The 72089-nt window shown below is 34.3% G+C and overlaps 2 protein-coding genes and 1 long non-coding RNA gene across 4 annotated transcripts; 1 reads left to right on the plus strand and 2 right to left on the minus strand.

The window, feature by feature from the left end:
- Nucleotides 1–5735: 5735 nt before the first annotated feature.
- LOC145007340 (uncharacterized) lies at nucleotides 5736–6183 on the plus strand. Its single transcript, XM_078966295.1, has 3 exons — nucleotides 5736–5858; nucleotides 5911–6045; nucleotides 6130–6183. Exons 1-3 carry the CDS (start codon nucleotides 5736–5738, stop codon nucleotides 6181–6183), a joined length of 312 nt encoding a protein of 103 aa, XP_078822421.1.
- Nucleotides 6184–19259: 13076 nt separating this feature from the next.
- LOC145006165 (uncharacterized) lies at nucleotides 19260–24002 on the minus strand. The gene is made up of 4 exons (XR_013662822.1): nucleotides 23168–24002; nucleotides 22767–22854; nucleotides 22048–22166; nucleotides 19260–19458 (listed from the first exon to the last, which is right to left on the minus strand). It is a non-coding gene; the product is annotated as an uncharacterized LOC145006165 (long non-coding RNA).
- Nucleotides 24003–35080: 11078 nt separating this feature from the next.
- LOC145004000 (kinesin-like protein KIN-7D, mitochondrial) lies at nucleotides 35081–42255 on the minus strand. 2 transcript variants are annotated; one of them, XM_078962905.1, is made up of 25 exons: nucleotides 41509–42255; nucleotides 41292–41389; nucleotides 41085–41174; nucleotides 40898–40950; nucleotides 40756–40821; nucleotides 40420–40473; nucleotides 40264–40323; nucleotides 40042–40120; nucleotides 39879–39946; nucleotides 39724–39780; nucleotides 39524–39628; nucleotides 39329–39433; nucleotides 39112–39219; nucleotides 38869–39000; nucleotides 38611–38778; nucleotides 38360–38518; nucleotides 38123–38260; nucleotides 37918–38037; nucleotides 37736–37786; nucleotides 37254–37301; nucleotides 36988–37134; nucleotides 35937–36626; nucleotides 35669–35801; nucleotides 35453–35572; nucleotides 35081–35370 (listed from the first exon to the last, which is right to left on the minus strand). In XM_078962905.1, exons 1-24 carry the CDS (start codon nucleotides 41862–41864, stop codon nucleotides 35487–35489), a joined length of 3171 nt encoding a protein of 1056 aa, XP_078819031.1. In that variant the 5' UTR covers nucleotides 41865–42255; the 3' UTR covers nucleotides 35081–35370; nucleotides 35453–35486. The 2 variants fall into 2 exon arrangements, with proteins under 2 accessions (XP_078819031.1, XP_078819032.1); XM_078962906.1 differs by lacking the exons at nucleotides 40898–40950; nucleotides 41085–41174; nucleotides 41292–41389; nucleotides 41509–42255 and having other exon boundaries at nucleotides 40420–40514; nucleotides 40756–40801.
- Nucleotides 42256–72089: the final 29834 nt, after the last annotated feature.

The following is a 72089-nucleotide window of genomic DNA, read 5'->3' on the forward strand; positions in this document are numbered from 1 at the left end:
ACCACTGCTCACTCATTTCATTTTATGGGGAAATAAGAAAAGGCGCATAGAAACAAAGGAAATGGAAAATCAGACAATCGCCTGTTGGATAATTATGGGACCACTTCATAAATATGTACGATATATTATTAAATCCAGTTATTATGGTAAGAGTATAAATTGTTAATGGACCGATTTATAGAATATTTACTTACCTTGTGGGTTGAGTTCCCGGTTTGACTCAAGATCCTCAAGATCCCTTCCATCTCTCACATTAGGGTTTATCTCCATCTATAAATATATGTGATGAGGAGCAAATCAATACACATGAAAATACACATGTAAATTCGTTTAGGGTTTGCTGAGGGATTTTAGAGAGAGCTCTTGAGATCAACTGGAAAACTCCAACCCTAGTTCTTCAAATCCGAAGATTATAATGAAATCAGGTATGTAATCATTCTTTCATGTTTAAGTTTTCTTTTAATCAGATTCGAGTTTAAAGATCCAAAGTTCATGCTTCCGCGTTTAAGTTTTTGGTTATCAAAAGAATCAACAATTGGTATCAGAGCCTCCTTGAATCTGTTAATAGAAATCTTGGGTTATTATTTTGATTATAACATACATGTTTGTTGAACGACTAGTTATTATTTGAAAACCTTTTCTTGTTAACCTCGTTGAAAACTAAGCGGAGGGTTTTCTGGTTTCTTTTTACTTTACTTGGTGCATTACGCTACATATAAATGTAATAAAGAAAACTTTTGAATTGTGACGGCTCACTATATTTGCTTTTCAATCCAAATGGCTATAGTTCTTCTTACTGCCTTTGGTTTTATTTTGTACTATTAAATTATACCACATTTAAAAGTTTCCAAGCAGATTGACATATTGTCTTTATTAATTTACTGCCTTTGGTTTTATTTTGTATTATTTGTTTCAATTTGGTCCTATGTTAAATTATGATAATAATGAAATCATTTAATGCGGTATCAGAATAAATTTGTTCAATATGGTCATCTTATGGATTAATTTAGCAAAAGGAAAAGTATGTAATTTAACTTTCCTTTACGATGAAATATTACTTTGTGGGTTGTCAATAAATTCAGTTATGATATTGTTATTTTATTTTATTTATCATTTTTTATAGAAAATTTATTGACATAATGGATCGCCAAAGTGATCCATTTTGTGAAAATTAATTTTCTAAGAACTTAAATTTTATGGTTTGTGTTTATTAATGCGAATATTAATCGGTCCAAAGGTGGATTAATATTTGGCCGGATGAACACATGTTTGATGATAAATATGCGACAATTTTTTAGGTTACATGTCATTAATAAGTCAATCCAAAAAGGGACTTATTAGTTGACATGATATATTGTCAATTCTTATTATCAAAATTTTATAGTTTATGTGTTTATTAATGCGGGTATTAGTCGACCCAAAGGTAGACTAATATTTGGTCGAATAAACACATATGTGGTGATAAACATGTGACGATTTTTTGGTTCCATGTGATCAATAAGTCAATCCAAAGAGGTGCTTGTTAATTGACATGATTTATTGTCAATGTTTATCTCTAAAATAAGGATATCTCTTGCAAGTTAGTATTATTGTCCAAAGACTTGATATTAATGTTGTGTTGATACCTTGTAAAAATGTCATAAACTGAAATTATTGATTACGGTTTATGGATTAATGAGCATAAAAGTAGATTTACCTATATTCTCAAAACAGAAATTTGAATTATGGTATTATACCTGTTAACATTGATCACATTTATGATTCTTACTCAATGAGATTAACTTTAAGGAATGCAATGAGGACATTATGTTAGTTCTCAATTGCGTGGATATTGACCATTCATTTTGGATAGAGCAACATTCTTTGAGGATGTTGAGTTTGGGGGAGAAACAAGGTTAAAACATTGTTCTTAAGGAGGAATCAATCTTGATTCCTATTATTGCTTTTGATAGTATGCAAATTATGAATCAGTGATCGACAATGTTTTTCAATCTCCTATTTTGAATACACAAACTCAACAACCTCAACTTTGGATATCCTATGCGTGGTACCACATTTTTCATCAATTTATTATCTCTTTTGGTTTTGGGGTAAATACAGTAAATGATATTGTGTATCACATATTAAGTGGGAGTAAATTTATCTTTCTGGTTTTCGGTCGATATCTATGCAACCCAAGTTTGGATCATAAGAAAGTAGCCAAATGAATTTTTAGATATAACAAAAGGATGTATGCTCAACTATAGGAAATCAGATGTTTTGGAGATCATTTTTATTAGAAATCTGATTTTATTAGATGCCAAAATGGTTACCGATCCATATCGTGATACTTTTACATTTTAGCATGATGAGCCACTTCATGGAATAGACTTCGGTAGCATCTTCCATAATGGCATCATAATTTATAGCATGTAATATGGTTGCGAAAATTTGTCATGAGGCTACACATTATTGGTATTGAAAGACCACTAAAGTTATGATAATAAGTTAGCCAGGTTATATTCCAATAACAGAAGTTATATTAAGTCAAAGCATATTGACATCAAGTTTCCTTCTGTTAACACAATAGTGCAAATGGAAATATATATAGCACATATGAACAAACTACATGAAAGCGGATCCGCTCATAAAGGGATTACCTCCCTATGTCTTTAATGAGCATACTACACACGTTGGTGTGATATTTGGTTTTAGTGGGAGTTTTATGGTGCTTTACGTTTTGTTTAAGATTAATTATGTTTTTCTGTACAGAATTAAGAATTCGGTTAACTCCATTATTAGTTGCACTTATTTGAAGTTTGATCTCACTTCAACCTCAAGAGGAACTCGTTGTAAATCTATTTAGATTTTAAAACCACACATCATGTTTAATCTATGTCGTTAGTTATATATGTATATGTGACCATTGATAGGTTTAGTTACGTAAATTGTAACGAAGGCTGCTTTGATCCTATACTATTATTATTAATGGACGAGATTGTTTAAGGGTACCAATGTTATAATAACATTCATTCAAGCGCTTATACAGTTATACGTACATTTATATATTCGTGGTCCAGTGGGAGATTGTTGGATAATTATGGGACCACTTCATAAATATGTACGATATATTATTAAATCCAGTTATTATGGTAAGAGTATAAATTGTTGATGGACCGATTTATAGAATATGTACTTACATTGTGGGTTGAGTTCCCGGTTTGACTCAAGATCCTCAAGATCCCTTCCATCTCTCACATTATGGTTTATCTCCATCTATAAATATATGTGATGAGGAGCAAATCAATACACATGAAAATACACATGTAAATTCGTTTAGGGTTTGCTGAGGGATTTTAGAGAGAGCTCTTGAGATCAACTGGAAAACTCCAACCCTAGTTCTTCAAATCCGAAGATTATAATGAAATCAGGTATGTAATCATTCTTTCATGTTTAAGTTTTCTTTTAATCAGATTCGAGTTTAAAGATCCAAAGTTCATGCTTCCGCGTTTAAGTTTTTGGTTATCAAAAGAATCAACATCGCCATGAGCATCGAGAAGTAAAATAAACTTATCACAACAACAATAAGGGCCAACCATAAGCAATCCAGAAAGGCGTCATGACAAAGCAAGAATAGTATCATATGCTTCGCGTGCACGACCATGTGTGATAGGAAAGAAGTAGCCATTCTCTTGATCAACGAAATGATGGTTTCATGGTAGAATCAAAAGAAGCAATAAATTCTATAAGTTTAGCTCAGCCAGCCGACTACACCAATACTTTGGTCAACATGATATCTTGACCAAGGTTGTCCATTTATCCAGATAAGCAATCATTATATAAGTGTAGCTCAGCCAACCGACTACACCAATATTTTTTCAACGTAATATCTTGAACAAGGTAACACGCTTCGTCAAAAAATCAATATTTCTACAAGTTTAAAATACACCAACAGTTCAAAGAAAGGGCATGAGTTATCATTTGAAAATAGCAAGTCAACAACCAAGTAGCACAAGAGTAAAACAAAAGTTAAGAGTTATAACAAAGCAAGCATAATCAAGGCTAAGAAAAATAAAGGAAAAGAACCAGATAAATGAAAGAAATGTCTCAAAAAATAAAACAATCATCAACACAACATAAACAACCAACCTCCATCGATCGTTCAAGCATCTTTAACATTCCCAACAGTCGTAGAAGCACCACCACCGGCACAATCAAACACCAAATCCCATAATTGATTAAAAGAGTTCAGGGGAAACCCATATTCAGATAAATAATCGTTACAGAATAAGGCAATGAATGCATCGTCCATTCGTTGTAATCGGGCAGGATTATACAAAGGTAGATCTTACTCAGAAAGTACTAAAGAATGTTCAGCATTCATCACCTTGCACCCCTATCTCCTACCAAATTCAATAAAAGAAGTTTGAAGGGCTCGGTTGTCATCATAAAAGGACAAATTAGGAAACAGATTATCCACCACCTTTGTTATTCCCTCAGAGAGTGTTAGGTCTTGCAATTAGTATTAGACTATGTCAAGTCTTTTTTCGAATGGTTTCGTAACTTTTTTCATGTATAAATCTTTACTATTTTGTATAACATATGAATGTTTTCATTTCGTATGTTTTTTTATTCGTTAGGTTCATAGGTTAGCTGTTGACTTAGGTAGTTCCTAGATGACTCTTCTTTAACACAGTATATATATATATATATATATATATATATATATATATATATATATATATATATATATATAGAGAGAGAGAGAGAGAGAGAGGGCAAAGATCATTTGACAATTCATATTTTTCCGAGAACTTGAGAACTAAAAGTAGATCGTTAGATTAAAAAAGTTAAGGGCTAATATCTTTGATGACAATTTTGTAAATAAATAGGAAAAAAAAAAGGAAGGGTATCCTAATAAAATAAGATAAGGGAATTTAAGGGAACAGGTAATTAGTTCCCCAAATAAACATATCACATCGTGATTAGTCTTTATCTCGCTCATTCCCTTCTCCGATTCTTCACCGACTCCATCGACCTCCTCCCTCTTCGTCGACCCTTCCCTCATCCCTCTAACAACCACCCTACCTCTGTCAACAACCACCACCTTCATTGAAGATTCTCCTATGATTGATAGATTTAACATCGTGGTGGTTGCGTAATTCTTCCCTCTCGAAGTTTTGTGCCCTAATAAATCAGCCAGAGGTCTGATCGCTCTAAACGTCCCGATTCTCCTTCACCTCTAAGCTTCCGGTCTCTGAGCCAGAGGACGACTCGATGTTCGGAAGCAGCAACACCATTCGTTCAATCCAGATTCGTCACTTTCTCGCCTTCAGATCTGGATCCACAATCGATCCATATTTTGTAGTCGTTATCATCAATCGACATGGAATCCAAAATCCTCCAATGATCTAGGCTTAATTGTCATTGATCATCAACAATTCATGCTTAGTTGTTGTATTCCATCAACCATTGAACAAGAATTAGAAACTAATCCATTCATGCGATCTAATCTATCTCAACTTCAGGTACTCTTGCTGTTTTTTTTTTTAGGGAAATATGGAGGCAAACCTCATCCTGGTGGTCCAAGATCTACCTTATGCATATCCTCACAGGTAAACCATTACCCTATCCATTCCTTCCAAACCGATATTCTTTCCTGATTTGAGTTCTTCAGTTGATAGATTCAATCGACATTTTGGTCTATATCACAACACATGTTTGTGAATCATTCTCTTCAACAGGTTGGATGCAAAATGGGATGCACATTCGGTGCAACTGGAAGTATGGGATTCAAGAGCAACCTCTCAATAGGAGAGATTATAGAACAATTAGTATATGCTTCTCGATTATCACCTATTTGCAATGTTGTTTCCATGGTAAATACCTAAAAAAAACTTGTTTTCCTTTAAATTTATGTCACTACAACAGATATCATCATCTTGTATTCAGGGAATGGGAGAGCCATTAAACTACTACAACGCTTTAGTTGAAGCTATTCGAGTAATGACAACATTCCCTTTTCAGCTTTCACCCAAGAATATTACTGTCTCAACGGGTTGCTTTGTTTGCTCTATTTTACATCCTCAATATTAGTCTTTTTAAGAACATTTATGGATTCATATCTATCATTCTCATAATTTCTTGTAGGTTGGAATAATTCATGCAATAAACAAACTTCATGGTGACTTACGAATACTTTAGCAGAATATCAAAAGAAAAGGTAGCTCTTTTTTTGCTTCTTTTTTTAATTTCCTCAATGTGTAAAATTACTAAAATACCCTTCTGGTATTGACTTTATAGTCAGCAAAAGATTTTCATTGAGTACATAATGTTGGATGGTGTGAATGATGAGGAGCAGCATGCCCACTAGCTTGGTAGATTGCTTGACAAATTTGAAGTGGTGAGAATGAGATTCAAATTTGTTTTTAGAGTAAATTACAATTTTAGTCCCCGAGTGTTGTTGTTTTTGTAATTATGTTCCCAAAAACTTTTCTCTTGCAATTTTTGTTCTTATTTACATGTGATTCACATATGATTCACATGTTATTCACATGTTATTCACATATGAATCACATATAAATCATATATGAATTAGATGTGATTTACATGTAAATTACATGTTATTCACATGTGATTCACATGCACATCACGTATGAATTACATGTGATTCACATGTAAATCATATATGAATTAGATGTGATTCATATATATATTACATGTGAATAACATGTGATTTACATGTGAATCACATCTAATTCATATATGATTTATATGTGAATCACATGTAATTCGTATGTGATTCACATGTAAGTCACATGTAATTCATATATGATTCACATATAAATTACATGTAATTAACATATTAATCACATGTAATTCACCTGTAAATCACAAGTGAATCACATATCAATTACATGTGATTCACATGTAAATCACAAATGAATTACATGTGATTCACATGTAAATCACTAGTGAATCACATATGAATTACATCAATATGCACACATGCATTTTGTGTGAGTGGTCTTTGTTAATTATTTTTTTTTATCAAACCCCAAGCCAAAACCAAACAATTTATGTTGAAAGACATATTTACATGGTCCTTCGAAAGAAGGCAACTTTTTAGGAGAAGATGAGTCGATCAATAACATAGAAGCGGTAACATGATCAAGTCTTGTAATCTTTACATTTTCTTCCAATACGATCAAAGTCATATCCACTTGTCGGGTCAAGTCAGGAGTAACGATAATGGCATTCATCATCAAAGGATCAGAAACATTAGGTCACTCATATATTTTGCTCAAATTTTGATGAATAGCTTTTGGATTGGGTGTATTAATAGGTATGGTAGTCTCACAAGGAACATTTACAGATTCTTTATATTTAGTATCCACAAAATGAAACAATATATGACGCTTCTAGGAAGACGTGTCATCCGTACAATCGGCATGTTCCATAACTTTCTCTAGTGAGGCGGTCCTATCCATCTCAGGGTCAAGAGTACCCACATCTTTGGGCAAAAGTTATATTCCATTTTTGGAATCTCTCTCTCTCTCTCTCTCTCTCTTTGGTTTCTGAAATTGCAGCGATTTACAAAAGGCTAATATAACAAGAAAGAAAAACTCTTGTTTCAACTTCTTAATATGTAACAATTGCGATAATTGTCACCAATCGTTATTTACGGAAGTGACAAACGCCGATTATAGTAGACTTAATACGTAATATATATATATATATATATATATATATATATATATATATATATATATATATATATATATATATATATATATTAATCTATGATAAAAATATAAAGTTTCGTATTAAGAAAAATAATAAAAATAAACCAAATTGTCCATAATTCGTACAAAATAAGTGCGCAAAAAGGAATGTGTGACGTCAAAAAGCAACAAAGAGAATGGTTGAGAAAAAGAATGCCGAAATCGGAGCCCGTACGAGAGAAATGTGATTTTCGTAAAATCATTAAATCCTATAAAAATAAAGCACAAAATTAAATTTAGAACTAGCCAATTCAACCTAAACTAAAGTTATAGTACTTGTCAATAACTACGTGTGGATATTAAAAAAAAAAAAAAAAAAAAAAAAAAAAAAAAAAAAAAACACGGAGCTCATATGAGGAAGTTACAGATTCTACAAGAATCAGCAATTTCCGTGCGCGCCCGGCATGCACCAGCTTCTAGAAGGGGGTACGTAGCTCCAAAAAAATTTGGACACGTGTCAGCAGATGTATGGAGCCATGTCGCTTGAGCGCGGCGTGCCCCTCCCTTGCGACGTGCTCATTCGTAGTATAAAAAGAGTTGTTGTAACTCCATTCGATCCACACCAATCTGCCTCTTTTTTCTCGACTTTACTTTAAAAATTGCCATAGAATTCTTAAGAAATTCCTTTTTAAATTTTTATTTTAGCTATTTTATTATTTCCTCGAGCCCCGACGCCACCCGTCGTAGTCCTAGAGTCTAGTAAAGTACACTTCAAGGGTGAGTTTCACGACCCCACTTTTACTGTTTTCAAATGTTTTATGGGGGGATACATGCTATAAAACTATTTCAATGATCTTACAAAAATATTATTACTTGTAATATATCAATAGTTTTGAAATTGCATGCAAACGTTACAATAATATTGTGCTCAATAGTAGTTACTCTACCTAAGCTTTAAGAATGATATTATGCCTAGTCATCATAATGCCTAAGATTATACGAAAGGATTATACCTAGTCTTTATGTTGGTCTATTCCCTTGAATAACCTAGTTTCTATTTCTTATGCTGACCTATTCCCTAGAATAAGTTAGTAGTCGATATGTTGTCCAAATATTAGAATAAGCTTTGTGTTTAGTTGTTACTCTGCCCTAATGTCCAATAAATATCAAGAACCTAATAATTATTTTATGGTTACGGTATAATAGTACATATCAAACCAATTGTGGAATAAACTATAGAAAACTTAAGGGTAGGCAATGTGCTTATCTGTATGATGTCCTAATATCCTATCAAAGATATCAAAATTAACAAAGATAATTATATATATATATATATATATATATATATATATATATATATATAAGGTTAAGTATATATATGAATAATTATGTAAGAAAATTACATTAAAGGAATTGCATTATATCTAGTCATTGTGCCAGACCATTGTTCTAGGGTAACATAAAACCTAGAGTCGGATAAAGGAATAACGTTACATCTAATTGTTACTCTCGTCAAATGGATGATGATAATAGATTATGTTGTTTATGCGATCGATTTAAGCCTATAATGTTGGTATGTTAGGCCATCTCTTAACTCTTATAATGGTTATATCTGCCAGTTTGGCTTTGCTAGGAATATCTACTTTAAATATAATTATAATAATTATAAAATCATTAAGATTCTAAATACGTCATAAGTATACTATTATATAGATTAAGATTTGATGGTATCCGATTAACCTATATTAAGTATGAAAGTTCACTCATAGTCACCCTAGCCTATTGATAAGAACAACATCCCTTCAATAAATACACTCCTAAGATGTGAATAGTACCTATGGATAATAGAATATTATTTTCAAAAATCAAGGAATAAAAATACTTTTACAACTTAACAAATTTTCATATAAAAAGTATGTTCAAAGTATAGTATACAAAACATGTGAACTCACCAGCATTACGTTGACGTTTTCAAAATCACACGTATTCCTAGGAAACTGAGATATGGAATATTGCACCTCCGAAAGCAATAGTTGATCGACGAACGCAGCACAGATCAGCGTTTCTGCCGCCGGCCGAGGGTGTGACAGATTTGTATAAGAGCTATTGGCTATATCGAACTAGTACTTCCTTAGGAATTACGACTATAGCGTAGGGGACTATACTCCAATCAGTACATACAATATAAATGTATTAATAATAATTACACTAATGATATACTACTTACAGGAGAGGTGTCTAGTTTGAACTATCGCTTGGATTGTATGATTTTTAGAACGGCTATATGCTAAAATGGTCCTGCCCTCCGACACTTCTCATCTGGCCAATCCTTAATTGATAGTCTTGAAGTACAAAATAAGAATTAATAAAACATACAAACAAACTTCAAATATAGAGTTATGTATCAACTCACTCCCTCGATGAGAAAACACCTAAATATATACACGAAATCTATAGAAATCCAAACTCAAGAGCTTCAATCAAATATGATATCTAAGATTGGCACAATATGTAGGTTGAACCACAACTAGGAATAGAATGTACACCTATTCTTAATTATGGTAAGGTTGATATACAATTATCCTTGGATATGACAGTTGATAGACTAAACTCTCAAGAATCCATAGAACTTAGAAACCTAATGATATAGACCATTACTATCTAGGGAAGATAGCATGGTCATCGTGCCAGAATGGCAGATCTTGGAAACAGGGTAACGAAACCATTTCTAGAGAAAGATCAAGTTGTGCCAACCCCTCTTAAGACTAAGGATACCCATACTCTTCTTTAACCCCCAACAAGGAATCCCACAAGAGGAAAATCCCTCAGAAACAACTACAAAGTCAGCTGAATCATCATAAGATCCCTCCGAGGACCCTTTAGAGTCATCTGAGGAGAACGATCCTGCTAAGAAGGAGACAAATTCCACCAAGTAAGAAGCTAATTTCTCACATTATGACATTAAGAAGGCCAGAAATCAGCATAGGATTCGCTACCTATCCTTTTCCTTGAAACGGCATCTAGTTCTACCATTCCTAGTCACATGTATCATGCCTCATGTTCACACCATCATTGATGAGTTAGGAATCATCAAAAGAAGTGTCATAAGCCAGTCTAATATGATCCAAGGTTAGATGAGGAGCTAATACTGGATAAAAGGATTGAAGCTCCAAGAACAAGTTGTAGAGAAAAAGTTAGTGCTATAAAGGCAAGAGTCTATGTAACAAAGATAAGAACCTGATCCACCAAGCAATAGCTCCCTAACCTAGTATGGTAGGCTTCCAAGTTATGCCGTAAGATCTATGGATCATAAGTATAATGAGAAGTTTTTTATGCAAGAAAGTAATATCATTGCTATCCCCCTACATGATATCCTTTTAGTACATCGAAGATTTTTGTCTCCTAACTTTATAATGTTTGTTTTCACACTATCTCGTGCGCTTAGTTGTTATTAACCGCGGTTATAGAACCAATCAAAAACGTCAATGACTAGCACCCTTCTTCTATACTAATTTTGATATAAAGATCAACAGAAGGAACCCAAGGCATAACAAAACCTTGACTAAATGACCATGGATGCAGCATCTATCGACGTGTTGATCACTCAATGAGTCGTAGAAGCCCTGGCTAATAGGAATGTCGAATCTGGACAAGGTAGACGAACCAAAGGAAATAGTACATAGGGCGGTAATGAGAGTCACCCAATAGCATGTACTTATAAAGAATTCATGAAATATAAGCCCCAACCCTTCTATGGAAATAAAGGAGTAGTAGGACTAACTTGATGGATTGAGAGATCAGCTTCTGTACAGAAGATTGCAAAGTTAGGTTTGGTGTCTGTACCTTCAAGGACACAACATTGTCATAGTGGAACAACCATGCCAAAACCATGGGAATTGGCATAGCGAATTCCATCTCCTAGGATGATCTAAAGCATCCACTGGCTGAAGATTATTGCCCCAAAGAGGAGATGAAAAAGCTAGAGCAAGAGCTCTAGAATATTACCATGAAAGATACAGACATTATAGCTTTATAGTTATACCAATCGCTTCAACTACCTCACCACTTTCTGTCCTAAACTTTTCACCCCATAGCACAATAAGATAGAAAGGTATATATGGGGTTTAGTTCAGCCTATTCAAGGATTAGTCACTGCTTCCAAGCCAACTAGGTACGACAGTGCCAGGCGACTAGCCTCTAACCAGACCAATCATGAAATTTACTAGGGCACTGTGGTTTAAAATGCCAAACTTATAAGGAAGGAAATAGCAAGAGAAAGTTTGATGCTAACTTAGAGAAACCATTATAGAATAAGAAAGAGTTAGGCAAAGTTTACGTACCAACCATCGTATCACCTACTCCGCTAAGACAATACGTAGCAGATCTTCTGTTATGTGGTGAGTGCAATTACCACCATGTAGGTGCATGTAGAGAGCTAATATATAATAATTGCGATAGAAAAGGCTACACCAATAGGTTTTTGTAGGTTCCCAACCCGCGTCCCAAACCAAGGAACTGATGCTGGTGAAAATCGCAACTGCTATAAATGTCGAGAGATTGGCCACTTCAAAACAGAACCCCCTATGTTGGCAAATCGAAGGGGTAATGCTCAAGGAATAGCATTTTTCATTGGCACGAACGACGTTGCCCAGGACCTTCCCTTAGAAATTAGTACGACTTTATTAATAACTTACTTACAAATTGAAAGATGATATAGTTTTATTGATATAAGCACTCGTTAAAAACATAAAACTAGTAAAAAGCTAAGAAACATGTGTTATAATTGTTGGAGGATACATAGATTACATGTTTCGAGAATTAATGGTTTTAGAAAGATAAATTTCGCTTTATTTCACAACTCTCGTTTGATTCTAACCATTATAGGGTAAAATCATCCAATCGAAAAATTAGTTAATTTAGCAACATGTAACAGGATTCACCAGATAGTTAGATAACATTAGTAGAACTTTCCCTACGAATAAATAATGAAAGGAGGAAGAGTCTTCGTTAGAAACCTCTTCTTAATATTTAGATCTGTCGAAATTTTAGAATAAATAGTTTTGTAAGCCTTTCAATTTATATAATGAGATATTCCAGTAAGCACTTAACCGATGTCAATTTTTCAGTCAGTGCTTGACTATGTCAATATATCAGAAAGTACTTGTCTAAGATATCATTAGCACTACTACTAGGTATCAGAAAGTATTTGACTGAGGGATCATTAGCACTACCACTAGGTATCAGAAAGTATTTGTTTGAGGAATCATTAGCACTACCATTAGGTATTAGAAAGTACTTATCTAAGGGAATCTATATCATTAGGTAATCCAAATCGTTTCTTAACTTCAATTTGAAGGAGAACCCTAAGGAGTCAAGTTACTCTCTATATAACTAAACTAAAGGTAAAACATAATAAGAACAATAATCATACTTTAAGGTTTAAAAACAAGTGTTAAATGAGTATCAATATTTAGCTTATTAGTTTTCAGCTAACCCCACATATAATCGTTAAATCTTAAGTAAAACAAGAAAAGGTATGTATAAACTTGTACGGGATTAACACCCCCACCTGCAGTTGCTAATTACAACCCTAACAGTCATGTTGCAGCAGGCATAACTTTCTAAACTAGTTTACAACGTCCGAGGAAACGTTGTGTAAGGAAATTTTCAAGTCATATAGCTCGATTATGGGAACTCATTGTAACATTGTTTGCTAACCTTAATAAATTAAACTACCTAAAGGAGAATGCCTTGGAGGTAATTAAAGTATGAAAGAACAAGAAAAATGGATAAAAAAATCTATAAAATAAAGGTTATAGGATAACCATAGAATGAGTAGTTTATCCTAAAAAAAATAAGATATAAAGTATTAAAACTCTATAGGAGAATAAATAAGAAAGCAAGCTATGGGATGGGTAATACATCCATAGGAAAAGAAATATAAATAACAAATCCAATATGAAGATAAGTACTAGACTAGTAAGTAGTAACTTAATATAGGTCAATATATCTTAAACATATTAGAAGAGAATGAAAGAAGAAATGCTTATAGTATAAGAAAATTATGATGCTAATCATATTCATAAACAAAGATCCTAAGATTCTCCCAAAAATGTGCCTTCGCATCAGACACTACCAGCTGAATTTCAGAGACAGAATTCCTTAAACGGGAGGAGAATGTAACAATTGTGACAATTATCACCGATCGTTATTTATGGAAAGTGACAAACATCAAGTATAATAGATTTAATACATTATATATATATATATATATATATATATATATATATATATATATATATATATATATATATATATAAATTATAAATTTTTACGCACAATATATTCATTTGTGAATCCATGTATTCATTTGTGGAGAAATTATAAATTTTTACGCACAATAAACATGAATATTTTTTTTCTCTTCAATTGAAATTAAAGGCGTAAAAATTTATCATTTCTCCACAAATGAATACATGGAATCACAAACAAATATACTTGTTCTCGCGTTCTCAATCTTTTTGGTGTTCTAATTTGATCCTACTCCTATATATATATATATATATATATATATATATATATATATATATATATATATATATATATATATATATATATATATATATATATAAAGTATCGTATTAAGAAAAATAGGAAAAACTAACCAGATCGTCCATAATTCGTAAAAATAAGTACGCAAAAAGTTATGTTATAGAAAACATACTCCAAAAGTACACGTCGTCCAAATTCTAAAAATATAAATTTCGTAGAAATTTGAGTTCATACGAAGGAGATAGGAATTTTATATGTTATAAAAGTCAGTCACACACAAGGAATGCGTGATGTCAAAAATCTATGAAAATAATGGTTGACTTTTAGCTAAAGTCACCAAAAGGAGAATCGTAGTACTCATGGAGATAAAGAATTTTGAGAAAAAGACGTCGAAATCGGAACCCGTACGAGAGAAATATGATTTTTACAAAATCATTAAACCGTATAAAAATAAGGGTTAAAAATAAAATTAGAATTAGCCAATGTAACATAAAGGAAAATTGCAGTACTCGTCGATAGCTACATGTGGATATAAAATACGTCGAAAATAGAACTCGTATGAGGAAGTTGCGGATTTTACAAGAATCAGTCGTTTTCTCACGTACCTGATGCACACCAGCATCTAGAAGGGGGTACGTAGCACCAGCAGATTTATATATACGTGTTAGCAACAGTATGGAGCAATGTCGCTTGAACGTGGCGTGCCCCTCCCTTGCGCGGCGCGCATTCGTAGTATAAAAAGTGATGTTCCAGCTTCATTCGATCCACACCAATCTGCCTCATTTCTCTCGACTTTACTTCGAAGGTTGCCATAGAATTCTTAAGAAATTCCTTTTAAAAAATTTATTTTACCTATTTTATTATTCCCTCGAGCCCGGTCGATCCCAAGCTCCCGACGCCACCAGTCTCAGTCTTAGAGTCTATTAAAACACGCTTCAAGGGTGAGTTTCACGACCCTGCTTTTACTGTTTTCAAATCTTTTATGGGGAGGAATACATGCTATAAAACTATTTCAATGATTTTACAAAAGTATTATTACTTGTAATATATCAATTGAACGTTAGGATAATATTGTGTCCGGTAGTTACCCTGCCTAAGCTTTAAGAATGATATTATGCCTTATCGTTGTAATGTCTAAGATTATACTATAGGATTATACCTAGTTTTTATGCTTGCATGATCCCTAGAATAACCTAGTTTCTAGTTTTTAGGTTGGCATATTCCCTAGAATAACATAGTTTCTAGTAGTTATGTTGGCCAAATATGAGGATAAGCTTTGTACTTAGTTGTTACTCTGCTCTAATATCCTATAAATATCAAGAATCTAATAATTATTTTATGGATATGGCATAATATATACGTATCAAAATAATTATGGAATAAAGTATAGAAAAATTAAGGGTAGGCAATGTAGTTAACTGTAAGATGTCCTAATATCCTATAAAAGATAGCATTATATCCAATCATTACTCTCGTCAAACGGATAATGGTAATAGATTATGTCATCTCTACAATCGAGTTAAACGTATAATAATAGTATGTTAGGCCGTTATCAACTCTTATAATGGCTATACCACCACTCCGGCAGTTTGGCTTTACTAAGAATATCTACTTTAAATATAATTATAATTATTATAAAACCATTAAGATTCTAAATACGTCATAAGTATACTCTTATATAGGTTAAGTTCTAACGGTATCCGATTAACGTATATTGAGTATGAAAGTGTATATATATATATATATATATATATATATATATATATATATATATATATATATATATATATATATATATAAACACCATCCTTTCCGTAAAATACACTCCTAAGATACGAATAGTACCTATGGATAGTAGAATATTATTTTCAAATCAAGGAATCAAAATACTTTTACAACTTAACAAAGTTTTATATAAAAAGTATTTTCAAAGTATAGTATACAAAACTTGTGAATTCACCAACATTACGTTAACGTTTTCAAAACCACATATATTCCTAGGAAACTGTTAGATGGAAGATTGCACCTCCGAAAGCAATGGTTGATCGACGAAGCGACCGAAGACTTATTACCGTTATAGTTATGTCTACCATCAAGGAACATTTTCTATTAAAATTTCTAGTATTTTAGAAGTAAGTTTTGATGTAGAATTTTTATCCATAATGGAAGTGATATTTATGTTTTATTTTGTTTTGTATTGTTCAATGTATATTCAATATTTTTGATCCAACGTCCTAACGTCGCATAGCTCGACGTTTCCGTCGTCGGCCGATGGTGTCACATAATAGAACTTGGAAAACCATCATGAATATCATTTAAACCATGACAAAGGAAAAGGATACCCAATCACCCCTCGTCATTGTAACCTAGAAGTGGCGAAATAAAGTGAGATTAGAAGCAACACCCAATGCTTTACCCAACACGACGAAGCTAACAATCTTTTGAAATCCAATTGGGAGCAAGTTGGGCAATGTGAAGGTTGTAAAAATTAAGCACCACTTTCAAGAAGTCGAATGCAAGAAGCTGAAGTACCAAGTCTAAAAAACTAATGGTAAACAATGAAGAAGCTTGGGAGATTTCACAATTGTTTGGCCATCGCTTGAAAGTTGAGGATAAAATTTAGTATAAATGTTGTAATTCGAAATGATCTCATCCAAATTTTTGGAGGATATGGAGGATAATATGAAATAGGTTCCTGATTATCCTTAGACATTTCGACAAAGAAAGTACAAAGGAAAAATGAACAAGGGAGAAAAAGCGATTGTGATTATATGTATAGAAAGGCTTATTAAATGAGCAAACAAAATGGAAATTGAAACATGAAACGCTTCTTGAATGGAATCGAATTTTAAGATTTGACCATAGTTATAGGCTTACAGGGTGATGATGAATAGTAAGGATACATAACGGTCTTGTCAAAATTAAACCAGATGATTCTTATCCATGGCCAAACTATTCAAAACGATTTGATAAATCTGAATTACTATTAACAAAATCAAAATGGTTACCCATAATAGGAGGAATTTAATAAGGTACCTATGTAATTACATGTACACCCTCATCGAAAAAAATATGTGATAAGGTGGGCATAGCCAACATAACCAAACAATGATGACCGCACTAGTATGATTGAACCATACTCACCAGCAAACAAACATTGATGAACCTATACCGGAAAATACTAGTTGAATAATTAAGCATCGATAATAATAAAATAACAACTATGATACAACAAAAGTAATAGTACATTAGTCTCTAGAGAAATGACTAATGACATTACCTTCGAACACAATCCCGTACCTTTGTCCTTACAAGCATTTAATAATGAGACAGTGACCTGCTCGGTATGAAAAGGTAACCATTCTATAGAACGAAACAAGAAGGAAGGGATAGATAGATCGATCAGCGACAGAAAAAAGTAAGTTATCTTTATACTCCTTCGCTCAATCAAACATATTAATATACTATCAAATTCGAACCTAATTTAATCACAATATCATTTTCCTGGTCTACCATCCCCGGTGAATGGCTTACGATTTGTGTAAGTTCTCAAGTTGCACACTCGACACGCCTGAGAGGGAAAAGTTCTTCTACATTCACTCCCCCTTGGAAAACTGCTCGCAACAATATATATATATATATATATATATATATATATATATATATATATAGAGAGAGAGAGAGAGAGAGAGAGAGAAAGTTAAGTTCAAATGAGAACTCTAAATAAAGCGAGAACGTGATAACATCATTTTTATGTTATTATTCTGTTTTGAATTTAATGTGTGTAGTATTGTAGTAGCTATTATATGAATATTAACATATAAGTATTCATATGTTTATTTTTATGTTATTATTCTACTATAAAATTTATATATGTGTAGTAGTTTAGTAATTTTAATGTGTGATTGTTTACATATTCATTAATGAATAATGACATATAATTATATATAAATTATTCATAGCAGGATAATAATATAAAATAGTATTCTCATATATATATATATATATATATATATATATATATATATATATATATATATATATATATATATATATATATATATATATATATATATCGGTTAAGAACTCATTGTTTCCCGAGAACCCGAAAACTAAAAGTGAAGCATTTTATCAAAATTAAATCATTAAGGACATAATCGTCATCTTACCAATCTCAGTTAATGTTTAATTTTTAGTGTTATTGAATATATTAATATAAATGTCTAAAAGTTTACATAATAAATCAAATTTCAGATTTTTTTTTAAAATAGTATTTTTCGATTTTTTTCGATTTTTAAAAAAATGCAAATTTTTTTATTTTTTTTATAGAAAACATGTATTTAAAAGAAATGAAAAATAATATTTTAAAAAAAAAAAACTGCAATTTTTTTTAAAAACTGAAATTTTTTTAAAGAAAACTACATTTTTCTAAAAATATATATAATTTTTAAAAAAAATGTATTTTTAAATAAAGAACAACAATTTTTTCAAAAAACTGCAATTTTTAGAAAAACTGTAATTTTTTCAAAAAAAAAAAAACTGCAAGATTTTTAAAGAAAACTGCATTTTTTTCAAAAAAAACTGCAATTTAAAAAATAAAAATAAAAAAAAAAAAACACTACATTTAAAAAAATGCACTTTTTCAAAAAATCTGCATATTTTTTTAAAAAGTAAATTTTTAAAAATCAATATGTTTAAAAAAACAATTAGAATAATTAAAAAAAATACTCCAATTTTTTTAACAATAAAAATCAATGTTTTAGATGCATATATCCATATTTTTTCAAATGCATATATGCATATTTCTTATATTATAATATTCGTAAATAAATTATAAAAATTCTCATTTTTATTAATTAATCTATAAACATAATATTACAAGTATCTGATTCGATACAAAATGAAATATAAAAAAAATAAAAAATGCTACAAATTACAAAGCGTTTTCATGTATTCGTGTCAATATTTCACACCCCCAAACCGAAATGGCAAAAAACGTTCGAAGGTGAAGGACGTCATGTATAGTACCACAACAATTGCATCATACAAATCAAAGCAACACAACCATTACATTAAGATATAAATATATACATATGTTTGTTGCATAGTTTGAGTACATCAAAAGTATATCAAAGTATAAAAGACGTGCTTTTATACGCTCTGTCTTCTCAAAAGCCTGCGAGAGTACCTGTCTACTGATTTCCTGAGAATATAAGCGATTTTGAAAGAGTATCAGCATAAAGCTGGTGAGTTCATAAAAATGTTTTTGCAATGAAAACCTGTAGTGGAATCGGTAAAAATGTTTATATGGTTCCCAAGAAAATCCAATATTTTCTAACATATATGTTCGTTATTCTGTTCTGTTTGAAAACCCTGATTACCATCAGTATGTAAAATAGTTTTACTACAAAAACCATGTGTTGTATCCCTGAAATCCTCCAGTGTAATGTGTAGTAGTTCTATTAATTAATATAAAACTAATGAAGAATGAAATCCTATAAACGAATGTTAGTTTATATTATTACAAGTCGTATAACCATGCTTGACTAGTGACTTCTACGACGTTCTTCTAACGTCGGATGGTATGATATTTGTCACCTCAGGCATGTCTGCCTAACTATAGCTAGCAGTTCAGGTGTAGGATTGTCAATCCCGAATAGATCTATTCACTAATCTCATGCTCTCCCTCTAGGAGACTCTAGTTATACTAAAGATAGGATTTAGCCAGTACCCCAAAGGACATAATTGTAGTGTTGTCTCACAATCTTGTATATACTAGTTTACTTGTCGTTTGTATTGTTCTATCATATCTGAAACCGTTTGTATGTTTTGTAAAGTAATAATAATTATACTTAAATAATTATGTAGTGTAGTACTTTTGAGATCTTCTTGTAAATGAATAGGTTCTTAATCTATAAATTGTATATTGAAATCCCCAAACTATACCTATTATAGTTTGCATGAAATGTTATATACTTGGTTCGTTTATTGATCTGTAAACTTATGCAGTTATGAATGTAAGTTGAAAAACGTTCCTTATGCTCAGCGTGTTACAAAAGGGATAAAATATCAAAATATTTTATAAAATGTGGAAATCGTTTGGTTGTATCAATTGCACAAGTTTTAAACATGTTGAAATTCTTTTGTATAAGTTCACAAAACCATTTGTCTTTGACTTTTATTCTCCCCCCCCCCCCCAAAAAAAAAAGTTAAAAATAGTAAAAGCATATGGGTATGAACTCACTGATGATTGCGTGTATGTGCCGGACAACGAGAAAGGAATTGAGGACCCTCGAGTTGTATGTGAAGTTAACAAACTCCTATCAATAATTAAACGCATATTTGTATCTAAAATTAGCGATTTCATTAGATAAAGGGTTAGAAAAACACTCGCTTTCGGTTAAGGAAGGTTACCGAGGCTCGGTCGAAGTGGAAAAGTAGGTTTATAGCCAAGATTCACGGTGTAGGGCTGATTACGGCCGTGAAGGGACTATGGTCGTGAACAGTTTACTGTCTTTGAAGGGTTTACGGTCCATGAAGGTTTGAAGGGTTCACGGTCTGTTCTTGGTTAAATATGAATATTTGAAGGGTTCACGGCCGTGACTCAAGAACAACAGTGTTTGAATCGACGAAAAAGTTGGTGTTTGATGCTCCAAAACATGTTTTAAGGAGGATGGAGTGATAGATGAAGAGAAAACTTGAGAAATCTTGGGTTTTTCAGGGGAGGGTTTTTAGAGAGAGAAAGGGTGCTTGTTTCCAAAAAAGGATAAATGAAGGTAGGAGTCATGTATATATAGGATGGGGGTATGGTCGGTGGTGGGGTCCAGCCATGAACGGGTTCCCGGTCGTGATCGGGTTTACGGCCGTGATCGGGTTCACGGCCGTGAACACCGGTCAGGCCGGATTTTGCTAATTTTTCGGAGCAACTCGGATTTTGCACGATTTTAGTTCTAACTCATATATAAAATTCAATTATATAACATAAACGATTTTCCAAACCAATAGAATTTGACGGACTAAATAAAAATTCAAAATTTATTTAACGGAAATCGACCAACGTTAACGAAAAAAGATTCGGGTTGTCAGGCAATATTTCCTTATTTTCTTCAATTTATCATTTTTCACCTCTTCAATATTCACCATAATTTCTTCCAAATTTACAAGAAAATTAAAAAAAAAATGATTGATGCAAAAACACTGACAAAAATACATATATGATTTTCATGTGATTAACATATGAATCATATGCGATTCACATATGACATCATATGTAAATCACATGCAATTCACATATGAATCATATGTGAATGACATGTAATTCACATGTGATTTACATGTGAATCAAATGTAATTTACATGTGAATCAAATGTGATTAATATGTGAATTACTGTGATTTTCATGTGATTAACATATAAATGTGTACATATATACATAATTCATATGTAATTCACTTGTGATTTACATGTGAATCACATATTATTCATATATGATTTACATGTGATTAATATGTGAATCACATGTGATTTACATGTGAATCACATATGATTTAAACGTGAATCACATGTGATTTACATGTAAATCACATGTAATTTACATGTGAATCACATGTGATTGACATGTGAATCGCATGTGATTTACATGTAAATATATGAATCACATTCAAATTAATTCACATGTGCCATCATCCATTTTTAACGATTGCAAATATATCTAAACCAAAATCAATAAAATCATATTGTAATTTCCCAAAAAAAAATATACTAGTGAAATTATAAGAATATAGTCATATACCATGTCAATCTTGGCAAAAATATCTTTGATAGCTCTGTGAATAATTCTCGTATCATTCTCAGACCCATTCATTGTAAACATTTTTCCACTACTTGTTTGTCCATAAGCAAACGCAATGCCTGAAAATGCACAATTATTAGCTTCCAAATTAATTTTCATGACCTGTAACTACAAAAATTAGTCAATTCGTAGAAGGTGAATAGATTCAGAGTGAGAGATGCAATAACACAACACAATAATCAAGTATCATCCAGGTTAAAAGGAAGTGGAATGAAAAGGAGGAAGCAGTGAACATCATACAAAATCAGGATTAGCTAAGGATTACCATTTAACCCATCAACGACGGCATGGATAATGTCCTTGGTAAGGATTACCATTGAAACAATAAACCATTCTGATTTAGGGAATAAAACAACTTACCATCTTACCAGAAGCAAAGATTAGAGTTGTTGTTTTCGGTTCTCTTATCCTCATGATAACAGCAGCAAAACGTTGAATAGCAATATATAATAGAGTTAGAAACATACATATAGCATCACAAAATGGGCAAAATATGACAAGTATTATAACCAAAGAACTAAAGATACTAAGTTCAATGCAAGATTTCAATTCAAGTATGAAGGATTTGCATTCTTTAAGTGGCTAACATAAAAATGGCAATATGTAGTATGTGGTATGTGCATACATAAATTGTTTTTAGCATAGAGAACATAATATACCTTTGGATTATATTCTGCATTTTGAGCTTGAAGTGCAATTGCCTTTAGGTCTAGCTTGCAATCCAGATTGACAGTAGACACAATGTTCCTATAAATATAGAATACAGAGGCTAAAACTTTTCAGTTCAAAGATTATATATATTTTTTGTATTTCTAGTCTTTATTTTCAACATCAAATCCCATTTCTTCTTTTAGTTAACACTTTTATATTTTCAACTAATAATTGCATACATAGTTAGTTACATATCCAACCGATTCATAAACCAAAACTACATACAAACAATCATATGAAACCTGAAATCAAAGGTAAGGTTTTGTTTAGGTACCAAAAGTATAGGAAAGAGTGGGGGAAGAGGAGTGTCGGATAGAGAACTATATAGAGAAATATGGTTGTCATCTACCTTCCAGTGACTACCATTTGAATTGGAATTGGAATCCTCGTCTGATTTCACGGGTGGCCTCACTCTCGCTGCTATGCATATCTTCTCCATTTATGTTCACAAAGCTTAAAGGATTGATTGATTTAGCTAGATCTGCGACTAAAAGTGATATTTGTTGATCGATCGGAGTGTATAGGCAGGATGTATAGAGATACAAGTTTTTCTATTTGATTTCAAAATCAAGGTTACTTGTTACTTTTTCCTTCTTTTGAATAGCTTGGGCTGAAAGTTGTTTCTTCTGCTACTGAAGCGAGACATGATCTCACTAAACTCAAGACGCAGGTGAAGAAGGACTCCTACGCGATTGAACCTCTGATTCACATCCTCGAGACCAGAAGCTCAGAGGCGAAGGAGAATTTTTTTGCGATACTGTTTAGTCCATCGATAATCGAAGATAAAAAGATACGAATCAGGATGTCTGGAGCGTTCAGAGCTCTGATTGATTTATTAGGGCACAGAAATCTGAGTGGGAAGAAGGACGCAGACACCACATTGTTAAATCTATCAATCGTCGGGGAGCACCAATGAAGATCGGTTTCTGATACAATGGATCGACGAAATGAATCTTCAGGGGCGATGTTAGCTGGTGGTAATTAGTGAGGAAATCAATGATTGAGAGATAGAGAGCGGAGATATTAGATTGTCATAGTGGTGGTCAATGAAGGAAATAGTGGTAAGCCGTCGAAGGTGTTGGTTGTTAACAGATGTAGGTTGGTTGTTGTAGGGCGGAGGAGGGCGGTCAACGGAGAAGGGATGATGTGAGCTGAAGTGTTCATTGTGGGAGGTGGAATGAAGATCAAAGGGAGGCGGGAGAGATAGGGTAGAGGCTAACGTGATTCAATCCGGTTAGTGGGTATGAATTATGTTATTCTTTTTTCCATTCCTAAAATGCCCTTGTTCTTTTTCAAAAAAACATGCCCTCATGCCTTTTCTTTTCCATATAATTACAAAATTGCCACAAAGCATCCTAACCATCGTTTATTTTGATCTAACAATCATCGTTTGGTTCTCAGGTTCTCGGGAATATATGAGTTCTCTCTCTCTCTCTCTCTCTCTCTCTCTATATATATATATATATATATATATATATATATATATATATATATATATATATATATATATATATATATATATATATATATATATATATGATTAGGTTCTATAGAAAGCAAAAAACCATAAAAAAAAAAAAAAAAAAAAAAAAAAAAAACCCTAGAAATCATTAAAAAAATGCATAGAAAAATACTTAGAGATCACAAGTCTTTTTTTGACTTTATATTCTTTAAAACCGAACCTTTTTATATAAATTTGTTGAAATTTTTTTTTTTTTTTTGAAAAAAAACAAATAAATAAATAATAAAATAAATAAAAAATAAAAAATTGATTTTTTAATTTTTTTCAGTGAATTTATAAATAAATAAATAAATAAATAACTACGATTTCTAAGAATATAAAGTCAAAAAAAAAAAGATTTGTGATCTCTAAGTATTTTTTTTTTTATGCATTTGAATGATTTTTTAGATTTTTTTTAGAATTTTTTGTTTTCCATATAACTCTTCCATATATATATATATATATATATATATATATATATATATATATATATATATATATATATATATATATATATATATATATATATATACGGATTAGGTTCTATAGAAAACAAAAAACCATAAAAAAAAATCCTAGAAATCATTAAAAAAATGCATAGAAAAATACTTAGAGATTACAAGTTTTTTTTTGACGTTATATTCTTTAAAACCGAACCTTTTTATATAAATTTGTTGAAATTTTTTTTTTGTAAAAAAACCAAATAAATAAATAATAAAGTAAATAAAAAATAAAAAATTGATTTTTTAATTTTTTTTCAGTGAATTTGTAAATAAATAAATATATTAAAAATAATAAAAAAAACTACGATTTCTAAGAATATAAAATCAAAAAAAAAAAAAAAAAAAAAAAAAAAAAAAAAAAAAGATTTGTGATCTCTAAGTATTTTTTTTATGCATTTGAATGATTTTTTAGATTTTTTTTAGAGTTTTTTGTTTTCCATATAACTCTTCCATATATATATATATATATATATATATATATATATATATATATATATATATATATATATATATATATATATATATATATATATATATATATAGAGAGAGAGAGAGAGAGTCAAGATCAAAAAAAAATTTACCGATCTATATATATATATATATATATATATATATATATATATATATATATATATATATATATATATATACGGAAAAGGAATATGTGGCTGTCATGTATGTAATATTAGATATAGAACAATCAGAATTGATTTTATTTTGATTAAAAAAAACACAAATCTTTTTCATTTTTAGCTTATTTCTATTGCTTTTGACCTCATATTATTTTTGATTTCATAATTTATCCCCAACATCTATGTATTTTAAATACGTTGTTTATATTAGACCTCTAATAGGCTTCATAACTTTCTTTGATACCTACCATATATATACTTGAATGGTTATTTTTGATATGTCATGGGAAGAAGTTTATTGTGTTTTTAATGAACAATTTCAATCTTTCCCTATATTTTTCTATATTAAATTTGAATATGAAGACTTATAGGTAACTGATAATGTATTGTTGTACATGATTTGTGGTGCAAAATTAAATATTTAAAACTCCACAATAATATGTAAAAAGCTTATCGTCTAGTCTTATAGAGGATACAAGAAGGATGGTAGAGAGATTTGATTGCATTTTGTTAAAACACTATGTATATATTGATGGTTCTATACATATTAGGTACATAACAGCCACATATTCCCTAAGCATATATATATATATATATATATATATATATATATATATATATATATATATATATATATATATATATATATATATATATATATATATATATATATATATAGGTTTAGGGAATATGTGGTTGTTAGTGTTTGTGTTTTGAAGTTAGCATGGGGAAGCATGAAGACTAAAGGGCTTTAAAAGTAATTTACGTCTTTAGGATATGTTTGTCTTTTTCAACTTATTTATTTATCTGTCTTCTTTTGATAAATCTTATTTTAGAGAAAGTTTGTGTTTTGTGTTACCCATCCATAGATGTTTCCGGAAGAAAAAAGAATCTTTGTTATTGAAAGATGTTTTATATTTGACAATTGACAAATGATAGCATTGCATGGTCGAGATTGGTAAAGATATGAAGCTCCATAATCTTATTTATAGGAATACAAGTATATGATATGCAAACTATTTTATTTAAGTATATAACCATAATATCATAAAAAATCGTTAATGGTTTTTTTTTTTTTTATTAAACAGTAATCATAAAAATAAAGATAATATATACTGGTGAAAGTCATGCTTTAGTATCATCTTTGCTTTCTTGAAGCATTTATTTATTCTATAAATTGTTTGAATTGTTGGTTTTGTTCATTTACAAGATACGATACAATATACTACACATTGTCTATAGCAAGTTATTAAACGAGACGCTAAAGAAAACAGAGGACCAAAGCTACATGCCTCCATCGATGAAGAGAAATCTCGGGGTTAGGTTATTATTCTATTTAATTTGTATCTAAAAACTTTCTGATATTAATAATATAAATATTTGGATATTTAAACCACTACTCAGCATGCACATGATTTTTCTTCATACACAAAATTTTGTGTTTTGAAATGTTGTATTGTACAACTTTACAAAAACATAAATTGTTGTGCATAGTGAAAAAATTGTTGTGTACGAATCAGTTTCCCAAACTAAATGAGTGTTTGGTTTAAACGATTTGAATAGATTCTTATAGATTTGAATTTAAGATTCATTCAAAAAATCATATGGTAAAAGTTAATGGCGGGATTTCAAATTCGAGGAAATCATCAACCCTTCCCTTCTCATAAGACTAGGGGTGTTTGCGAGAACTTTTTTAGCTCTAAAGTTCTTTTTATAAAATGATTTTTTGTAAAAAAACAAATTCCAAAAATAATTGTTTAAAATGTGTTTGGATGGAAAAGTTGCTTTTGAGGGACAAAAATCTCAAAAGTCATTATTTTGTGACTTTTAGAATCAATATTTTTTTCTATTACTCAAAAGTTGTTTTAAAAAAAACTTTTCAAAAAGTTTAAAAGTTGTTTTTAAAGCAATCTCAAACACTCTCTAAGATTGGGAAGTGAATCATTGAAATATCATAGAAAAATGCTTGTACAAAAATACCTCTTCCTTCTCTCTTTTGTTCTTTCTTTCAGATTGATATAGAAACAAATTCCATACCTTTTATTATGATTAAGAATAGACATCTAATTTGATTTGTATCTTTTATTTAAAAAAAAATCAATGTTAATTAAAACAACTTCAGATTTAATTAACATTTATTTGTTAGTTAAAGAAACATTCCATAAATTTAGATGTTTATTAAGTTATAAAGAAGAAAGGAATGACCACAAAATTATAAATTTAGTAAAATGGTATTTTGATATTTTTGTAAAAAAAAAATTATGATTTATGGTTCTATTGTAATTTAAGTTGAGTTTATATGGTTATTTAGTGTAATGAATACATATTGAAAAGAGGACATAACATGTTAAACAGTGTAAAAAAGAATCAAGTAATTCCATACAAAAATGACCAAGTTATGACTTTGTAAAGTTGGAATAAAAAATTATGCAAAGCATATGGGAATTTACATATTTTCAAGATAACATCTTTGGAGCTTTGTAACTTAATATTAAATGTCTAAATGTAACTATATACAAGAAAATTGTAGCAAAAAACGTGACAAGAAGATATATGGAAAAGATTCAAGATCAATGGACTTAAGTTTGAAATAGTTATTAGTTATTGAAAATAGCATGGTTAATGCTTAAAAGTGGCATAAATAGGTATTGACATATGTTTACGACTTAATAATTCAAAATTAAAAAATATTTAGTCAAGGATCAGTGAAGAGAAGTTGTAGATCTTGTGACAAGCTTTACTACGAATATCATAGAAAACGAAATCCAAATGAAGAAGTTATGGTAATTACAAAAACCGAAGAAGCACAAATTATACATTCATAATTATATTATAAACTTCAAACTTACATTTATATCTTTATATCTATAGGCTAGTGTTTCTTTCAAAATTTATTTATATAATATTCACAATTTAATCTTTACATATTTTATTCAAAATTATAAAATTAGATATGTGTATAATGTTACTTTCATCTTATGTTTCATAAGCAAAAAAAAATCATAATAAATTCATAGTTTAATAAAATCAATGCACAATTTAATATAATCAACTCACATATTAATACAGTTAATTTATATATTAATACAGCCAGATCACAGCTTAATATAACCAATTAGCAGTTTAATACACAAAATCAACAGTTTAATATCATTAATTGAAAGTTTAATACACAAAAATTATACATTCACGGCAATATTCAAAACTTAAAACTTACATTTCAATACTTTAATTCACACGTTATTAAATTAGTTTAGGACTCTTCTTCATACTATTTACAGCTTTAAAACATACTTAATTTTGTTGAAGCATTTCATGAAACATGTTGTGTGAATCACACAAATTCATAGTTTAATAAAACAGTTTAGGACTCTTATTCATAATATTCACAGTTTAAAAACATATTAATTCATTCATTCACAGTTAAAACTAACATTAACATAACTAAACAATATCTAAAACATTAAACATCATAGTTCACAACTTAAAGAACTTAAACTACATTATTTAAGAAAACGCTAACATAATAAAATACATTTAAATTCAATCCACAATATAACAACTATAAAACATAAACTTTGAATAACAATTTTATACAAATATTACAATAAATAAATAACAAGCTTAGATTCACAACTTAGCAAATAGTTACATATAAGATTAACAAAAATAAGAGATTAAAACATTAAATTCACATATTAAAAAAAAAATTATATTATTTGATAAAACACTAGCATAATAATACACATTTTAAATTCAATTCACAACATAACAACCATGAAACATAAACGGCGGATAACAATTTGATTCAAATATTATAACAAATAATAAAACAAACATGGACTCACAACTTAAGAGCCAAAAAAACGATGATTAACAAAAGTAACAAAGTAATAAAATGAGTGTACATGTGATATAGTCAGATCTATAACAAAAAACAAATGAAGCTTGTCGATATCGCAAGGGAAAAACCAACGGAATCACTTAGATCTAACCAAATCTAAGCATGAAGAGCCAAGGAAAGTCGTCGAAGGTTGCAAATCTGACTTCACAGGTCGTCGATGCTCGTAAAATGGCCTATGGTGCGTCGAACGATAGGGGAAATAATAATTCATGGTAGTAGCGGCTCTAAGGTTTCAAATCTGAGATATACCGGCGATTTAGCGGCTCTAGGGTTTCAAAACTGAGATATTCGCCGAATCTTGTAGATTTGACGTGTGGTCATCGTTTTCGTTGGTTTTTCTCTAAATCTGAGATATTCCGGCGATTTAGATTCAGATCTGGAAAGTCGTCGAAGGTTAGTGGTGATGGTTGTGTTTCACAAAGATCTGAGAGAAAATGGAATTGGAGGCGGTTGAAGTTGGTGGTGGTGGTTTGACGTAATGGACTTATATGTTCATCGACATCTGGACTTAAATAGAGATTCATGCATATTTTACAAAATAATAGACGTATACACATTAATAAATTTATGCATATTCTTACAAAATAAAAGACACATTTTTCCTCAAGTTCACTCACTCTGGTAGACATTGTAGCACCCAGTTCCTGGTACGTATTTAAATATGAATTTTTGAATTTTACTGTAGGACTCAACGAGTTGGAGGCTCCAACCCGTCGAGTCGAGGCGAACCTTGGACGCAAGTGGAAGGACCTACTCAACGAGTCGGATGCCCCGACTCGACGAGTAGGCCTGTCTGGATGAAACCCTAATTTTAAGGGTTTGCACAATATTTAAACACCTTAACTGGCTTCCTTTACAGCCTCCAGCACCCTCAGACCATCCTCATGAAACCCTAATCAACTTTTGAGTTATTTTGAGCTCCTTGTGCCATTTTTGTGTGTGTTAGAAGTTTGAGAATAAAGAGGAGACTTGGAAGATCAAGAGAAGGCTAGTAGATCCAGATGTTTTGGCGCATTTCCAGCTTGTCTAAGGTAAAAAGCTTCAACCTTGACCATTTATCTCTTAGATCTCTATTAAGGGCTAGTTTCTACCTTTTCTAAGCTTTAGTAGAGCCATTTTTGGGATATTGTGGTTCTAAGGGGGTATAACTTCAGATCTGGAACCATTGAGGATTCCTATGGCATAAAGGTGCCAACTTTATGGCCATGGGAGTCTCATGCACCTTGTGGACCTCATTTCTGGGTCTTTTGAGCTTGAAGATGCATGCATGGACGTAAATGTTGTGACTGTACGTGTAATATGGACCCTAGGAGGTTAGATCTAAGCTCTGGATGCATTAAGGCCGACTAAAATCGACTAAATAGTTTTGGACATGGAAGGAGTCGACAAGTCGCTCATACGAATCAGCGAGTCGGGTCGCAGTCTCCCCCCAAACCTCTTCGGATAATGAACAATGTGTTGAGTTGGAAGAAGACCCAACCAGCTGGGTTCATTGTGGACTTGAAGATCATGGAACTCAGCAAGTTCAAGACTAAGCCCCAACTACATGAAGAAGAGCTCAACGAGTTCATGGAGAACTCGGCGAGTCCGGGACTAGATGTGCCATCTTGCATGATGCAAGACTCGACGAGTTCAATGATGAACTCGGCGAGTCAGTTGTAGAAGGTCCCGACTTTGTTTGAAGGAGAACTCGACGAGCTCTTGAAAGACTCAGCGAGTAGGGTTGAAGTTTTTAGCATTCTAAGGATTATGGAACTCGGTGAGTTGGTGGGTCAACTCGGCGAGCTGAGTCAACTAGATGTTAACTTTGACCCAGAGTTGACTTTGACCAAGGTGTTGACTTTGACCAAGGTGTTGACCTTGACTTTGACTTTGACCTGAGTTGACCCTCGAAAGGGGTTAAGAGTATGAAATTGTAACTAAGGAAGATTATTATGTGTAGGAATTGAGAGGAGTTGATCCCAGCAAAGAGGACAGTTCAAACACTTCACGACACTGAGGCGAGTTACCTTCCAGTAGAAGTGGATCTAAGGTACCAAGGTCAGCCCACTAGTAAGAGTTATAGTAGAGATAACTATATTCGTGATAATTATCTGATATGTGCTATTTGTTATGATTATGTACTAGTATGATAGGATGTTAGGTAGTAGGGGGAATAGTCCCCATGTTACGGTCTTAAGGGCCGCAGGGTAGGTCGGGCACCCCAGAGATGCTCAACAGTATGTTATGATATGTTATTATATGGTAGTAGTAGGGGTGAAATAGTCCCCGTAGCAGGTTGAGTTAAACTGGAGGGTAGGTCGGCACCCCAGAATGACCCGACAGGGTAGGTCGGCACCCCAGAATTGCTGGACAGGGTAGGTTGGCACCCCATAATTGCCAGACAAGGTAGGTCGGGCACCCTAGAATTGACTGGGAGTATGCTTGTTATGTGGTATGTGGTATGATGGGGGAACTCACTAAGCTTCGTGCTTACAGTTTTTAGTTTTTTTTTCAGGTACCTCTTCATCGAAGGGGGAGGAGATGGCACGGTAGCAACGCATCATACACACAGGATTTCCGCATTATGAGATTCTTGGGATTGTATTCTGACATTGTTACTATTTTTATGATATGGTTTTAAGACATGTGGTTATGGTTTTATGAAAGGATGTGACTCGATAATGTTTCCTTATAATTGTTCTTTGTAAATCGTTTTATCAAAATGAAATTTTTGATCTTGAAAATTGGGATGTTACAAATGTTTTTGAGGAATTGTTTGATGATGCTCTTGTGAAGGCATCTCCATATAACAGCGTCGTCGGAATGGGACAACATGAATCCGGTTGACAAGACTCGTATTGAATTGAAATAAACAGTGGACCAACTTAGATGGCTTTGGTGAATCTCTTAATCCTTTAAACCCAACATTTTAAGATGCATGGGCACAATTATTGATGTTGAGTAGACCTACTTGATGATCCATAACTGCTAAGATTGTGCTTTTTCCTACATCGCCTTTACCGGATAATGTCAAGATCTTGTGCTTTATTGTATCCATTATATCTACAATTACTACCAAATCTGAATCAATGCTTTTAGGAGCATTGGCATAAACTTCTTGATTAGGGAAACCAACACAAGCATCAAATTTTTCAGTATCTTCTGATTAAGTTCTTGGGCAATGCCCATTGATGTTGCGGTTGACTTCTTCAAGGTTGTCGTTTTCCACTTTCACTAATTTCCTCTGTTTTTCTTTTAGCAGAAGAAAGTGTGTTTACATTATAACATGTGGGCTTACTTTCTCTTTGCCCTTATTTGAATCAATTTACATGAGCCCAACACTCCAATCTCAGCTCAAGTCTAGTTTTTAAGCCCATTATTACAATGTCCTAAGAATACTACATCCAATACGTCATCTAACGAAGCAATCATCTCAAAGGGTTGATATGTACTCCGTTAGCGATACGACCTAAGAAGACGTCATCAGCTTCCAACAATTCTTCTTGGTTCAAAATTGAGTCTATATTTTGTCCATTCTTTGCTTCAAAATCAAAAGTGGTGGTGTTGAGGACGGAGGTGGTATCCAGTTGATTTGGCCAATTTCCTCAATAACAGTGAAACGATACATCTCTCTTGATTTGTTGTTTATCAAAATTGTTGTCTCTATGAGGCTCTGTGTTAGTACTATTATTACGTTCCACAACCCACCCTCAAATGTCATTTTATCTCCATTTTGTCCTATTCTTCTCTAACTCTACCTCATTTCTCCCCTCATATTTAGATATATGAATACTATTACCCCATATATATATATATATATATATATATATATATATATATATATATATATATATATATATATATATAAGTAATACTATTCATTTCTCTAAATATGGATTTCTCTAAATGTGGGGATGAAGTTTCAGTTGTCATTTTGCTGGGGATGTGGCCTCTTTCCCAAAAAAAAAGTTCCAATGTTGGTTTAGTTCCTTTTTTATCTATTTATACATTTATAGCTTATTTTATCTATTAGATTTAATTTAAATATAATATTTAATATTAATAATATTTGATTCTATAATAAATTTTATTAATTAATCATAAATATAAAATTTATTTTTTATTATCGAATTCATATAAAAAATTAAATACGTATTAAAATCATGAAACAGTGTATTATAAATATAATCTTATTTATTTAAAATTAATTGTAATAAAAAAAATATATAGATTATATATTTATTAAAACCAAAGTAGTAGAATGTATGTTTGACGATCTATGTAAGTTGGAAGAATAGAATATATTAGGAATATACTTTTTGAAATAAAAAATAGAATAAGATTGAAGATGAAACACTATTTACCTTAATTTTTTACTCCAATTTTTTAGGAAAAAATAAAAATGAGTTTGAGATGGTCTAAACCTTGTTCTAGATTTTGTACTCTTCAGCTGAGATTTCCACAAGCCATACTCAGATACTTTGATACTAATTTTTATGAACCAACTTAACAAAAGGAATTCAACGCAAGAACCGATGATTTTAAAAATAAAAAAAATAAAAAAATAAAAATAAAAAAAAAAAAAAAATCTTTCTATTGATTCAAAACACTCAAAGTATGTGGACAAAATGGTTACTAGATTTTCAAGAGTCCATCTCTCTCCAAAATGGTTTCCACATCCGTAAAAGATGTTTGTACTTTGTACTTTATTTCTCCGCCCCAATTAAAGACTAATGTACTAGCAGAAACAAAAGACAAAATTCCTAATTTACCCTCCACTACGAAAAGAATCACCAGCTTATTTTAGCTCAACTTAATTAAGGGAAATCTATATAAAAGTCCCAAATTTTTTGTAAAAGTTTCAAAAAAGTTCTAAAAAAAATTTGAATAGAAAAATGTCATTATTTTGACAAAATCATATGATCTTTCATTTGCTATTCAAATATAAAGAAAAACTTTTTCGTTAATTTGGACAAAATGTTAAACAATTGGAACTTTTCTTTTCAAAAAAAAACTTTTAAAATTTTATTGAAATTTTTTCTAAAAATTTAGGATTTTCTATAGATCCCTTTAATTAACTGTCTTTTCTATTTCTACCTCTTCTCAGTTATGTGAAGCCTATTGTATGTGTAGCCTGATCCTTTTCAAAAGATATATGTAATGACATCAATGTAAAACGTAGTTACAAAAGTGAAGACACAAGTGAATGAGATTTTAGATTTCCTTGACATATATGACCTTATGGCTTAGACCCATGCATTGGATTGGTATTGAACTCTTTCAGATCTTGTCAACAACCAATAATATGGATTGTTAGGTGTTTCTGAAGAATGGACAGATAGATAAATTAAATTAAATTTCTATCTTCTAGGTATAGAGTTGGATGCCCATGCATGCACCAGTTAAGTGGAATGAATCATGAACATTTTTCAGATTGATTCTTAAGATGATCAAATTTGTATATTTGTAGGTAATTTAATAAAAACGAAGGGTGGAATTCAGTTCAACGTTGAAACTAGTTTATTGACTAAAGATATCAAGATTAGTAAATGAATAATCAAAGATTTGAATTAGCATAAATGCTAGAAAATGAATACACATGATGCATTTTTACTTTTGCATAAAAATAGACTATATAACAAAGTACATTTATATGAAACAAACATTCCTCTGCAACCTAACTACACAAACCAACCAAAAAAAAACTGTAAACGCTAGAGAAGGGTGGGAAAAAAGGAACTGGCAGTACAACCAACTAATGTGGGTTACCGATGTATTATATATGACAAAAGGTCAAAGGTTTGACCTCCGTTAGTTTCTATTTAAGAAGATATTCTAATTTTACAATCCATTTGGAAAAGAGAATAGAGTAGTAGTAGTAGTAGTAGTAGTATACCTTTTTCAACACTAGTAGTAGTAGTAGTAGTAGTTTTTACATACAGCTTGACCAATTAAAGAATGACACCCACTAAGCAACACAAAATATAACCAGGCAGCAGGTGAGGGTGAGGTGAATATTATCTCACAAATCTGCATAAAAGAAACCATATGAAATGATATCATCATCAGAAACAGAAAGCAAGAGTTGGTTTTGGTATTATGTAAATAATACCTTGGAGGGAGGGGAGGGGAGTAAAGTGCAAATATCAAGATGTGAAAGCAAAAATTCTATCAGCAATCTTGGCACGGCAAATTGGACACTCGGAACACGCAACTGAACAAGATTTACACACTGCAAAAAATAAAAATATATACAAAAAGATTAGATTTAACTTTATAGATGAGAGGGTAGCTAAGGTAATGTTGGATGAACAGCAAGTGAGCTTACAGCTAAAATGGCGGCAAGGAAGAAGCATAGTTGTAGTTGGTGATTCGAAGCATACTTTACATACATGAGAATTCGCATCACCATTTCCGTTATTGTAATTTAGCTCTTTCTCCTTCATCTCTTGCATTCGAGCCTGATCCACATTCATTATATTATTAGACAGACAAATCTCCAACCCAAATACCAAACCTACTCAGTTTTATTTGGTGTTCAACTTTGGATGGTTTTAGAATAATAATAGTAATATATTTGGTGTTAAAAATAATACCTTCAAACGAGCAACAAGGGGCTCTTCCTTTGGCACATCATTCACAACATCCAAAACTTGCCTTTCTTTAAGAACCTGATTATCGAAATCACCATTTTCCATTCTCACTTCATTCACATTTTCATTTCTCTCACTGTTAACAACATTATCTTCAGTAACAACTCCTCCTGCTTCTCGTTTCAACTGAGCAACAAGAACCCACATATTTGCTAGATCATTCTCCAATGCCCCTTCTTTCTTCTTCATCTCCTCAACTTTTTTCCTGTATTCATCTTCTATGATTTCCTTTTCAGCCAATGCAGCTTCAAGGCTCGCTTCCCTATGTTTCCTTACGTTTAGTTCCCTTCTCAGATCTTCTGGGTCAAGGTCAAAGTCATTGACCCGACCAGAACCAGATAACGACCGTCCGTTTCCGTTTCCGTTTCCGTTTCGACCGGGTTTTGTGGTGGTGTCGTTGTTATATTTTCGGTTATTACTACGAGCTGTGACTAATTCTTTTTCAAGTTTTGCATTTTGTAGCGAGAGTTTGGTGACTTCGCCAGCTAGATTTTTTAGTTCAACAGCTGCAGCAGATGCTAGTTCTTTTGCGTAAGATGCTTCTTCTGATAGCTTTTGGTTTTGTACTGATAATCCACTGTTTTCTTCTAGTATATGAACGTGCTCCAGTTTTAGTTTCTCGTTCTTTACCTCCTGTTCAAAGTATACAATGAAATAAAAACTATTATGAGTAAAACTGATTTTTCAACTTGGGTCCTTAAAAAGTTTTCTTTTGTAATATTTGTCCGTATTTGAGGTTTTTGCAACGTTTTTTGTTCCCTGTTACAACTAAAACAACTACGATTTGGGACCAAAACCGCATAACTACAAACATGAATACATTTTAGACCAAAAGTAGTCATTTTACTTTGGAAGAACTTCAAATAATGATCAAAACTGCAAAAGAGAAAACTTATTTGGAACAAAATTGCAATACTCAAATATAGTGGAGGACCAAAATGTAATTTACTAAATTTATTATTTCTTCTGACTTGGAATTAGAACCTGAAATTACCTGCATCTGAATTTTCTTTCTTAGCTCGTTGATGTATTCTTCAGATACATTCTGTCCAGTTGATGACTGGGATTTCTCATTATTGGCTACAGCCAGTTGTTGTTCCAGCAGTGTGATTCTCTCTTGCAGTTCTTTATTTTCTATACACTGTAACAAAATAAAGAGTACAAAAGAATGATTTAAGATAAATAGCTTATTGAAATAAAGAGCAGAAGTGGATATTTTAAGATAAATGTACTGTTGTAACTAATGAAATCCATATATACCTTGGTCTGCAATTGTTCCTGGAGGATGCGATTGTCTGCTGACTTTATCTGTTGATATAGAGAAACAAAAATTACAAGTGTATTATTGTAATGAAATTAATTAAAACAAAAAACCCATAACACCTTTTTTGCACCAAAATGATGTAATAATTGGTGCAAATAGTGATTTATCTCCATTTTTACATGAAAAATAAAATTCCAATTATATTCCTTTTTTCTAGCTTATATTAAATAGAAAAAAATTACATGTAGAAAAATGAAACATAAAAGTATTTTTGAAAATATATGATTAGTTAATATCAATATAGTATATAACGTAATATTACAAGTTCAGATATTAGATTTGAAATATAACAGTAAAATTTAAACTAACTAAAAATGTATAAACTCAAACTTGAAGGACTGTACAAAGGAATAGTACAACACCAAATTTGGGTTGGAGTAAAATGGTGTAAAAAAGCAAACTTTAAAAGCATATGTACCTCTAACTCAAAACCCTTTTCATCACATTGTGTCATCAATCTCATCATTGTCTAAACAAGAACACAGAAAGAAACATTTGTAAGTTGCAGATGGATAATAAAATTACAAGCTTTTAAAGACCAAAGAAAATATGAATGAATTTACATTTTCTATAATAATAAAAACTGAAAAATGAGACTACCTGCTGCATATCAGCCAATGATGTATTAGAAATTGAAGCTTCATTACTTTCAATAATCTGTTTCTCCAAGACCCTCATTTGCCTTCTCTTTTCTTCAATTTCACGTTCCAAATTTTCTATCTGTAGAAATACAAACACTTATCCTCAAATCATATGCCAAAATCTCAAGCAATTTATATTCATAATTTGTGAAACAAGGGAGTACTTGAGTTTTTGAGCTTTCGGGATCATTTGCAGACTGTTCCATTAAACGCTTCATTGTACTTGAACTGAATGCTATCTCTCCTGCAAGCATTTTAACTTGCTCCACTAAAAGATCCATTTGATCTATCGAGATTACACCCTATAAATAAACAAAATATTAAAGTCAAATATTAACCTCTTTAGAGTTTAGACACAAACATTTTATACATAAATTGATAATCTTAAAACATGTTGTTACCAGTTTTCCACCACCAACAAGGTCACCCATTTGAGTTGACTCAGTGATAGTGCTACCTGCAGCTGATAAGTTACTGGAATTTCTTCTGTGTTTGAGTTCATGAGACATTTCTGATGGAGTATCATTCAGATTATCACTTTGCAATAGCAGAGAACTATTCTGAAACATTTATTTATAAACAAAACAAAGCCATTGATCTCAAGTTCTATAGATATATAAAATAGTGAAAATGAAAAAGTCATGCAACTTACATCCTCCTCATTGGCAGAGAAACTCCTTTGATGAGTTAACCCAGGAATTGTGTTTTTTGAAGAAACAAGTATTAGTTTTGTGAGCCTTTGAATTCTACTCATTAAAGCTGCTTTAGCTTCTTCCTCTTCCTCCAAACGTGACTGCATCTTTACTTGTCCTTCTTCTAACTATTAAACATATATAAATCAATAAATCTGTTTATTTTTTTAATAAACCCAAACCATAAATATAAATAATAGTAAATAATAAAACATTACCTTTTGTTTTAAGGTCATTATCTCTTCGGGATTAACACCTACAAGCATCCCACGTCTTAACTGATCAAGCTCTTGTTTCAGAACTGATATTTCTCTTTGGTACTTCTTAATCAAAGACTTCTCATCAATAATCTAAAGAATTAATCGTTTTAGTATTTTTTCTAAAGAATTAATCGTTTTAGTATTTTTTTTTATAAAAGTTTCTGAAAGAGATATTAAATGTTAATTTATTTCATAACAGACCTTGTTCCGAGAAGCATAGATTTCAACACGCTTTGCCCTACTTGCAAATTTTAATGTATTGTGTGTCTCCTCCATGTTACTAGAAGCTGGAGTTATGGTGCAGATAAGCTGGTAAAATAAAATTTTAATAAATAAAAAAGCAAGTGATTTTATTACATAACCCATATATTTAATTAAATATTTGTTATTTATAGCAATATGAATTCTTTATACATACTGAAACATGTCCATGGCCACTCAATGAAGACTGTAGTAGGCGAGTAAGCTTGGAATCTCTATATGGAACATGAGAAGCCTTCCCCTCACTAAGCTTTCCAATTACCTGCAAAATCCAGTTGAAATAAATTTCCCAAACAAAAATAAATAAATAAATAAATAGGTCAACTACAGAAGCATAAATAAAAATACTTACAGTTCCAAGTGTTAGAAGACTTTTGTTTATGTAAGATCCTTCCTTTCTCCTCAATCCAGTTGTTTCAGTTTTTGAGCTTTCTGATCCCGCAAGATCAATTAGATTCTAGAACAAATTAGAGAAAACAACATGAAATCATGAATAGATAATACAACAGTAATAAAATTATGTAAAGGATAGTAAAGATCAATGATACATACAAGTTGGGAAAATATTACACCATCATATTCATCACCATGGGCACTGCTTTCAATCATCTGTAAATTCAAATACATGTTTCAAAGATAAATTTGTAAAAAGTGGTTATCACTTATCAATAGACTAATAGGCTAGATATTATATTATTAATACATACCAGAGTAAATATTGTGTGGCTACGGCTACTAAGCAGATTAAAATTATTAGAACCAACATGGCGATGTTCTGTATAATATAAAGAAAGTTAGTCAATAAAAGATGACATTTAATACAACAAAATATAATATAGACACATGGTAAAATTCAAATTTAAACAGTACCTTCACCAGCAGCAATAAAAGAAAGGGCATGCCCAGGGGATAAAACAACCTCTTCCTTTATACCCTCAACGTATGTACCCTATTAAGAAAATAAGTAGTATGATTAAGAATACACACAAATACATTTATATATAAAGCTATACTTAGGGACCAAGATGGAAAAAAAAAAGATTAAAAAAATCAACTTTTAGAACTAAATTGTATATAGTTTACTGTAGGAACCTGTGCATCTTCTCGAACACGAAGATTTTGTCCAGTTGGATCGAGCAAATCATTGATGACCTGGCACAATAGAATATGATAACAAGATAATATAGGTAAGCTTCAGTAGTGACATGATACTGGCTGTGAGAAGTGCATAATGAATGTGTTACTAACCTCATTGTAGATCTCAAGATATGATACACGCAACAAGAACTCCCTTCCTGGAGTCTGCAATGTGAATATAGAGAGTTTATTACTCATATGTGCTCCTGAAATGTCAATAATAAACCAAGTGTGGCACAACTCTGTACATATATCAAATACACATACACGTACTCACATACACAAGTATAAACACATACATAAAATGACACTGAAAGGACAGACTCACAGGCAAGAATAACCGTTACATGACTTGCATCACAATCATGAACCAAAGGGATGTTACATGAGTGTATGTAGTTGCAATGCGCTTCAAATCTTATTAATATGGTGTTGAGAAACACTTACATCCTGAATAATGCTGAAAACATCCTTTATAGCCAGTGGTATTATTCCAGGAGAATGGTGATCACCCTGCAAATATCATTGAATCAGAAATATCCCTTGAAACTGATAATATCACAGGAGTAGCAATAGCAATTTCTCTTACGTGCATTGTATGTGTCTTCCCACTACTTGTAACACCATAAGCAAAGACAGTGCCTGCATTAGCAGTCTTACATTAGCTCAGACAATTAGTGTTTCATCCAATCCCAGAATCCCTCATGAATCAGAAATAAAAACTAGCAGGGAATGAAGGCAATTGAATTAGTTAATTTGATCTACTTCTAACGCACCGTTTACTCCTTCCATAGCATTCTTCACAACAGGTCGAGCAGCTACTTCATACACTTCCTGAGTGACAGCAGAGGGTCCAAAAACTCTATCTGTCATGTCATCATAAACATAATCAACAGTATCAAATACGGATTCCAATATTCAGTTTTCATCATCATACATTCTCTTCTGATTCCTTGATTAATGGAGAAAGCCATATTGCGTACCAAATGCATAGGAGGTAACTGGATTGTACTCGTTTCGAACAAGCTTATCTCCGTCAGCGTACCAAGAAATCTCGTCTCCTCTCTGATACTCTCGTTCACTACAATATCAACAAATTAGATATTATCACCGACGTTTTCTCAAAACCCTAACTCACCTTAAATCGAGATTAGGTATAGATCTAAATTCAATTTTAGATCCATCAATAAATCAAATTACCTCAACGGCCGAAACCGAATCGTTACAGAAATGCTATCACCTCCTCCCGATCTCGGCATACTATCACCCGGCTCTCCAATAAGCTCATCAACAGACGGAAAACCGACCGGTGACCGACCTCCATAACCTCCTTTAGAATACATCGAATCCGACCTAGCCCCACCGGGAGTAATGGATCTGGAACCGTAACCGTTACCAGAAGCCCCGTAGAACGACGTAGTTGCGGAAGAGGAGCAGGAGCGAGGAATGAGCTGCTTATTAAAAGAAGACGTTGATGAAGCTGAAGAAAAAGGACTTGATGGCTTCCGGTGGTGGAAAGGTGAACTACTTCTTCCTCTTGATGAAGAAGTTGCCATTTACCGATCCAGCTCTCAAATTAAAGAACCAATTGGAATCCGCCAAATATCAAGTGAGATACAAGTATATGAAAGAGAGAGCTAGAGAGAGAGAGAGAGAGATAGAGTTGTCAGAACCTCACATGGTGATTAGTTAGTAAAGTGAATGACATTGTTCCAATATTTTTATGCTGTGTGAGTGAGAGAGAAGGTGTTCTAGAGAGAGAAAGTAACAATGTGAGTATCTATACGTATAGAGAGAGAAAGTGCGTGCGTGTGCGTGAGAGATAGTGAGTATATCTTCTTCGTTAAGACAAAGAAGAGAGTTGCAGAGAGTGAAGAGAGAGCAAGAGATCCCTAAAATGAATAGAGAGAGGTGGGGAGGAGAACGATGGAAGGATTTCTTTTTCCTTTTTTTATTGTTATTTTCAAATTTGAGTAAATTAAATTTATATAATAGTCTAGGCAAACTCTGCCAGATAGTGAGGAATTTTATTATTTTATTATTATTCTAAATCGTAATAAATTAATTTTTTTACCGATTTAGGTCATATATAGGTTCCTAGATTAGTTGTTAGCATTTATTTTGGATAATTAATTTCATACATTGTTTTTAACGTAATTTGTCTATTGATTTGCTTCCACATGATATTTAAAATTTATTGTACGGTTTTGTATTAGAAACAACTCAAGCAAAAAGCCCTAGCAAAATTACATGAAGTAGGCCATGTTTTGAAAACTGGACCGGACCGGCCGGTTCGACCGGTTCAACCGGGAACCGGTCCTGGATCCAGTTCATATAGGTCAAAAAACCGGTATTTGTTTGAACCGGTGAAAACCGGTAAAAACCGGTCCGGTTGAATTGGTAAAACCGATAAAAACCGGAAATTTTAAAAAATATTTATTTTTTTTCATTTTTTGTATTTTTTATATAATTATGACATCATCCGGTTTTTGAGATCGGTCCGACCAGTTGGACCACTTGAACCATCGAACCAGTAAGACGACCGGTTCGGTCTCCGGTCCGGTTTTCAAAACCTTGGAAGTAGGGGATGAGCTCCAAAGAGCTCAAAAGTAACATTTAGATCTACATTTAATCCAATTAAAGGTATTTATTATTATACGCCTCCCACATCATTCAATGAGTTATGTAAACTAACGACAACCGCAAATGCGGCATCCTTTTACTTCCGATATTTTTCTTAATTAAATATACTATGTATTCACAAGAAGAAGGCTGCCCATAAAGGCAGGAAGACCAATTGATCAACCAACTCCATAAAATATTGGCAAAAGAGGAATCGGAGAAGAAAACATAGTTTGTGCTATCTTCTGGATATCGACAGAAAGGGCAAGGAAACTTGGATCTCACACTTGAGCAAATTCATGGAGGTGGGGGATTTTGTTCTTGAGTATATGTCAAACAAAACAGTTGATCTTTAAAGGCACTCATTTGAAGGTACTCGAGCTATCCACATTGGAGTCATTATTCATCAAATCACGAAGAGAGTTAACAGAGAAATCAGTTATATCATCACCCTTCGAAAGCCACCTGTCATATTAATTTGTTAAAGTCATTTAAAAGATTAGTCAAAACTGAAAGTTGTTATAAATAAAAGTGTAAGGATTTATTTACTAACTTCACCACAGCTGTATTATTTTCTTACCACCATTAGCAAATTTTATTTTTAAAAAAATGGAAGGGTTGCCATGAGTACAATTTAGATTATGTATATCAACTAACAAATTATACATGTGACTAGTTGTTATATTTTATGAACTATAAATATATTTTTATATTGATAAATAAACTTTTAATAATAGGACATGGAGTATAGATATACGCGGGCCCACACATAAGGTTCAAATAAGATCTCTTTTTTTAAAGTTCCTCATAATATCATTTTAACAAGTTTCAAATATATTAATATTAACTATAAAAATTAAATCTTCTATATTCATGTTTATATCATCTTTTATATATATATATATATATATATATATATATATATATATATATATATATAAAAATAAGCTAGTTTTAACAAACATCATATTTATTAGCTAGTTTATCGGTTTAAAGCTAGCTTTTTTAGCTATTTGTCAAACATAGCAAAAAAAAAATTCCATCCAAAAAACCAAATTCAAATTTTAACTATTTATCAACAACATAACATGCAAGAAATATATAATATGTGAGAGTCTTAATTAATAAAAAATATATATATATCAAAATTTATGGTTTTAATATATATATATATATATATATATATATATATATATATATATATATATATTCAGGTTCATTTGAGACCGTGAGACAAAATATAAAAATAATTCTAAAATGTAAAATAAAAGGAAAATCCGAAAATTCTTTTTTTTAATTATTATTTTCATCACTTTAATTACCTAAAAAAACAATAAAAATAAATAAATAAGATTACCGTTTTTTTGAAAAATACGTGAAATATTCTAATAGAATATTACATTGTAAATATTCTAATAGATTTTTAGAATGTTAGAATATTCTACTAAATTTGTCAGATATGTAAAATATTCTAATATTCTACTAGAATATGTAAAATATATATATATATATATATATATATATATATATATATATATATATATATATATATATATTTAAAATTTTTTTTTTGGTTTTTTTTTGGAAAATATAAATGACGAAAATAATATTTGAAAAAAAAATCTAGAAAATTTTCAATTATTTTGCATTTTAAAAATGTTTTTTTATCTACAAAATAAGTAGCTAGTATTGCATCTCACGATCTCACAAAATTAAATCGTCTCACATGAACCTAACCTTATATATATAATATGTTTGTAAGAGCAAGTTTGTCATCTAACCTCAATTGTGCATGTGACCACCAACATGATTTTATATTACTGGTTAAATTTAAATCAGTCATTTTATATATTTTTTTAAATAACAACCGTATTTGGTTAAGAGGATAAATATTTTGTAATTTTTTATGTTTATAAGACCATAATATTATATCTAGTTTATTTTTTTTTTTTAAATTACAACTATAAAATTTCAAATTAATTTTGAAGTGTTTTAATTTGAATATTATAAAAACTATTTGGCTTCTTTTTTTATATTAAAACCTGGCAATGATCCATACTCCATGATGAACGCGCAATATTTCCAAATAAAGCAAGCAAAGTTTTCCCTTTTTGAGATACACATGTGACATGAAAAATGGTTCTTTTCAATACCATTTAATATTTGTTCAACTCAAAAATAAAGTTATAAAAATTCATTTGAAATTATATTATTATAACAATTTTCAAAAAGAAATATGTCCTTGTAAAAATACATATCAATCTAACTACATTTTTATCCTCTACAATAGGTGACACTAAATAAATGTTTGTATTACCTATAAAAGTATATATGTTTTATTTTCCAAAACAAGAGTAACAAAAACACCTGTATTGATTGTTTATTTACCATAGAAAGAATGAGATAAAATCCACTCAATTTAGATGGTATTTACATTTTAATGAAATATAACCAAGTTAAAAACACATTTTATAGAATTATAGCTATATTTTTTCATCTATCTTTTTTTTATATATATAATTTTCTTTCTTAAAATGGTCGATTATATTGAAAGAAGAGAGGAGTTAAAGAGGATGAGGTGGCAATTGGCATGTTGGAAGGTGTAAAATAATTGGGTTTTTTAAACGTGAAAATGACGCGCGTAGGCGTAATGGGTTTTATTTTTGAAAAGGTAACGTAAAATGAGCGGGAATAACAGTGGAAAGGGTGGGGAGGGTTTGGGTAACCAATCATATCTATATCTCACATTACCTTTATCAAAACAACGTCGGTGTTACGCTGTCATGATTGTATGAACTTTGATCATAATTGAAGTTATATTTATTTATTATTTACCACAAAGGTTATACTTATTTGTTTAATACTTGAAGATCCTATACTAAAAAAATTAGCTTTTTTAATATTATTAAAACGTTAGTAATGCTTGTTGTGATGCTGACATGTATGGATTTTATAACCTTGACTTTATTATATATAGGTTTTGATGGCATGGGTTTTTTATTTTATATAAGTACATTAAATATAAAAACAATATTTATGAAACCTAATCTAACCAACATCTTTTTTATTATACTCGTTACAACGGTTATAACGTAGATCAAAGTTTGAGATCACGTGAATAAAAATTGTTTATGGGTTTTTAAGTACTAGATCTCGTGTTTTGATGGGGACTTTGGTGTTTCTCATCTCGTAGGAAATTTTATCTTGAATGTATCTAATGATGAGCATTAGAACCTGTGAAATCGGAACCGGATTTAATAAAATGGTTCGTTAGCGGTTCCTTACTTATAGCAAATTGGAATTGATTTCAAAACCGAATCGGTTCCACAGAAAACCAGAACCTATTTTTAAAATTATATAACCACTTGAGTTGTGGTGACTTGGTGAGGCATGTGGAAAATATGATGGATAACCTATTGACCCATGTTCAAATCCTGGCACCACTCAGTCCTTGTGGCCATGAAGGTTCGCCTGCAGTGACTCCAGGGCATGAGGCAAAGCTTTATGTTTGCAGCGGGGGATTAGTCGGTGCGCGAAAGCTGATCCGGAAACCCTCGTTAGGGAAGTTCCCTTTCCATATATATATATATATATATATATATATATATATATATATATATATATATATATATATATATATATATATATATATATATATATATATATAAAACTCACTCATGTGAAATTGGAATTGCTTATTTTTTTTCATAATGTAATTTAGTGTTTTTACTTTATTTTAAATTATTAAAAAAAAAAAAAACATATTTTTGTTAAATGTTGAATCATATACAAGCTTCAAAGACAACATATCAATGTTTTGCATTTTTCTATGTTCAACATGTTTTATTATTTTGTCTCGATTTTTAAAATATCGTAACTCGCTAATATGATGTGGTAGTTGATTTTTTTTTCAACATGTAATTTAGTGTTTGTACTTCATTTTAGAATGTAACAAATTTATTTTGGTTAAATTTTGAATCATATACAAATCCCAGAAGACAACATATCAATGTTGTGTTTTTTCTGTTTCAACACGTTTTTTTATTTTGTCCTAATATATTCAGGAGAGCTTATGAAATCATTGCACGTTAGACTAATGTCTCTAACCAATAAATGTTGAAGTTAAGTTCTATGTTTTTATTTTTAGGATTTTTAGTTTTGAGTGAAAAATGAGGAAAAGAAAAAAAAAAAGTGAAAATTTGTGAGAAAAAAAAAAAAAAAACATATAAAAGAAAAGAAAAATCTAATGCAATGCTGTAAAAATCGAATTTTTGGCTTTCTGGACTATGGACTCACCGAGTCCACTGGGGGACTCACCGAGTCCAAGAGTAAATTCATCCAACTCGCCGAGTTTGTTCCTCCACTCGACGAGTCGGAGCCCCTGAGTGCAGATTTTCGATGTTTTTGGCTGGAATTGGATTAGAATCATTACCCTAAACTGTTTTTGAACTTATAAACTTGTTTTTGATGTGATAATGATCATTCTAATCCAAATCAAAAGATAATTGTCAAAGGTTTCATGTTTTGTATTAGTTTAACGATTAGGCTAATTACATGATAATTGTTTTGTCTTGTTCATATGAGTTTAATCTAGATCATAGTTTTTATTGACATGTTTGTTTTTTTATTAGATGATCTAAATGGCCTTTAATGGATTTCATAACTTGTCCTCAAGTTATGGAAAACCAAAAGATTTTCTTGTTAATGACTCTTTAAAATTCATGAGTCATGTATTTGAAGAGTATTTTCCAATAAATTGTTTTATGAGCTCCATAACTTGTCCTCAAGTTATTGATGTCCAAGAGTCTTGCCATTAAAAGCCATGTTAAACTCATATGTTATAGATTCCAAAAGTTTTTTGAATTGTTTAAAACTTGCCTTCAAGTTTTGAAATTTGTAAAGTTGCACTTTTGAATACTTTAGTTCCAAACCCTAGAATTTTAAATAGTTTAAAGTTCAACTCTTATACTATTATAATATTATAGGTTTAATATATATATATATATATATATATATATATATATGTATGTATGTATGTATAAGAGTAAAAGTCAATCTTACCGATAGTAGGCCTCATTCACGGAGTCGATCTATAAGGGGGTATAAGGTTACCGCCTATAAAATGATAGTTTAATGGGTGTCCACTCTCACCCACCACTTCCTTGACTGGTGGAGGGTCGTTAGCCGAACGGGTAGGATAGGACTGTGATTATCCCTTCATTAAAAGTATAATGATAAATATAAAGTAACTAAACACTTATAAATTCTCAATCTTAGTTACTTTAGGAAAATGTGAATATGGTGCTAACCCATGAAATTACACTTTGTAACTTACCAAGTCGTTGGTGGAGCGTGTGTGGTTAACTGGCCCACTAACATAGACTAGTAAGAGTGGCAAAGGGTAAGTTAATGTTTATCATAGATTGGTGGAGCGCGTGTGGTTAACCGATACATTGATTTGGTGATAAAAATTAAGGGTACCAAGTTAATTTGCATGGTTATTCACACATTGTTTGTGATCCTCGACATCCTAGTCACAAACTTGAGAGGGTACAATATAGATTTGAACATGCCATTGGAAAGTTTAATGAATCTCAAAAGATCTAGGAGTTTCAATCAAATTAAAACCTAATACCTATTTTGTTTTCATGGTGGAAATTGGTGAATCGTCATTCGTCTACCTTCAAATATTTTATAGCTTTGATTATGACATCCCTCTTCCAAGTTATAAAATATTGTGTTGGGTCCTAGCCTTAATATTTCATATTGGGTGTTATATTAAGGACTTAAATCAACTAACTTGAATTTCTCCCATTGTAGATGTCTAGATCAGACAATTATGATATTCCCAAATCCCTTGGAACAAGCTTTTCTAATGAAGATGATGTCCCGCGATTGGATAATGGAAATCATACTTCTCTTCCTCCGCCTCCTCCAATTATTCTCCCTGACCCACAAGCTCGAAGATTTGAAATAATTCAAGGTCACTCAAGCCCTACTTGTAATGAAACATGAAGATGGAAGGCCGGTGTGTACACATGTCTTAAAGATGAAGGCACACATTGATAGGCTGAGAATGTTGGGTGTTATTTTCCCAAGGAAGTTGGCTATTGACTGGGTTCTTCAATCACTTTCTGACTCATATAGTGAGTTCATTAAAGACTACTATGTGATAGATCACAATATAACCCTAATAGATCTTACTTATTTGCTAATTGTTGTTGAATCAACAATGATTTGGTGCATTGGTCAATGAAATTTGATTGGAAGGTCTGTCTCTCAAGCTAACATGGACATCCCATAAATAATTCCTTCTCCTAAAGGAAAGGAATCGACCATGGTCAAAAGGTTTGATCATAAGAGAAAGGTCAGTGTTGAGATTGTTCCAAGTGAGCCTATGTGTTTCTATTGCCATAAAAAAGGGACGTTGGAATTGAAGCTGCCCTGACTACCTGAGAAAGTTAGTCAGAATGCACGGTTCTACTTCAGGTAAGTCTACCTAACTCTATTAAGTTCCTAATTGTTGATTCTTAATACATGATGTGACTAGGTTGCATTTTGACGTTTGGAAAGATCAAGCAAAGGGAAGGAAGCTTAAAAGAAGAGTATGTTGAATCTGATCGCGAAGATGGATTTCAATCGCATGGTTTGAAGATCGGATTTTTGAGCTATTGCTTAGGAGTTATGATAGCTTGCTAGGAAATATGTAATAGCATAGTTTTTCACCTGTAATTACATTGTAAGGAACGAAATTCCATATTTTATAAATAAATAAACATTGTTTTTGTTTTATATCTCATTGCAATGGCATTTATGAAAAAATGATGTTTGTATGTTTCTAGCAATATTGGAAATATGAATTTGATTCTTTCTTATGTTAGCAAGTGCCTCACTTGTGCTAAAGTAAAGGTAGAATACCAGAAGCCCTCGGGATTATTACAACAACCAATAATACCCGAGTGGAAATGGGAAAGGATTACTATGGACTTTGTGACCAAACTACCTAAGACAACAGATGGTTTGGATACCATATGGGTAATAGTCGACAGGTTGACAAAATCCGCTCATTTCTTGCCAATAAAAGAGTCATACAAGATGGAAAGACTGATAAGAACCTATATCAAGGAAATCGTGAGACTCCATGGAGTACCAATATCTATCATCTCAGATAGATATAGTAGGTTTACTTCACGCTTTTGGCAATCACTTCAGAAAGCTATGGGAACACAACTTGACATGAGCACTGCTTACCACCCACAAACGGATGGTCAAAGTGAGCGAACCATTCAAACACTTGAAGATATGCTTCGCGCATGTGTGATAGACTTTGGAAGGTCGTGGGATACCCACTTACCTTTAATCGAGTTCTCGTACAACAACAGTTATCACTCAAGCATCAAAGTTGCTCCATTCGAGGCATTATACGGGCATAAATGTAGATGACCGTTGTGTTGGGATGAGGTAGGTAACACTCAACTAGCCAGAGGATAGACCCTAAGCAATGCATTAACAGGAACGGAAATCATACGCGAAACGACAGAGAAGGTAATTCAAATCAGAGGTTGACTACAAGCATCACAAGACCGACAGAAGAGCTACGCAGATAAACGGCGAAAGCCCTTGGAATTTCAAGTTGGAGCTCGATTGTTGTTAAAGGTCTCTCCCTGGAAAGGGGTGATTCGTTTTGGGAAACGGGGAAAACTAAACCCACGATACGTTGGACCCTTCGAGATTATTGCCCGAATCGGTCCAGTGGCTTATAGATTGTAGCTACCCGCTGAGCTTAGCAATGTACACCCCATGGTCCATGTTTCCAATTTGAAGAAGTGTTTATCCGACGAGACTCTCGTCATTCCATTGGAAGAGATCGAAATCAACGAGAATCTCCTGTTCGTGGAAGAACTCGTTGAGATCATGGACAGAGAGGTGAAGCGTACTAAGCAAAGTCGCATTCCAATAGTGAAGGTTAGATGGAAGGCGAAAAGTGGACTGGAATTCACATGGGAACGTGAAGACCAGATGAAGCAGGAGTACGCTCACCTATTCTCGCATTCTTAATTCTAGCTTCAAAAAGAGTTTTGGGACGAAACTCCCTCTAACGGGGGGATGATGTAACAACTAGGAATCTTGATGCTTTGTAAACACTTAACAAGGATAAAATTGTAATTAAAACCCAAAAGCATGTATTATGTTTTCCATCAAACACTCTATACAACACTCAAATAGTCAACAAAATGTTGGAAACCCTAGAAATCCCGGTTTAAGTCCAATATGGACTAGGATTTCCTTATTGGGCCTAATGAGCCAATAAGCTTCCAATTTAACTATTTTGGGCTTATAACTCTTAAATGGGCTCTAATTGGACCCACTTTCATGAGACTTAACCTTTTTGGGCCTTCTAAGCCTAAAGTGGATTAGTTTATCTTTAATGGGCCTTATTGGGCCATAACAAATCCAAATAGCTTTAATGAACTCAAATCCATTCCTTTATGCTAAATTTGGGTCATGAACTACTCTAAAGGCCCAATGGGTCGAAAATCATCAAATTGGGCCTCATATTATGGACTCAAGCACTAAAGGCTAAAATCTTTTTTCTTCTCTCTCCCTCTCGACCCAAATAAATAAATAAATAAAAAGAGAAAAGAGAATAAGAGAGGTTGACTTTTATATGCCACCTCATAATTGTCCATTGGAAACCCATGCACAAATCCCATACTTCATGCATGTCAACTCATTTTATCTCTTCTCCCCTCTCCTCTTTTATCCTCGACCGAGAACCAAACACACACACCTCTTCAAACTTTCATCTCAAACCCTCTCAAGCACATCCTCTTCTCCATCCAAATTTCGAGATCTTGGAACATTTCAAGGAGGCTCTTCCATAGGAATCATCATCTTTGGTAAGTTATTGATTAGATCCATAACCTAGTTTCTCTATTTCATCAAAACTTCTTCCTAACTTATATAATTTTCGTGCTCTACTCCTTAAAAGCTTCTTAAGTTCGAAATCAACCCAAGAAAGCTTGTTAGGGCCGAAAATAACTTCAAACTCTTCCATTATTTCTTCAAAACCAAAAACAACAAACAAAGGTGAGTTCATACCCCTTTATTTTTGGTTTTCATATGTTTTATGGGGGAGAATACAAGTAAAATGTGTAGATCTATGTGTATGTGTATGTTATGTGTGATTTCATGTGTTTATGTGGTAAATGTATGCCAACAAGGAAAGAAATCTCGAGATCTATGACTCAAGGAGGGAATTATACGTGATCTAGGATGTATTACATTTAACCAGTCAAGAAAAATTATCATCTAAGGTTATAATAAACATGTTACAACATAAAACTCATTTTTGGGCTATTTTTGTCAAATAAACAAAAGTTGGGTTAAAAGTTGTCATTCACGGTTTTTATAAGGACCAAAAGGGTCAAAACAGTTAAAATAGAAACTTTTATGAATATTATGCTCTTCAAAGGACTAGAAATGTAAATTATAGTCCATTAGACCAAACTTTGGGCTTTTCAGCCCATAGGCCCAAATTTTGCGAATAAAATGGGTTTTAATGGACTGAAATGGTAACTTTCTCAAAACAGTGGGTAAAAAGGTAAATAAATCTATTTCATGGGTTAAAATGACCCCTTTTTGCCAAAAAGGATAAAAAATGTAAAGTTTTTGGATTTTGGGTCAAATTTGTAAAAATTGCAAAAAGTTTGGACTATAAATGAAAATCTTTTTACTAAAGGGATTGAAACTGCCAAAAAGTAAACTTTGGGCTGAAAGTGACATTTGAGCCAAAATGTCTAGAAAAATAGTTTAAGGACCTAAAATGTCATTTTTCTATAAAAAAGGACTAAAGTTGTCATTTTTATTAAAGAAGGGTTGAATAGGTCAAACCCATATTTTTGAGTTAATTATTTTATTATTAAGATTTTTTGGTCAAAAATATAAAATTATAACTTATGAATTTAGAATGAAAAATATACATATTTTTTCATAAATCTAAATATCGTTATAAAACGATCAACACACTTTGTGCCTATGCGATACAACAAATGTCAAACAAAATTCTCAACAATTATACTATACTTAAAACAAGTAAATATTCAGAATGTTGGGCTTGAAAGATTCAAATCATGCTTATTGGGCCTTCGTGACCCATTAAACATGACTTTTGGGCCTAACAATAATAATATATGTTATTTGGGCCTCTTGTGACCCAATTACATGCTTAAGGGATCCTCAATGGCAACTACTTAATGTTGGGCCTTAGTTGCCCACTAGTATTGCTAGTAAGGTCCAAATAAATCATATGCAAAATAGGCCAACGCGTCATTCGTATACTCGACAGCCTTATATAAAAAACGCGATTAGTAGGACCTAGTGGTCCTTTTCTCCTCGTCTGTTACACTTACCTTCTATTCAAGTAAACAAAAACCAGGTTGTTAATCAAGGTTAATCAAATTCATTTGGATTAAGTGAGTAATAACGGGCGACAAGAATAACTGTCGGTCGTAGTCTGTAGTTATAATCAGAGTCTCCTGAAGGGAGAGCGAGAGTTTGTCTATAGATCTATACGGGGGTGACTCCCCCACACTTCAGTTGTTCGCTACAGTTAGACTCGGCCAGTCTAGGGTGACCAAATCTTAAGATCAATTTTCGGTGTTCAAAAGAATGCCAAGGCAGATGAACTAGTCATTATCATGCATGGTTATAACAACTCACATAATAAATCCAATACTATCTAAGTAATCAAGGAAATTCATAATCATTTGTCGTGACAGTATAATAAGTTGAAACAATCATACTATTTTTATCGGAAAACATCGAGTTTTTCGAGGAAATCAACATTTTTCACTTATACTTTCAATAACTATAATGCAAAACTTCTCATATATACACGTTTTGAAATCATTCATGCATAAACCTATGGATCTTCACATTTTTGCATAAACAATTGTCATTTCAGAAAATATCAGATTTTTTTGGGTTTTATAAACTACACAAAGCATTTTCATACCAAACCTGCTTATGAACTCACCAATATTCTATATGTTGACGTTTTTCAAAATAACTTGTATTCTTAGGTAACAGATAAACCGAAGGGCAATACGAAGTGTGTTAAAATGTTATGTTTTGAAAACTCTCAAACAACTTATGCTTTGGATATGTAATATTTAAACAATATACTTGATGTGAACAATGTCGGTTGTAACGTGTTAATGCATGGTGATGCTTATGTTATGTTTCATGTATATTCATTGTGATGATATTTCAATTTAAGTCACGTGAGCCCTCGGACGTTTCCGCCGTCTAGTTCGGGGGTGTGACATATAGCTAAGAAGAGGAGCCATGAATTGTTGAAATGGTTAAATCAAGAAGATGAGTCATACTTTGTTTCAAAACAATTCTTAGATTCATACTCTAATATTGTAACTTGAGTGACATGTCTTAAATAAGGTTTATAACACTTTTCAAATGTAGAGTAAAATGTTTTCTACTCTTGAAATTTGAAACTGGTAAGTTGTGATGTTTTGGATAAAACAAAGACCACCTAAGGCCAGTTGTGTGAATTGTTTGTCTTGATAAAAATTCGCACTAAATCTTGAATATTTGTTGTCAAGTAATGGTATTTGACAAAGAGAAACTTATATGTCAAGAGGTCAGTGGGAGTCTTAAAGATCCTGAAAAGAATTTCAAGAACTAATCAAGAATAAAATTTGTAGTTTATCACTAGCACACGACCTGAGTTTTGTACCATATCGTGCCGACATAATTCTTGTTTATGTGCCTATTCCGGTAAAATTGACTATGTATGTGAGTCCTATGAGTTCTCAATTGTCCGCAGAACAACTTGGAAGCAATGGTATGCCCTTGTGCTGCCAGGTGGCAAGAAAAGTTGAGCAAGTTCAGTCTATATGAGTTTGGATTTGTCACCAACCTTGTCTTGTGATTATGGTTTTGAAAAATTCAAATGGGTAGGAACACATACACCATAAAATCTAAGTGTCATAAGGTTTCTCTCCGATTCATGAAAATGATGGTGAGAAAACGCTTTCACTAAGTAGATTTTAAGTAGATAGCAATTGTGATATTTGCATTCTCAAAGTCGTTAGTGGAGCGTGTGTGGTTAACTGACACATTAACATGAACTAGTGAAAATGGAAAAGGTCTAAACATTATGATTACGACATCCCTGTTCATAATTGTTTAGACACATATGTGAGCTATCTAATGAAAGGTGTATGATTTTGAGAAGTTTAGGTAAAGTTTTATCCAAGCATCTCGTATAAAAAATCTGAACTTTGGTAATGAAAGTCAATGAAGCATCGATTTCTAGAAGTCCAGCTAATTTTTGAGTACGTGTCAGAGCTGGTGGGAGCATAAGTGTTATGCTGGTAAGATAATAATTATTATGCTAGTGGGAGCATAATTAATTATGGTAAATATTGCAAGTTAGCATTGTTAATTATAGAAAACAAAAGTTTCAATTCGTGAAGTTGCAGGCGTTGAAAAAGTTGTTTTTCTATAATTAAGGGAGAGGGAATTATAATTCATTTCAAATCTAAAAGCTTAAATTGTGAGATTTTAATCAAATTTAGTCATGATTACATTATATTCGTTCTAAAATTCGATTATGATTACAACATCCCTTTTCATAATCTGAATTTTGAGAGCATAACAAATTATAAGAAATATTGTAGCAAAAGACTAATCAAATATCATGTCTTTATGTGAGACATCATGAATCGTGTCCCGTATGCTTCGGATATAGGATCGATTACATGTGTTATAATATTTATCTGTTCTAAATTTTCCAAATGCCTAGGGCATTAAGAGGGAAAAAGGAATAAAATCAGATATGACTAAAATGATTAAGCAATTGTCAAGGACAATATGAGGTTTACATAATACTGGTTTCTCATGAACAGTTGGAAGTATGGTGTAAAATTTTGGAGAGGGGCCATATTAAAAAATCCTGAAAAGAGGCAACTCTTGTTCAGAAGTAAGAGTCAAAATAGGAATATGGAAATGGTTCCATAGGAGGAAGTTATTCATCAAATTCGTGTAAGATTAGAAAAAAGCTTAATGCGAGAAGGATGTTCAAAGGAATGTACTTTGAATGTGAGACTTCGTTTCCATGGGATTGATTTCCATTGGAATACTTCTTAATGTTTGTTGCCAAGTCTTTGTGACTTTTGTGCATAGTTATAGAGGACCAATGCATATAAGTTTAAAATCTAACCGATTACAGTAAATGACAAGAATTTGATATTCTTACATTTACGGTAAGGATTCGGGATTGTGAAATGAGCATCATTGGAATCGTGTTCAATTGATCAACTTCACAAAGTAAGGATCATAGACAAATATAGTTTTCATACTTTGAGTATGGCATAACTATTGTTTAGAAAACATAGTGCATCATTGGAGCATGGGACAACTATCGTTTTAATTCAAGTATTAAGTTGATTATTTGAAACATTATGCAATGAATAATGTGTAATCAATATGGTGATTAAATAAAAGTTGTTTTATTTATATTCATAAGTTTTGAGACCATATTGGATTATATTATTCTTGTGTTTCACTTTGCATGTTTTAACTTCCCGAATAACTAAGTTATTCAAACCATCCACAGTCGATCATACTTTGGAAGTAGGTATTGAGGCAATATTGTCATGAATGGGTCTGTAGTTTGTCTGGGACAAGGTGGTTGCAGTGTTCATGAGTGCTCCTGGAATGAGATTTGAGTATTGGATTCAACCCATGATCATTTGAATCACTTCATGGATTTTATCATGAGTGATCATGAGACGATAATATCTTATATTCATCAAATGGAGACGTGTGAGTTGTAGTTGCGAGTTGGTTGCACATTGACATATGTAAACACAACCAGTAACTTAGTTGTTATTAAACATATCGTTACGTGTGATTTTATGAGTAAGTACAAGCACTTATGGATCGAAGTTTATCCATTCCTTTTCCCATTGGAGGGATAAAAACGATATTTGTGGGCCCCTCATTGATTTAGTGATGACACCCCTAAGTGCTTGGCCAATAACGAACTGATTTGATTTGTTCAATTAGTCAATCGTTATAAATCGGAAATCAGGAAACCACAAATGGACAGAGAGAATGATTATAATCCATGTCTCAGTCCATATGATATCTGGAATGGAGGAATATATGATCCCTTATCTAATGGACACGTCATATGACTAGGTCAGAGTTCGACAACGGATTTAAGAGCTACGATTGGTAGTCGGGATCTTGGAGTTATACTTGAATAATAGTTTTAGACTTATCCAAGTGGGAGACTGTTGGATTAAATGTCTAAGCCCATAACTATTATTGTTATGTACTCGACCCGAGAGTAGCATGGTCCATTTGGGATGCATGACATCGGAACAAGTGGATAGATAAGTGAAAAAAGGTCATTTGTGATTTATATTAATATATTATAAGTTATAATATATTGATACAAAATCATATTATTTAATTAGTATTGATCAAGAATTAATTTGGAATTAATTTTGTGATCAAAAGAGACTAATTGAATAAATAGGGATTTATTACGTAAATCATTCATTCTTATATATGTGGGCTTGTGATCAATTGCCCTTCATGTTGGGCTTAACCCATGTGGTAACCTATGGATACTCCATGGAGGTTAAAACCCATGGATCATGAAGGAAATGGAAAGTCAGGCACATTAGGGTTTACATGGTGTAACCCTAATGAGCCACGTTATATAAAGGATCCCATGGTTCATGAAATGGAACTAGTGGATACACATAGTGAAGGTAAGGGCCGATTTCATAGGGAGAACCAAAGTTACCTTCTTCTCAAGTTATTCCATTTGTTGGTGGTGGTGTGTGATTCCATTTGAGGCTTCCATACTACTGGGGCTAAGCTCTTAAATGTTCAAGACTTCAAGCTCCATCAAAAGGTATGTGATCTAACTAGACTATTGTAGTATAGTTGCTCCATACTATGCTAGTTAGGATGATGCTTTGGAATTTTGTATATTTGCATGTATAATAGTGAAAACATAGATCCAAGGCACATAGGGTTTCATGCACACCATAGGAGTGTTAGAATGCTCTAAACCCAACACATTAATGGCGGCTTTTCTACAACTTCAATAGTGATAATAATAGTTTCACATAGCGGATTGGGAGCAAGGAGAAAGATTTCTAGGTCAAATGTCTCTAAAGCACAGATAATGGTGGTATGCCACATAGGGTAGTTGTCTCGATCTAACTTAATGCTGATTGAGGGAATTTAGAAATTGACAAGAGAAGAATTTGTAACTAGGCCAAGCAGAAGAGTAAGAGTTGCCATGGAGTGAATCAAAAGAGAGCAAAAAATTTGGAAGCTCTTGATACCATATAAATACTGAGAATGATTTTTGTATCGATCAACTGTTGATTACATGAGAGAAATAAAGACTATATATAGAGGTTCACTTAACTGATTCCTAAACACTAGGTCAAGCTATTTACTGATTTAGTTTACATAGGAGACTTGTACACACGTATATTTGAATAAGTAAGAGTACCGTTGTCATTACACAATTGTTCTTCAAAATATTATTCTTTAAGGAGGTGTTGCATAAACCCTATGAACTTTAAATGTATTATGTCATCTCTCTCATTGTTGCGATTGATGAGAGTTAGTGGTAATTATAACATAGCTTATGGCCAAAAACTATGTCTGTATAAGCTTACTCGATGGGAGGTTAGTGGTTACAAATTTGCTTACATATATTTTGGTAACATGATGAAGAAGTTTTAGGGTTTTGATGAGAATAATGTTTCTAAAATCAATAAGTATTTTGGATTAGCTTGAAAGATCGCGTGATGTAACATCCCCATTTTCACGACCAGAAAAGACCGGTTTTGTTTATGCTTTATAAAAATCAGAGTATTTATTTTCATAAAAAATTTGCGGAATTTGTTCCCAGAAAAATACGATAAATACGTTATCAAAACATTTTTGAAGAAACATATTTTATTTATTTTAAAACGTTTGGGATGTCATCGTCAATACAGGAACATAAGCATAAACGGAACTTACATTTATTTACACTAGTGATCTACATCTCTTTAATCTCTCAGTGTAATGTCACTTCGTATCGACACCTCTGATATAAATAAACTGAGTGGGTCAGGTTGGGAAACCTGATGAGTACATAGGGTTTTCAACCCACAATAATATAATTATTATGTTTAAACAATCAAACAATCAACCCAATTACCCATTCCCATTATCTTCTTTACTCTTAAGGATTTATCCTAAGAGTCATCTATCCTGTAATCGTTTATTCTGAAGTCCCTTACTTCCAGGGTTATAGGACTGACACTAAATCCATAGCTACCAATGCTCGTTCGTAAAGCACTAATTCCATAGTTGCTATAGTTTATTCATCGGGTACTAAATCCATAGCTACCGGTGCTTATCTAATAGGTACTAAGTGCATAGCTACCAATTCCTAACAAGTACTAAATCCATAGCTACCAACGTTGATCTAATAGGTACTAAGTCCATAGCTACCAATTCTTATCAGTTAATAAGTCCATAGCTAGCAGTGTTTGTCCAATAGGCACTAAGTCCATAACTGCCAGTGTTATTTATTAGACACTAAGTCCATAGTTGCTTATGTTTACTCACATCATATTTCTCTCTCATCTTTCATCTACCCATGTCATCCCCCAACATATTTGTATATGTAAAATACGTATACAGTTTAAATCATTTAAAACATGTATAAAAACGTTCATCCAACATAGATAGCAAGTACTTAGATAATATGCACACATAGCATGTAATTTATATAAAATAATTCAGATCTATATGTAAGATGAAAGTAACTATGCACTCACCTGAAAGGTGGTGACTCAACACTCAGACAGCGCTTCGATACTCTCAAAACAATTTTCCTTCGATAAAACCTAGTATCAATACCACTAGGGTTTAGTCTAACGTCAATCGCGACTAATTAATAGTTTAGCTATTATTATTATTATTTAAGCGTTAAAAAACACTCAATATAACTCATAATAATAGCCCAAATAATTATTTTAAGGACCTAATAACATTACTATAATTAATTAGAAACTATATTAAAAATAGCGTAGGCATAGCTCACTTACAACGAGTTTTTCGCAAAAACCGGGCTTCACTGGAGCAGCGTTCCTAAGCCGAAAGGCTCTTTTCTTGGGACTCCAGGAGCCTCGGGGCTTCCTTCGGGTGCTAGGGGGTTTACCTAGGCTTTTAGGGGGGGTTAGGGAGCTTAGAGAGAGAGAGAGGGAGAGAGAGAGAGAGTGTAGAGAGAGAAAGAAATGTTTGAAAGGTGTGTGAAATGGAGAAACAATACACTCTTATTTATAGGGTGAATTCCTGACGCACTCGCCTAGTCAGTGCCACATGTCATCATTTGATGGCTTTTCTTGGGGAGAAAGGCTTGGCCCATATTCAGCCACGTCAACCCTTTTGTAGCAACACCATGCCAACTTCTAAACCCTGTAAATTTCGCATATGAGCTTCGATTTCGACGTTCATTTTTTCCACGCGTAGGTAAAATCAAGATCTACAACTTTCATTTAGACTCCATCGGCTAATTCTCGACCGGTCTTAAATTTAACAGTAGGAGGTGTTTAGACTGCTAAATGACTGCGAAGAATTCGTAATTCCTTCATACGGAATCCGTTTTCGTCCATATTTTTATCGTTGAGTTCCTATTAATGAGATCTTCAACTCTTATTTAGGTCGCGTAAGCCAAAAACCACTCGAACTAAAATTCGAGTTTCGGGTCGTGCATTGCTAAGCCGAATCTTAGAAAATTCATAACTTCCTCATACCAAGTCAGATTTGGGCGTTCTTTTTATCGACACTCTTATTTTAACATATTCTACAACTTTTGTTTAGATTGCTAAGAATAAATCTCGCTCTATCGTAAATTCACTATTTACGCTTCCCGATGCCGTGCCGATTTTGCCGTAAAACTTCGACGGGCGATAACTTATTCGTTATAACTCGGATTTCGGCGTTCTTTATATGTACGAAAACCTTGTGAAATATTCCACAACTTGGTTAATATTATTTATTCTAAATAATAACATGTCGACATGTAACAGATAAATGCACATACAGGTAATCAATCAATATCACAGGTAGTCCTACAGATCTACCTGACTAGCATATCAACTGGCATACATTACTAACTCAACTCAACATATCAATGACTACTAGGATATCAAATCCAATGGGCCGGACTTGGTGCCTTAGACCCCTTAGTATAGTGAGGATAACTCACCTTGTAGATGTCGGTTCGGTAAGAAATCACAGCTCTCCGATCACTTGTCGAAGACTCCACCACCTATTACCATAATACGATTATGCTCATAAGTCTCTGTCCTCATAGAGTACTCCATAACCCAACTAGTTAACCCTGGTCAAGGTCAAAGTCCTTAGTCAAGGTCAACAGTCCATCTTGACCTTAACTCGTCGAGTACCCCCGGCTGCTCGCCGAGTTCCTCGAAACTTTTACCTACTCGTCGAGTCACCGACATGACTCGCCGAGTTCCTACGATTCTCGATTGAGGCCCTGGAGCAACTCGCCGTGTTTCTCTTCTAGCAATACGTTGATACACACGCATTCTTAACTTGGAGGAAACTCATCCGACTTGCTGAGTTTCCCATGCAACTCGTCGAGTCTAAGGCAACTTTCATCGGACTCGCCGAGTTATTCTACCAACTCGTCGAGTTCACGACTATATTCATCCGACTCGCTGAGTCGTTCTTGCGAATCGCCGAGTTCCTCTAGTCCTTAAGCCATACAGATCCGTTTTAAGCCATGCAACGACTCCAAACCTTATATACAAGCTTCCAGGGCATGCCTTTCACGTAAAGTTGCAAGCTTTACGTGTATGCATGGCTAAAAAGGTCCTTAATGTCCAAAACTAAGATCTCAATGGGTTTCATGCACAAGGAAGGCCTCACTCACGTCCACGACAGGAACTTTATGGATCTAGAACTCGGGAATGGTCCAGATCTGAAGTTACAACTTCAGATCTAGCTTATGATTTGCAATATCACCTTACTTACACCTCAAAAACCCTAGATTTCCACTATATGAGATCTAGAACGGAAAACGGATAAAGGTGTCGACTTGGTACCTTCTATGAGTGCTAGTTGAGTAGATTTCGATTTCCACTCCTTCCTTGCTTTTAGTCCTTTGCTTCTCCAAGTTCTTCCTTCCACAAGTTCTTCTTTTAAGCTTTCAAGGCACTAATGGCACAATACTCGGTTAGGGTTTTCCTTTGAGTTCTATCTGACTGTAAGGAGGCCAAATGGGGCTTAAGCCTCTTTAAATAGGGTGTAGAACCCGGGACTTAGGGTTTCTTTTGCCAGCTCCTACTCGCCGAGTCCCACTCATGGACTCGCCGAGTCAGTCACTTAAGTTGCAATTGTACAATACCTGAGAATCGGGGTGTTACAACTCTCCCCCACTTGGACTAGACTTCATCCTCGAAGTCCGCTGGGATGAACAATATCGGGTAGTGCTCGCGCCTCTCCGCCTTCGGCTCCCATGTCCACTCGGATCCCTTACGATGTTCCCACTGTACCTTTACCAAAGGTATCCCCTTGTTTCGCAGAATCTTCGTCTTTCTTTCCAAAATGGGCACAGGCCTTTCCACATAGTTCAAGCGCTCGTCGATCTGAACATCATCCAATGATACTACAGCCTCCTGGTCCGTAATGCACTTTCGCAATTGCGATACGTGAAAAGTATCGTGGATCCGACTGAGCTCTTCCGGGAGCTCTAGTTTATAAGCCACTTGCCAACCTTTGCAATGATCCTGAATGGCCCACTGTATCGAGGGCCTAATTTTCCCCTTTTCCTAAAACGGATCACACCCTTCCAGGGCAAGACCTTCAGAAGTACCATGTCGCCTATCTGAAATTCCAATTCGGATCGGCGCCTGTCAGCGTAACTTTTCTGCCGACTCTGAGCTGTCTGCAACCTCTGTATGATCTGCTGAATCTTCTCGGTTGTCTGCAAAACCACCTCTGTCCGGTCCATTACCCTGTGGCTCACCTCACCCTAGCAAATCGGGGTGCGACATCTCTGCCCATACAACAGCTCGAATGGCGGGGCGCCACAGCTAGAATGATAGTTGTTGTTGTAGGCGCACTCTGCAAGCGGTAGGTGGGAATCCTAGCTCCCACCAAAGTCGATGGCACACGCCCTCAGCATGTCCTCGAGGGTCTGAATAGTCTGCTCGCTCTGGCCGTCCGTCTGAGGGTGGAATGTTGTGCTGAAGTGCAACCACGTGCCCAGCTCCTCGTGAAACTTCTTCCAGAAACGGGAGGTAAACCTGACATCCCGATCTGAGACAATGGAAACGGGAATCCCATGGCGAGACACGATCTCACGAACGTACACCTCGGCCAAATTTTCGGCCGATGAACTCTCTCGTATGGCCAAGAAATGGGCACTCTTGGTCAATCGGTCCACGATGACCCAAATGGCGTCGAACCCCTTCGTCGTCCTTGGTGGCTTGGTGATAAAGTCCATCGTGACCTGCTCCCACTTCCACATGGGAACCTCCAGGGGCTACAGCTTCCCATGCGGCCTCTGGTGTTCGGCCTTGACCATCATGCTTGTCAAGCATCTCTCGACGTACCAAGCGATCTTACATTTCATACCCGGCCACCAATAGCTCAAGCTCAAATCCAGGTACATCTTGGTGGCTCCCGGGTGGATGGATAAGTGAGACTTATGAGCCTCTTCCATAACCATCTGCCTGATCCCGCCAGTCATCGGCACCCGAACCTGACTACATCTGGTCAGTAATCCCCGACTATCCTGCACGAACCTGGTGTTTTCACCCTTGATCCTTTCTCTCTTGAAATTCTCCGGTCGCATGCCCTCCATTTGGGCATCCCTGATTAAGCTCACAAGCGGAGAGTCCACAACTATCTTCATACATATTGCAGGAGTAGAAGACCCGCTTACTTGTGGCTCAAAGCATCCGCAACCACATTCGCTTTACCAGGGTGGTAAAGGATCTCGCAATCGTAGTCCTTAACTACATCGAGCCACCTACGCGGCCTCATATTTAGGTTCGGCTGATCCATGATGTGTCTCAAGCTCTTGTGATTCGTGTAAATGGTACAACGGACCCCATAAAGGTAATGTCTCCATATCTTGAGGGCGAACACCACTTCCCCCAACTCCAAATCGTGCATAGGGTATCGAGTCTCATGCGGTTTCAGCTACCGCGATGCATAGGCTATCACTCGTCCTCTCTGCATGAGGACCGCCCCTAGCCTTGTGATGGAGGCATCACAGAACACCACAAAATCCTCAACCCCCTCCGGGAGTGTCAGAATTGGCGCATCACACAAACGCTGACAGAGGGTCTCGAACGCTCCTTGCTGTTCGGGACCCCACCGAAAATCCACCCCTTTTCTTGTGAGATGAGTGAGGGGTACTGCAATCTTAGAGAAATCCCGTATAAATCTCCGATAGTATCCTGCCAATCCCAAAAAGTTCATAATATCTGAAGGGGATTTCGGAACCTCCCACTGCATAACCGCCTCGATCTTGGCCGGATCGACCAAGATCCCTTCTTGGTTAACGAGATGTCCGAGGAACTGGACCTCTTGTAACCAAAATTCACACTTCGAGAACTTGGCGTACAGTCGTTCCCACCTCAGGACCCCCAACAGCTCTTGCATATGTTCCTCATGCTGCTCTCGAGTCTTGGAATACACCAATATATCATCTATAAACACTATGACCGAGCGGTCGGGCATCAGCCTGCAGACCCGATTCATCAGGTCCATAAATACCGTTGGCGCGTTGGTGAGCCCAAACGGCATCACCACGAACTCGTAATGTCCATAGCGAGTTCGGAATGCGGTCTTCTCCACGTCCTCCTCCCTGACCCTGACCTGGTGGTACCCGGACCTCAAATCGATCTTGGAAAACCAAGATGCACCTTGCAGCTGATCAAAGAGGTCGTCTATCCTTGGAAGTGGATAATGGTTTTTTACCGTTATCTTGTTTAACTCCCGGTAATCAATGCACATCCGGTGTGATCCGTCCTTCTTCCGGAAAAAAAAGAATCGGCGCTCCCCACGGAGAACTGCTAGGTCGAATGAATTGCTTGCCCAACAGTTCCTATAGTTGTGATGACAGTTCCTGCATCTCAGGCGGTTCCAATCGATACGGCGCCTTAGCGATAGGGGCCGCACTTGGCACCAGGTCGATTCTGAACTCAACCTGCCTCTCCGGAGGTATCGCTGGCAACTCCTCCGGAAACACATCTATGAACTCCCTGACCACTGGTACATCGGAGACCGAAATCTAGTCCCGAACTCGTGTATCTACCACGTACGCTAGATAAATCATACACTCATGCTGAATGTACTGCCGAGCCCTGGCAGCTGAGCAAAAACCTAAGCCTACTCTGGTGCCCTTACCGTATATAAACAGTTCTACCCCACTTGGGGTTCGAACAATCGCTCGCTGACCCTCGCAATCAATCATGGCACCGAACCTACTGAGCCAATCCATGCCCACAATCACGCACACCTCCCCCATGGGAATCGGAATCAAGTCTATCGGAAAAGATACCCCAAAGATCTCCAAGTCACATCCTCTATAAACTGAAGAAGCAGAAACCCCGTGTTCGTTAGCAATGGACAATCGCAAAGGACACTCTAACTCGCCCATAGGCGTGCTGAAATACCCACTAAAAAGACTGAGATACGAAGGACTGACTCGCCCACGAGTCAAATAAGACCAAAGCATGCAGCGAATTCACCAAAAATGTACCTAATTACAGGTACAACAGATAAGCATATAACAGATAAAGAAAACAAGGTGAGGATAGAAACATACCGGCAACCACATCTGGTGCTGCTCTGGCCTCCTCCGCCGTAAGCTGGAAAGCACGACCCTGAGCCTTCGGAGGCTTTGACCTGTCTGATCTTCCGTCAGTGATCTTCAAAGTAGCCGGTGTTGCAGCTTGCACCGGCTTGGCGGCAAGTAGTGGATAGTTGGCCCTCATGTGGCCGACCTGGTTGCAGAGGTAACATAACCTCATACCAGGAACTGCGGCAGCCTGGCGACAGTCCTTCGCATAATGTCCCTCCTTGCCACATTTGTGGCACCCACTACCAGTCCGACATACCCCAAAATGACCCTTGCCACACCTCCCACAAGTGCGACCCTGTTGACCCCCGATCCTAGCATCTGCGGTCTAAGGCCGCTTTGGTGCTGGCTGCGACAATATCGGGGCCGGTCGCTGCTCCCTCAGCTGCAGCTCAATCTCTAACTCCCGCCGTCTGGTGGCCTCCTGTAACTCCAGAAGGGTATCACATCGTTGGGTGGACACAAACTGTCAGATATCAGTCTTGAGCATACTCAGATAACGGGTCATCTGAGACTGCTCAGAGGCAAACTCTGGGCAGAACATCGCCCTCTTAATGAACATACGGGTGATCTCCGTCACCGACTCTCCATCCTGTCTCAGACTTAGAAACTCCTGTGCCAAACGTTCCCGCTCAACCCTCGGCATGTAATGAGCGCTGAACATATCCCTGAACTACTCCCAAGTAACAACAGCTCTCTGATCATCAGTATAAGCCCCAGTCGCAAGTCTCCACCAATCCTTGGCTCCGGACCTAAACAGATTAAGAGCACACCTGACCTTTTGGTCAATAGGACACGAGCAGGTGAAGAAACACCCCTCCACATCTGAAATCCATCTCATACCCTTGATGGGATCATGTGTCCCATCGAAAGTAGGGGGCTTCGTGTTGTCGAAGTCCCGGTACTGAAAACCCCTACCTACTTCTCCTCCTGCCGTCGTTACAGCTGATGCAGCTGCTGCGGCGGCTGTCTCTGCAAGGGCTGCGTAACGCTCATTGAAATACTCCACCATGGTGGTCTTAATTGACCCGAACATCTCCGACAATTTGGCCCAGAACAACGCAACAACCTCATCATGCAGGATTGCTCGAATCCTGTCATCCATCTCCTCCGGCCTCACCTGGCCGATCGTCTCGGGTGCTATCAGCTCCCCCGGTCCGTCCTCTCCTGATCCAGACACGAATCCAGTCATAAAGCGCCTAGTCATCACCATTCTGAAACACAACACAAGGCATTAGATAACGTTTACAACAACTAGGGACCAACCCCCAACAAAACCCTGGGAGTTGTGACTTCCTTGTCATGCGTATGGGTCCTGTGCTTTCAGTAGTATGGGCCCATACTACCCTCCACACCTACCCATATTTGTTCCAAGTATTACCACAATGCCTTAACAATACATATAATTACATCGAGCACTCAAGTCCGATTCCTAAGGAATGTTAGACGACTTGAAATCGACGGACTTATCCTAACACCTACCCACTCACGAAACTTCCACCAACCCTGCAGCACTAGTGCATGCTAGCCATACATAATGCTGGACCCGATAGACTTTTGAATATTCAATCCTACCCTAAGCTCCCAATCAAACAAGAACAAAACATAAGGCTAAATCAGACATTCTCAGGCTATAAGGTCTTAATTATGTACAACCGTGGTGCATACACTAAATAACTACAGTAATGATGTCAATTTCATGTAAAGGAAACCCTAGGCTAACAGGCACCACGCAATCAGGCAATTCTTTCATGCAATTCCTGAAGATCCCTAGCCTAGTACTAGCATGCTGTTCTAATATGTCACATAATCAAATAACTGTACGGTATTTTAGGGTTGCTTACTGGCTCTGGCTGATCGTACATCCTGCATCCTCCTGATTTATTTTGAAAACTGATTTATTAAACCATTTTTGAAAAACATTCCTTGATTTGAGACTGGATTCACACTGATGTTCCTCCAATTCACTCAAATCGAGGCTCTGATACCAACTTGTAACATCCAAAATTTCAAACAAATTTAAACTTTTTAAAAACATATCATGTTCATCAAAATATTACAACTTTGTTTTCAAAACATTGTTTATCAGAGTCTTGTCCCCAAAAATAACATAATAGGAGGAGTTGTATGATCACGCCTTGGCCTTGCCGCGATCCCCAGATGTACCTGAATTAACAATAAACTGAAACTGTAAGACCGAAAGCTTAGTGAGTTACCCCAAAATACCGATACACATATAGTTATCATAGCAATATCAACATTAGAATATCACACCAAACAAAACAGAACAACATGCACTGGGTCCACAGCTTTACAAGTTGGATTACCCCTGGGCCCTCAGTACGAGTCAGGAATGCCTACCGGGCCCTCAGCTCATATCTGGAATGCCATAGAGCCCTCAATTCGAGTCTGGAATGCCTACCGGGCCCTCAGCTCGTATCTAGAATGCTCTCGAGTCCTTAGTATGAGTCTGGAATGCCTACCGATCCCTCAGCTCATATCTGGAATACTCTCGGGTTTGTTGGCTACCGCACGGAGCAGTACAACCTCAACCCACCCCACATAACTGTTGGGTTTTGAGCATTCTAACACTTCCTAAGTGTACATGCAACCATAATAACCTTGGATCTATGTTTGTCTAATTATCATGCAAAGTTGAATTCCAAGGCTATATTCCTATCTAGCATACATGGGGAACAATTTTAACTTGAATGATAGATAGAATAACTTACCTTGTTGTTTCTTATGTTCCTTGAAACCTTATGAGCCTAGCACCCTAAGTGTGATGCCTCAAATGCTTCACACAACACCAAATGCTCTTGGAAAGACTTTTGAGAGAATGCACACTTCTTGAAATCGGCCAAGCCCTCTTGTTTCCTTAGTGTAGCCGATTTTGGTGGAGAATATGATTCTTATATAGTGTTGACACATCTAGGGTTACACCATGTAAACCCTAATGTGTCATGACTCTTCATTTCCATGACCCATGGGTTTGTAACTCCCATGGAGCATCCTATGGGTGGAACCCAACTTGATAATCCATGGAGCCTCTTAGCCCACTATACAAGATATGGATGATTTACATAATCAACCCATATATTTAATTAGTTATCTTTTGATCACTTAATTAATTCTAAATTAATTCTTGATCAAACTAATCAAATAATATTATTAATATATTAGAACTTATAATATATTAATAATCTCCAAGTGTTATATCTCTCATTTAGTCTATCCAATTGCATGGTGCCATGCAACCCAAATGGACCATGCCGGGTCGGGTCAAGTACATACCATAAATAGTTATGGACTTAGACACCTTATCCAATAATCTCTCACTTGGATAAGTCTAATAACTATTACTGCAAGTATGACTTCAGGAACCGATCGGCAATCGTAGCTCTTTTCAAGGTTTCTCGGAACTGAGAAGATGATGGTATGCCATTTAAGATAAGTGATCATATAATCCTCTGTTCTAGATATCAGTTGGACAAATACATGGAACAATGTCTTACTTATTGTCCAACAGTTTGTTTCCCGATTTCTGATTTGTTTGACAAAGAACTTAATTGAACACACCAACTTAGTTCTGACCGGGCTCGGTACATAGGTCAAAACAAAATCATCGAGGGGCCCAGATATCAGCTTCTAATCCAAGAAGGAACAGATAAACATCGACTCATATGTTTGTTCTACCACTCATTGAATTACACACAAGAGCACGATTTATAACATCGAGTTACCAATGCGTTTTCGTACAATCAATGCATAACCAACTTGTAAGTAACAAATCATATCTCTAGGTTTGAAGACTTATATGATATTACCGTCTCACGATCACTCGAGATAGAATTCCATGAAGTGATTCCAGTGAGCGTGGGTTGAGTCCAATGCTCAGAACTTATGAGCACTCATGATTGTTGTAGCCTTGTCTAACACCTTAGACCTCTGCAACCAATCATGACAGTCTTGATTCATACCTACTTCCGACATATGACCGACTGTGGAGGTTTGAATAATATGTTATACCAAACAAAATTATTCTGGAAGTCAAAACATGCAAAAGAAATATAGTAAACGATTGACAAGAGATAGCAACACTTTGCTCATAAATAAAACACCTTTTATTCATCATCTAATGTCAATTACACTTTACAAATTTCGAGGTTACCTAACTACTAAATCTAATATCATCCTTCAGCCCTATGCTCCGAGCATGTTGGAGATGCTTAACCCGAGTCAGTCCCTTCGTGAGGGGATCTGCTGGGTTCTCATCCGATGATACCCTCTTTACCACGAGGATTCCTTCTTCTATTCGATGTCTAATAAAATGGTATTTTCTGTCGATGTGTCTGGATCTCTCGTGATCCCTTGGTTCCTTGGCTAAGGCAACAACGCTTTCACTATCATAGAAAATTTCCATTGGCTCTTTAATAGCTGGTACAACTCCAAGGTCTCCGATGAAGTTCTTTAGCCATATAGCCTCCTTTGCCGCCTCGCTCGCTGCAATATACTCTGATTCGTAGGTTGAATCATCCACTGTCTCTTGCTTAGAACTCTTCCAAGAAATTGCTCCTCCGTTTAGAGTAAAGACCCAGCCCGACTGAGAGTGGAAATTATCACTATCACTCTGGAAGCTAGCATCACTATACCCTACAACTCTCAAGTCATCACTCCCACCGAGGGTAAGGACCCAGTCCTTAGTCCTTCGTAGGTACTTGAGAATATTCTTTACCGCAGTCCAGTGTGCCTTGCCAGGGTTCCCCTGAAACCTGCTAACCATGCTCAGGGCAAAGGCTACATCAGGTCGAGTACACGTCATAGCATACATGATCGATCCTACAGCCGAAGCATAAGGTATTCGACTCATTTCTGCTATCTCAGCCTCAGTGCTAGGGCTTTGTGTCTTACTCAATTTGGTGTTACTCTGGATGGGTAACTCTCCTTTCTTGGAGTCCTGCATGCTGAATCTTTTCAGCACCTTATCCAAGTAGGTACTCTGACTAAGTCCAATTAGTCTTTTACTACGATCTCTCAAGATCCTTATCCCTAAAATATAGGCAGCTTCACCAAGGTCCTTCATAGCGAAACAGTTCCCAAGCTAGGAATTTACTTCTTGCAGGGTTGGAATGTCATTTCCTATGTGTAGTATGTCATCCACATACAATACCAAAAAGCTAACTATACTCCCACTAGCCTTGACATACACACAAGATTCATCTTCACTCCTAGAAAAGCCAAATTCCTTGACCTTTTCATCAAAGCAAAGATTCCATCTGCGAGGTGCTTGCTTTAATCCATAGATGGATTTCTCAAGCTTACACACTCTATTAGGGTATTCGCTGCTGACAAAACCTTCTGGCTAACTCATGTAAACATCTTCAGCCAACCTTCCATTAAGGAAAGCGGTTTTGACATCCATTTTCCAAATTTCATAGTCATGAAATGCGGCTATGGCTAACATAACCCTAATAGATTTAATCTTGGCTACTGGAGAGAAGGTCTCATCATAATCCAATCCAGGAATTTGAGAGAAGCCCTTTGCGACCAGCCGAGCCTTATAAGTGTGTACATTACCATCCATGTCGGTCTTCTTCTTGAAGATCCATTTGCAGCCTACTGTCTTACGACCTGGTACATTCTCAACCAAGTTCCAAACTTGATTTTCATACATGGATTGTATCTCGCTATCCATAGCCTCTTTCAATTTAGCAGACTCGGGGCCTGCCATGGCTTCCTCGTAGCTGTTAGGGTCATCTTGACTTACTAGTGTCCCATCACTAATAAGTGTCTCACCTTTTGCAGTAATATGGAATCCATAGGAATGCTCAGGTGCACTCCTAACTCTCGTGGAACGTCTCAGAGGTACAAATTCGTCAATTGGCTCAACAGGAGTTTCCTCCTCAAGCTGAGGGCTAGAGTTTGAAGTACCTTCACCACTTGACTCTTGAATTTCTTCAAGATCAATTTGCCTCCCACTGTCTCCTTGGCTTATAAACTCTCTTTCTCGAAAGACTCCTCTTCTTGCTACAAAGACCACATTGTCACTAGGTCTGTAGAAGAGGTAACCAAAGGATTGATGTGGGTAGCCGATGAAAATACACCTCTCGCTTCGAGGTTCGAGCTTATCATGAGTCTCGCATCTCACGAAAGCCTCACAACCCCAAATCTTGATGTGGTCTAGTTTAGGTACTTTACCAGTCCA

This window comes from Lactuca saligna, chromosome 7 (genome assembly GCF_052625555.1).
Source record: "Lactuca saligna cultivar CGN05327 chromosome 7, ASM5262555v1, whole genome shotgun sequence".
NCBI lineage: Eukaryota > Viridiplantae > Streptophyta > Magnoliopsida > Asterales > Asteraceae > Lactuca > Lactuca saligna.

What these genes read in the sequence shown, in the direction of transcription:
- LOC145007340 (XM_078966295.1), top strand. Translation starts at nt 5,736, where the DNA reads ATGGGATGCACATTCGGTGCAACTGGAAGTATGGGATTCAAGAGCAAC. An exon ending in TTTGCAATGTTGTTTCCATG is followed by an intron (nt 5,859 to 5,910) that starts GTAAATACCTAA and finishes TCACTACAACAG; the next exon opens with ATATCATCATCTTGTATTCA. An exon ending in CTGTCTCAACGGGTTGCTTT is followed by an intron (nt 6,046 to 6,129) that starts GTTTGCTCTATT and finishes AATTTCTTGTAG; the next exon opens with GTTGGAATAATTCATGCAAT.
- LOC145004000 (XM_078962905.1), bottom strand. Translation starts at nt 41,864, where the DNA reads ATGGCAACTTCTTCATCAAGAGGAAGAAGTAGTTCACCTTTCCACCAC. An exon ending in ATTCGGTTTCGGCCGTTGAG is followed by an intron (nt 41,390 to 41,508) that starts GTAATTTGATTT and finishes TTGATATTGTAG; the next exon opens with TGAACGAGAGTATCAGAGAG. An exon ending in TCTCTGCCAATGAGGAGGAT is followed by an intron (nt 38,519 to 38,610) that starts GTAAGTTGCATG and finishes TAAATGTTTCAG; the next exon opens with AATAGTTCTCTGCTATTGCA.